Below are 72,089 nucleotides of genomic sequence, written 5' to 3' on the forward strand. Positions count from 1 at the left end.
TTTACGGATGCGAATGATCAGAAGACATACCAAATTAAAACATTTCTCAATTGCAACACCAATAATGTAGTTTACATTATGGAATGCACGATGTGTCATCTCAAATATGTTGGGAGCACCATACGCCCTCTAAAAACAAGAATTCGTGAGCACATTTATGATGTAGAAAATGTCAACATTCACAGGAATATATCGCAAGTGTCACATCATTTCATTAATTTCCACCAATCTAACCTTGATTCCCTTAAAGTTTATGCAATTGAAAAAACGCACAGACCTTCTAGAGGAGGGGATATCGAGGTAACCTTGAGAAATAGGGAGACATGGTGGATATTCAAATTGGGAACTAGAACACCGCATGGTCTTAATAAAAGAAGAGACATTATGCTTTTTTATTAGCTGCACTTCTTCCCTGCATTTCCCTTCGTGTCGGTGCACTATGTGTGCCCAAGCTGGCTTATTTGTGTTCGGGGCTGCGCCACTCGGCGCGTACGATTGCTATGTTCTCCTCCCTCCCGTTGCTTGGTCTGCTGCTCCAGCGGCATATATTAGAGCTTGTGTAAATTTTTTTTTTTTTTTTCCAGCAAATCTCTTCATTACTCTCTTTTACATTGATATGTCCATGTTCATTAATCATATTATATTTGTGTATATTTTCACAGATCCTGGACTGGCTCAATTATTTAAGAAAGAAATTTGTTTATTTTTTTGTCATGGCATATTTGAACATTTATCATGGTTAATGCATGTAAATCATTCTATTCAGCTTTGTATTTGGATTTTGTTTCAAGTTTTGTTTTTTCTTTTTTATTATTTCAGGAAGAATTTATTACCATGCAGATTCTGTATTCATGTAATTTTGGACATTGTCACTGCAAAGAACTATTGTTTTTACATTATTAAGCAATCAGATTTTTGTATTCTTGTGTTACATATATGCATTTTTTGTTTTTTCGTTTTATGTATAGCCAAAGTATATGTACGTGTGGTTTTTGATTGATCCTTTTCGGCCTGTTCTGTGAACCCTTTTTTTTTTTTTGTGTGGCCAATGCTTGGTCCACACATACCATCAGGTGTTTTCACTCTCAGTAGATCACCTTCCTACCAATTATCGTACTGGTGTGCCTACCAGTCATTAATATAAAAAGCACCGTACAGGCCACACACTAGATATCATGACTAAGGGTGCCTTGTCACCTGAAACGCTTAGATAGTGTGTTTTTTATCTTCATTGTGCTGATGTTTTATCCTCTGCTTCCTATATGAAGTGAATAAAGTACCAAGTTTTTACTTTTTACTGCCTCGTTGAGCTGGAATTCCTTTTCATTTTCTGGTTCTCTCACGCCTTGACACAGCGTTTCCGTGCTCCGAGCCTCCTGGGATCTTCACTATGGTGAGCTGGATTTCTCTTTTTGTTACTATGTTTCCCCTTCTGAGCATGCCCAAGGTAAGACCTCTCATTGGAAGTCAGAGGTCACATGTTCAGGTACTGCAGCAGCTACCATTGGTCCTCTACGAAGGTCCTGAAGTTGCTCAGGTACTGTAGCAACTCCCATTGGTCCTCTAGGAAGGTCCTGAAGTTGCTGCAGCTATAAAAGGTTTGCATGGCCGCACGGCCATGCGCTAGTAACAAACCAAAGTCTATGAGCTCAGCGCCAGTGTGGTCATGTCTGAATGTGGTTAGGGTTTGGCTGAAATAAGCTCCTAGAATACCGGCACCTCCGGTGAGGAGTTTGTATGTATGTATTCAGGGCCTTGGCTGAAATAAGCCCCTAGAATACCGGCACCTCCGGTAAGGAGTTGTTTGCCTGTTTCTCTGACTGCTTGACCACAATTTTGCTCTGTTTGGTAACTGTGTACCTCTGTGAGGTTAACAGGGCACAACATCTTGTTTCTAGTGAATCTGTGGAGTTAACCGAGTTTGCTTATACTCCCATATAGCTCCGCCATTTGCCAGCACAGGTTCCTCCTGCACGGTGGACCCCGGGTTGCGAACGCACATGTTAATACTGTAAGGATTTCACTCACTCAGCTGCGACGGCTGACACTCAGGAGACGTGTTCCTTTAAAGTTCACTGGGTTTATTGCTTCATAAACCATGTTGCAAACAACAGAAAACAAATAGCCTTTGGTTCAGGTAAAGAAAAACAAGTGTCCAGTTCATCCGGCTCAGTCCTGAAGCCGTAACACACTCAGGAGGGTTTCACCTCCACACATCTCTGCTGTGCAAAGGATTAGCCAGTCTTATAAAGAGCTAACCCCACCCAGTAACCCATCACATGATTAGCCATGTGGTCTGACATTACCACAGGTCCTGAAACACATATACAAGATTATGTGCAGGAAAGGAATACTCCGGGCTACATTACAGCAACCAGGCACTTATGTGGCACATACCTCCCATCGACTACAAACCCTTTAGCCATGCTACATACCTCCCCCCTCTGCCTAAAGCCGTGGGGCTTGGCACTTTCCCCCACTAAACAAGGGATTCTCGATAGGGCATCAGCATTACCGTGCAGCTTTCCGGCCCTATGTTCCACATGGAAACTGAAGTCCTGCAGGGCTAAGAACCAACGGGTGACTAGCATTTCTTCCTTTCGTTTCTCTCATCCACCTAAGCGGGGCATGGTCAGATACCAGTCTAAATTTACGTCCCAGCAGATAGTACCGCAATGTGTCCACTGCCCATTTTATGGCCAAGCACTCCTTCTCAACGACTGAGTAGTTCTTTTCAGATGAGGACAGCTTCCTACTCAGATAGAGAACAGGATGCTCCTCCCCATGTAGTTCTTGGGAAAGGACTGCTCCCACCCCAACATCTGAGGCATCTGTCTGAAGAATAAACTCTTTCTTGAAGTTTGGGGCCATCAGAACGGGTTGCTTACATAAAGCCTCTTTCATTTCTTGGAAGGCTGAATCTGTTTCTTCGGACCACTTAACCATTACTGATTTTGTCCCTTTTAGCAGGTCAGTCAGAGGCGCCGCCATTGTGGCGAAGTTTGGGATGAACCTCCTGTAATATCCCACGATTCCCAAGAAGGCTTTAACTTGCTTCTTGGAAACTGGTTTTGGCCATGTTTGAATTGCCTCCACTTTACTGATTTGGGGTTCTATTTCTCCATGACCCACTATGTATCCAAGGTACTTAGCTTCTTCTTTACCCAATGCACACTTCTTCGGGTTTATTGTAAATCCGGCCTCTCTTATAGCATCAAACACCGCTTGGACTTTCTCCAGATGACTCTCCCAGTCCGGGCTAAAGATGACGATATCATCTAGGTACGCAGCAGCGTATGCCTTGTGGGGTGCAAGGACTCTATCCATAGCCCTTTGGAAGGTGGCCGGAGCTCCCTGTAGGCCAAACGGCATCCGGACATACTGGAAGCATCCATCTGGTGTAGAAAACGCCGTCTTCTCCTTGGCTTCCTGTGCCATGGGGATCTGCCAATACCCCTTCGTCAAATCCAAGGTGGTTATGTACCTGGCAGGCCCAAGCCTTTCGATGAGCTCATCAACTCGGGGCATGGGATATGCGTCGAACTTGGAGACCTCATTCAACTTCCTATAGTCGTTGCAAAATCTGCACTCCCCATCAGGTTTTGGGACCAGGACAATTGGGCTCGACCAACCGCTCTTGGATTCCTCAATGACTCCAAGCTTCAACATACGCTCCACTTCCTTGGAGACTATTTCTCGACGGGCCTCAGGAATTCTATAGGGCTTCACGTTCACGCGCACATGGGGCTCTGTCAGGACCTCATGCTCTATGACCTTCGTGTACCCAGGCAACTCGGAAAACAGGTCCCTGTTTTTCTGGAGTAACTCCCGGCATTGCTGTTTCTGGGACTCCGATAGCGTCTCCGCTATAGTAACCGCTCCAACCTCATCTTCTGGGTTGCTTAACAACGATGGAGTTACTGTCGGCTCTCTATCTTGCCACGGCTTGATAAGGTTGACATGGTATACTTGGAATGGTTTCCGTCTTCCTGGTTGGTGAATTTTATAGTTTACTTCACCAAGTTTCTCGACAACCTCATATGGCCCTTGCCATTTGGCCAAGAACTTGCTTTCCACTGTCGGAACTAACACAAGAACTCGGTCTCCCGGATTGAATTGCCTCACTCTTGCAGACCGGTTGTAGACCCTGGCCTGAGCTTCTTGTGCTTGGAGAAGGTGTTCTTTCACGATAGGCATCACCTTTGCAATCCTCTGCTGCATCAGGGCCACATGCTCAATGACGCTTCTGTGGGGCGTGACTTCGGCTTCCCAGGTTTCCTTGGCTATATCCAGGAGTCCTCGTGGATGTCGGCCATACAGAAGCTCAAACGGTGAGAAACCTGTGGAGGCCTGTGGAACTTCACGAATGGAAAACATCAAATAGGGTAAGAGACAATCCCAGTCTCTACCGTCTTTCTCTATAGCTTTTCTCAGCATGCTCTTCAGTGTCTTGTTAAATCTCTCAACAAGGCCATCTGACTGGGGATGGTACACCGAGGTCCTCAACTGGGAGATTTTCAGGGCGTTGCATAGTTCCCTCATCACCTTGCTCATGAAAGGTGTCCCCTGGTCAGTCAGGATCTCCTTCGGCAGACCTGTCCGGGAAAAGACATGGACCAACTCGCGAGCTATACTCTTTGAAGAAGAATTTCTCAAGGGAATTGCCTCAGGATAGCGTGTGGCGTAGTCCAGGATGACTAATATATACTGATGGCCCCGGGCTGATTTAACTAAGGGACCGACCAAGTCCATGGCAATTCTCTCGAATGGCACCTCAATAATGGGCAGTGGCACAAGGGGGTTCCGGAAATGAGGAGTGGGAGCAGTTAGCTGACATGTAGGGCAGGATCTGCAATAGTTCACTATTTCCCGGTGGCACCCAGGCCAATAGAACCTCTGCACAACCCGTTCCTGCGTTTTTTCCACCCCTAGGTGTCCACCCAAGATGTGTGAATGGGCCATGTCCAACACCTTCCGTCTATATGGACCCGGCACTACCAACTGCTCTACCAACTCCTCCCTTATTTTCATGACCCGGTACAACAACTCCCTGCTCATTAGAAAATGGGGAAATCTTGTGTCTGCCCCGGCTCCTGTACCACCCCGTCAATAACTGTGACATTATTAAAGGCTTCCCTCAGAGTGGGGTCCCTATGTTGGGCAGTCCCAAAATTTTCACCGGATACCTCTAACTCCAGAATGTCAGATGCAGGGGACACTTCCTCCTCATCTCCAGCCAGGACACAAAAAGGAAATCTGTCTGACTCTGGGTGTGGCACCACCCTTCCCGGGTTCACTGGTTCCCTACTCTTGCTAGGCAGCTCAGAACCTTTCCCCCACAAATCCCAAAACAAACAGAAATCCCGGCCAATAATTATAGGGTGCAACAAGTCCTGAACGACGCCGACTATGTGGGACTCCGTGCCACATGTCGTTTCAATGTTCACACTGGCCACAGGGTAGTCCTTTGCATCACCATGTATGCACCGCACTCCGACCTTCTTTCCCGGGAGCAGGTGGAGAGGAAAAGTGGCCCTCACCAGGGTCACTAGGCTCCCCGAGTCTAACAGTGCCGTTACTGCTTGACCGTTCACCTTCACGGGACATGCTTGAGGTCCCTCGTTGGGCGGAGAGTTCACACTGCAAGCTGGATACGCATAGTATGAACAACGGCGTCCCATGCTGCAGTCCATCTGCTCAGTGGTTTGGGAACAACGGGCAGCTATATGTCCTGGCTTGTGGCACCTCCAACAAATAATATCACCCGTGGGGACCTTGGGCACCACCTCCCCCGCCCTTTGTGACCTTGGACGCACCACCCCTTTTTGGGACTCAGCTGCCTTCTGGGATCCCCAGTACTGCATGGGCTGCCTCCCGAAGGAGCCTTCCAACCCTTGGTACCTCTCAACCAGTCCGATCAGCTCGTCGGCATTCTGGGGATCACCCTCGGCAACCCAAGACTGTATAGGCCTCGGGAGGGAATGGACAAACCGATCCATCATCACCCGTTCTACCATCTGTGCAGGCGCAGAGGATTCTGGCTGCAGCCATTTCTGGACCAGGTGCAACAGATCAAACATTTGGGAACGAGGTGGTTTGTCCCGGTGATAGCCCCAGGAGTGAACTCGCTGTGCCCTGACAGTCAGTGTCACCCCCAAACGTGCGAGAATCTCGGCTTTCAATTTGTGATACTCTTTGGCATCCTGCAAGGTCAAATCATAGTACGCCTTCTGGGGTTCTCCCGTCAGGTATGGCGCAAGTAACTCTGCCCACTGCTCTGGCGGAAGTTTTTCCCTCTCAGCGACCCTCTCAAACACCGTCAGGAAGGCCTCAACATCATCCCCGGGAGTCATTTTCTGCAACGCGCGTCTTACCGTTTTCCGAACGTGGGTGTCATCAGCCAAACCTGGGGTTGGGGCGCTCGCCTTGCCCTGGATGGCGGTTGCCAGAAGCTGCATCTGCCGCTGATGCTCCTGCTGGCTCTGCTGAATCTGCTGCCGTTGCTCCTGCTGGCTCTGCTGCATCTGCTGCTGGCTCTGTTGTAACTGCTGCCGTTGCTCCTGCTGGCTTTGTTGCATCTGCTGCCGTTGCTCCTGCTGGCTCTGTTGTATCTGCTGCATCAACAGCCTGTTGGTCTCTTGCTGCCTTTTCTCCTGCTGTGACTGCATCTGGACCAATTGTTTCAGCAGGTCCTCCATTTTATCCGGCAATGCTTGCTGGCTTGCAACAGCCTTGACCCAGGACATTCAAAATAAACTCACGTCTCCGCTGGGAACGCTGCTCGCACGTCTCCACCAATTGTAAGGATTTCACTCACTCAGCTGCGACGGCTGACACTCAGGAGACGTGTTCCTTTAAAGTTCACTGGGTTTATTGCTTCATAAACCATGTTGTAAACAACAGAAAACAAATAGCCTTTGGTTCAGGTAAAGAAAAACAAGTGTCCAGTTCATCCGGCTCAGTCCTGAAGCCGTAACACACTCAGGAGGGTTTCACCTCCACACATCTCTGCTGTGTAAAGGATTAGCCAGTCTTATAAAGAGCTAACCCCACCCAGTAACCCATCACATGATTAGCCATGTGGTCTGACATTACCACAGGTCCTGAAACACATATACAAGATTATGTGCAAGAAAGGAATACTCCAGGCTACATTACAGCAACCAGGCACTTATGTGGCACATACCTCCCATCGACTACAAACCCTTTAGCCATGCTACAATACATATATATATACTTGGTGCATTCCGCCAACCCTAACAATATATATGTCAAGATTGAGCACTTGTGGGTAAGAGTTGAAGAGAAAACTGTATATATACCCGAGTGAGTCGAAGAGTATGCACCAACTTTGCGATTGTGTAGAAGAGACCTGGGATAAGATTTAGGTTGAGGCATGTTTGAATGTGATCGAGAGCATAGGAGAGCAGAAAGCAGACGGATTCAGGCAGTGTCGAAAGTCAAAGGAATATTTACAAAATACTGAGAAAATAATAAAAAATTTGATTAGTTAGTAGCAAAAAAGTAACAATGCAGTGACATAACCAGAATTTTCCTAACTAATCATATGTTAAGTAATTGCAAGTCAAATTTATGTATGAGATAGCCAAGATGATTGTCTGTAAAATTATGGTAATCTCTAGTTTGAAGCAGTAGTGGATTGTATATGCAGATGGGTAAGGAATTGGCTAAAGGACAGGAAACAAAGAGTCGTCATAAATGGTACTTTCTCTAAATGTAATAAAGTCAGAAGTGAGGTACCGAAGGGATTTGTGCTATGTTCAATTTTTTATAACTTTTTTATCAATGACCTTGTGGATGGAATTGAGGGTAAAGTGTCAGTCTTTGCTGACAACACCAAACTATGTAGGATATTAACCCCTTAAGCTTTTTTCAGTTTTGCGTTTTCTTTTTTCACTCCCCTGCTTCACAGAGCCATAATTTTTTTCATTTTTTTTAATCAATATGGCCATTTGAGGCCTTGTTTTTTGTGGCATGTGTTGTACTTTTGAGCACAACTATTGGTTTTACAATATCGTGTACTAGAAAATGGTAAAAAAAAATTCCAAGTGCAGTGAAATTGCAAAAAAAGTAAAATCCTACACTTATTTTTTGTTTGGCTTTTTTACTAGGTTCACTAGATACTAAAACTGACCTGCCATTATTATTCTACAGGTCATTACGAGTTCATAGACACCAAACATGTCTAGGTTCTTTTTTATCTCTAAGTAATGGAAAAAAGTCCAAACTTTGTTTATAAAAAAAAAGCGCCATATTCCGATACCCGTAGCTTCTCCATTATTCGTGATCTCAGGTCAGTTGAGGGCTTATTTTTTGTATGCCAAGCTGACATTTTTAATGATACCATTTTGGTGAAGATATGATTTTTTGATCACCCATTATTGCATTATAATTTAGCATTCTGGTGTTTAGACTTTTTTTCTCGCTACGCCGTTTAGCGATCAGATTAACCCCTTCCTGACACAGCCTATTTTGACCTTAATGACCTGGCCATTTTTTGCAATTCTGACCAGTGTCCCTTTATGAGGTAATAACTCAAGAATGCTTCAACGGTTCCTAGCGATTCTGAGATGTTTTTTTCGGGAGATATGGAGCTTCATGTTAGTGGTAAATTTAGATTGATAATTTTTGTGATTTTTTGTGAAAAAAATGAAAATTTGGTGATAATTTAGAAAATTTCGCAATTTTCACATTTTAAATTTTTAATCTGTTAAACCGGAGAGTTTTGTGACACAAAATAGTTAATTAATAACATTTCCCACATGTCTACTATACATCAGCCCAATTTTAGAAACAAAATTTTTTTGATAGGAAGTTGTAAGGGTTAAAATTTGACCAGCGATTTCTCATTTTTACAACAAAATTTACAAAACTATTTTTTTTAGGGACCACCTCACATTTGAAGGGTTTGAGGGGTCTATATGACTGAAAATACCCCAAAGTGACACCATTCTAAAAACTGCATCCCTTAAGGTGCTCAAAACCACATTCAAGAAGTTTATTAACCCTTCAGGTGTTTAACAGCAGCAGAAGCAACATGGAAGGAAAAAATGAATATTTAACTTTTTAGTCACAAAAATGAAATTTTAGCAACATTTTTTTCATTTTTCAAAGGGTAAAAGGAGAAACTGGACCCCAAAGGTTGTTGTACAATTTGTCCTGAGTATGCCAATACCCCATATGTAGGGGGGAATCACTGTTTGGGCACCTGACAGGGCTCGGAAGGGAAGGAGTGCAATTTGACTTTTTGAATGAAAAATTGGCTCCTATTATTAGCAGACTCCATGTCGCGTTTGGAGAGCCCCTGTGTGCCTAAAGATTGGAGCTCTCTAACAAGTGACCCCATTTTGTAAACTAGACCCCCAAGGAACTTATCTAGATGCATAGTGAGCACTTTCAACCCCAGGTGCTTCACAAATTGATCAGTAAAAATTAAAAAGTACTTTTTTTTCACAAAAAAATTTTTTAGCCTCAATTTTTTCGTTTCGACATGGGCAACAGGATAAAATGGATCCTAAAATGTGTTGGGCAATTTCTCCTGAGTTCACCGATACCTCACATGTGGGGGTAAACCACTGTTTGGGCACACGGCAAGGCTCGTAAGGGAAGGAGCGCCATTTGACTTTTTGAATGAAAAATTAGCTCCAATCTTTAGCGGACATAATGTCGCGTTTGGAGAGCCCCAGTGTGCCTAAACATTGGAGCTCTTCCACAAATTAACACATTTTGGAAACTAGACCTCCCAAGAAACTAATCTAGATGTGTGGTGAGCACTTTGAACCCCCAAGTGCTTCACAGAGGTTTATAACGCAGAACCATGAAAATAAAAAATCATTTTTCTTTCCTCAAAAATTATTTTTTAGCCCACAATTTTTTATATTCACAAGGGTAACAGGAGAAATTGGACCCCAAAAGTTGTTGCCAGTTTTTCCTAAGTGCGCTGATACCCCATATGTCTGGGTGCATGGCAGAGCTCGGAAAGGAAGTTGTGATGTTTTGGAATGCAGAATTTGATGGAATGGTCTGCGGGCCTCATGTTACATTTGCAGAGCCCCTGATGTGCCTAAACAGTAGGACCCCACACAATTTACCCCATATTGGAAACTAGAGCCCCAAGGAACTTATCTAGATGTGTGGTGAGCACTTTGAACCCCCATGTGCTTCACAGAAGTTTATAACGCAGAGCCGAGAAAATAAAAAATCATTTTTCTTTCCTCAAAAATTATTTTTAGCCCGCAATTTTTTATTTTCACAAGGGTAACAGAAGAAATTGGACCCACAACGATGTTGTCCAGTTTGTCATGAGAACGCTTATGCCCCATATGTTTGTGTAAACCACTGTTTGGCTGGAATCAATGGTGGTGCCATGTCGCGATTGGAGACCCCTTGGATTTGCCTACACAGTGGAAACCCCTCAATTCTAACTCCAACACTAACCCCAACACACCCCTAACCACATCCCTAACCCCAACACACCCCTAACTCTAATCCCAATCCTAACCTTAACCTCAACCCTAATCCCAACACACCCCAACCCTAATCCCAGCCCTAACCATAACCCTAACCACAAGCCTAACCCTAACCCCAACACACCTCTAACCCTAATCTTAACCTCATTTCCAACCCTAACCCTAATTCCAACCCTAACTCTAGTTCCAACCCTAACCCTAAGGCTATGTGCCCACATTGCGGATTCGTGTGCTGATTTTTCTGCACCGTCTTTGAAAAATCCGCAGGTAAAGCGCACTTTCCAGTGTTTTTTGTGCGGATTTCACCTGCGGATTCCTATGGAGGAACAGGTGTAAAACGCTGCGGAATCAGCACAAAGAATTGACATGCTGCAGAAAATACAACGCATCGTTTCCACACGGTATTTTCCGCACCATGGGCACAGCAGATTTGGTTTTCCAAAGGTTTAAATGGTACTGTAAACGTGATGGAAAACTTCCACGAATCCACAGCAGCCAATCTGCACGTGTGCACATAGCCTAATTCTAACCCTAACCCTAACTCTGACCCTAACCCTAATTGCAGCCCTAACCCTAATTCTAACTCCAACCCTAATTGCAACCCTAACCCTAATTCTAACCCTAATTTGAACCCCAACCCTAATTCTAACCCTAACCCTAGTGGAAAAATAAAAATAAATCTATATTTTTTATTTCATTATTTTCCCTACCTATGGGGGTGATAAAGGGGGCTTTATTTGCAATTTTCTTTATTTTGATAACTGTGGTAGGTTCTATCACAATGATCAAAATGTGCCTGGAATGAATCTGCCGGCCAGCAGATTCGGCGGGCACACTGCGCATGCATCCACCGTTTTGGAAGATGGCGGTGCCCATCGCTGAAGACTGACGGACACCGGGAGGGACACCGGGGCTCAGTAAGTATGGGTGGGATCGGACAGCGGAGGGGAGGACAGGGTGCGGATGGGAGAGGAGGGCAGCAGAGGACAGGATGGAGTGGAGGAAAGACTGACGGCAGCAGCAAATCACAGCTGTCAGTCAGTGGCAGGGGCTGATCGTGGTCTCCAGCCATGGCCGGATTGTAATATTTCACAAAGTTTCATAGGTGAAATATTGCAAATTGCTCTGATTGGCTGTTTCACTTTCAACAGCCAATCAGAGCGATCGTAGACACGTGGGGGCAAATCCACCTCCCCTGGGCTGAAGTACCACCCCCCTGTCCCTGCAGGTCTGGTGAAAATTTTAGTTACCCTTTCACCCGATCTGCAGGAATGCGATCCTGCCATGATGCCACATAGGCGTCACAGGTCGGATTGGCACTGACTTTCATGATGCCTACGTGGCGTCACAGGTTGGGAAAGGGTTAATCCTTTTCTATTGATAGATCGGGCTATTCTAAAAGCAGCAATACCAAATATGTGTATGTTTGAATTTATTTTTATTATTTTATTTTGAATTGGGCGTAAGTGGCGTGATTTGAACTTTTTTATATTTTTTTAATTTGTGTTATATTTTAACCCCTTCATGACCGGGGGATTTTTCGTTTTTCCATGTTCATTTTTCGCTCCCCTCCTTCCCAGAGCCATAACTTTTTTATTTTTCTGTCAATTTGGCCATGTGAGGGCTTATTTTTTGCGGGACGAGTTGTACTTTTGAACGACATCATTGGTTTTAGCATGTCATGTACTAGAAAACGGGAAAAAAATTCCAAGTGCGGTGAAATTGCAAAAAAAGTGCAATCACACACTTATTTTTTGTTTGGCTTTTTTGCTAGGTTCACTAAATGCTAAAAATGACCTGCCATTATGATTCTCCAGGTCATTACGAGTTCATAGACACCAAACATGACTAGGTTATTTTTTATCTAAGTGGTGAAAAAAAATTCCAAACTTTGCTAAAAAAAATAAATAAAAATAATTGCGCCATTTTCCGATACTCGTAGCGTCTCCATTTTTCATGATCTGGGGTCGGTTGAGGGCTTATTTTTTGGGTGCCAAGATGACGGTTTAATGATAGCATTTCGGTGCAGATACGTTCTTTTGATCGCCCGTTATTGCATTTTAATGCAATGTCACGGCGACCAAAAAAACGTAATTCTGGCGTTTCGAATTTTTTTCCCGCTACGCTGTTTAGCGATCAGGTTAATACTTTTTTTTAATTGATAGATTGGGCGATTCTGAGCGCGGCGATACCAAATATGCGTAGATTTGATTTTTTTTTTATTGATTTATTTTGATTGGGGCGAAAGGGGGGTGATTTAAACTTTTATGTTTTTTTTATTTTTTTCACATTTTTTTAAACTTTTTTTTTTAACTTTTGCCATGCTTCAATAGCCTCCATGGGAGGCTAGAAGCAGGCACAGCACGATCGCCTCTGCTACATAGCAGCGATCTGCTGATCGCTGCTATGTAGCAGAATTGCACGTGTGCTGTGAGCGCCGACCACAGGGTGGCGCTCACAGCGACGGGCGATCAGTAACCATAGAGGTCTCTAGGACCTCTATGGTTACCATCCAGACGCATCGCCGACCCCCGATCATGTGACGGGGGTCGGCGATGACGTCATTTCCGGCCGCCCGGCCGGAAGCGGTAGTTAAATGCCGCTGTCTGCGTTTGACAGCGGCATTTAACTAGTTAATAGGTGCGGGCAGATCGCGATTCTGCCCGCACCTATTACGGGCACATGTCAGCTGTTCAAAACAGCTGACATGTCCCGGCTTTGGTGCGGGCTCACCGCGGAGCCTTGCATCAAAGCAGGGGAGCCGGCATCGGACGGTATAGTACGTCCGATGCCGGTAAGGGGTTAAAAAATATTTTTTTTACTTTTGGCATGCTTCGATAGTCTCCATAGGAGACTAGAAGCTGCCATAGCCCAATTAGATCTGCTACATTGAGGTGATGTTCAGATCGCCTCCATATAGCAGATTTACTGACTTGCTATGAGCGCCGACTACTGAGTGGAGCTCACAGCAATCCGGCACTGACAACCATAGAGGTCTTCAGAAGATCTCAGGTTGTCATGCCAACACACCGGTGACACGCGATCACGTGACGTTGTGCGTATTTACTGCCCGTTGTCAGGAAGCGCAATTTAAATGTTGCTGTCAGAGTTAGACAGCTGCGTTTAACTCCTTTACCCCCAAGGGTGGTTTGGGGGTAAAGGATGTTGGCATATGCAACAGATTGGGACTTATTATAAGTGAAAGGAGGACTTTATACTAACCAGACAGCAGATGGCGATAGTGTGTAAAGTCATATACAGTACTTGCTGTAATGTGGGGAGGGAAGCTTTCAGTGGTTGGTTGCTTTTCTTACTTTCGGTTTTGCTTTTCTTCATGAATGTGTTGTCTTCAGTGCACGGACTGTGTGACACTGAATTGTATCTCATGTTTATCCAGTATGAAGTAAATACTGTTTACTCAAGATATCTTGCTGATTGAAGCTTTCCTAAGTACAGCAGTGACTGCAAGAAGACGCACTCTGCAACAAATGACCAGACAATTTTTACAATTCTGACCACTGTCCATTTATGAGGTTATAACTCTGGAACGCTTCAACGGATCCCAGTGATTCTGACATTATTTTCTCGAGACATATTGTACTTCATGATAGTGGTAATATTTATTTGATATTACCTGTGTTTATTTGTGAAAAAAGCAGAAATTTGGCAAAAATTTTGAAAATTTCGCAATTTTCTAACTTTGAATTTTTATGCAATTAAATCACAGAGATATGTCACACAAAATACTTAATAAGTAACATTTCCCACATGTCTACTTTACATCAGCACAATTTTGGAACCAAAATTTTTTTTTGTTAGGGAGTCATAAGGGTTAAAAGTTGACCAGCAATTTCTCATTTTTACAACACTATTTTTTTTCAGGGACCACATCTCATTTGAAGTCATTTTGAGGGGTCTATATGATAGAAAATACCCAAGTGTGACACCATTCTAAAAACTGCACCCCGCAAGGTGCTCAAACCCATATTCAAGAAGTCTATTAACCCTTCTGGTGCTTCACAGGAATATTTGGAATGTTTAAATAAAAATGAACATTTAACTTTTTTTCACAAAAAATTTAATTCAGCTCCAATTTGATTTATTTTACCAAGGGTAACAGGAAAAAATGGACCCCAAAAGTTGTTGAACAATTTGTCCTGAGTACACCGATACCCCATATGTGGGGGTAAACCACTGTTTGGGCGCATGACAGAGCTCGGAATTGAATCGGAGCGCCATTTGACTTTTCAATGCAAAATTGACTGGAATCGAGATGAGACACCATGTTGCGTTTGGAGAGCCCCTGATGTGCCTAAACATTGAAACCCCCCACAAGTGATACCATTTTGGAAAGTAGACCCCCTAAGGAACATATCTAGTGGTGTGGTGAGCACTTTGACCCACCAAGTGCTTTACAGAAGTTTATAATGCAGAACCGTAAAAATAAAAAATACTTTTTTCACAAAAATTATCTTTTCGCCCCCAATTTTTTATTTTCCCAAGAGTAAGAGAAGAAATTGGACCCCAAAGGTTGTTGCACAATTTGTCCTGAGTACGCTGATACCTGATATGTGGGGGTAAACCCCTGTTTGGGTGCATGGGAGAGCTCGGAAGGGAAGGAGCGCCGTTTGACTTTTCAATGCAAAATTGACAGGTATTGAGATGGGACGCCATGTTGCATTTGGAGAGCCACTGATGTGCCTAAACATTGAAACCTCCCACAAGTGACACCATTTTGGAAAGTAGACCCCCTAAGGAACTTATCTAGACATGTGGTGAGCACTTTGACCTACCAAGTGCTTCACAGAAGTTTATAATGCAGAACCGTAAAAATAAAAAATCATATTTTTACAAAAATTATCTTTCGCACCCAATTTTTTATTTTCCCAAGGGTATGAGAAGAAATTGGACCCCAAAAGTTGTTGTACAATTTGTCCTGAGTACGCTGATACCCCATATGTGGGGGTAAACCACTGTTTGGGCGCATGACAGAGCTCGGAAGCAAAGGAGCGCCATTTGACTTTTCAATGCAAAATTGACTGGAATCGAGATGGGACACCATGTTGCATTTGGAGAGCCCCTGATGTGCCTAAACATTGAAACCCCCACAAGTGACACCATTTTGGAAAGTAGACCCCCTAAGGAACTTATCTAGAGGAGTGGTGAGCACTTTGACCCACCAAGTGCTTTACAGAAGTTTATAATGCAGAACCGTAAAAATAAAAAATACTTTTTTCACAAAAATTTTTTTTTCGCCCCCAATTTTTTATTTTCCCAAGGGTGAGAGAAGAAATTGGACCCCAAAAGTTGTACAATTTGTCCTGAGTACGCTGATACCCCATATGTGGGGGTAAACCACTGTTTGGGCGCATAGGAGAGCTCGGAAGGGAAGGAGCACCGTTTGACTTTTCAATGCAAAATTGGCAGGAATTGAGATGGGATGCCATGTTGCGTTTGGAGAGCCACTGATGTGCCTAAACATTGAAATCCCCCACAAGTGAAACCATTTTGGAAAGTAGACCCCCTAAGGAACTTATCTAGATGTGTGGTGAGCGCTTTGACCCACCAAGGGCTTCACAGAAGTTTATAATGCAGAGCCGTAAAAATAAAACAAAAATTTTTTTAGCCCCCAGTTTTGTATTTTCCCGAGGGTAACAGGAGAAATTGGACCCCAAAATTTGTTGTCCAATTTGTCCTGAGTGCGCTGATAACCCATATGTCAGGGGGAACCACTGTTTGGGCGCATGGGAGGGCTCGGAAGGGAAGGAGCGCCATTTGGAATGCAGACTTAGATGGAATGGTCGGCAGGTGTCACATTGCGTTTGCAGAGCCCCTAATGTACCTAAACAGTAGAAACCCCCACTAGTGACACCATTTTGGAAAGTAGACCCCTTAAGGAACTTATCTAGATTTGTGGTGAGCGCTTTGACCCACCAAGGGCTTCACAGAAGTTTATAATGCAGAGCCGTAAAAATAAAACAAAAATTTTTCCCCACATAAATTATATTTTGGCACCCAGTTTTGTATTTTCCCGAGGGTTAGAGGAGAAATTCGACCCCAAAAGTTGTTGTCCAATTTGTCCTGAGTACGCTGATACCCCATATGTGGGGGGGGAACCACAGTTTAGGCGCATGGGAGGGCTCGGAAGGGAAGGAGCGCCATTTGGAATGCAGACTTAGATGGAATGATCTGCAGGCCTCACATTGCGTTTGCAGAGCCCCTAATGTACCTAAACAGTAGAAACCCCCCACAAGTGACCCCATATTGGAAACTAGACCCCCGAAGGAACCTATATGGATGTGCTGTGAGAACTGTTAGGATGTTAGGAGTCGAGTTTCCTCTGCTGCACAGGGGGAATCTCGATCCGTGTCTGCTGCGGTCTCCCATTCTGCTTCGGCCGCAGTGGGCTCTGCTCAGCGGAGGCGTCGCTCCCAGCGTCTCGCTGGGACTGATTCTGTGCAAAGGGTTACTGCTGCCTTTTCTGGCTCTCCTGTTGTACCCTGCACTGATCTACGGCGAGCGGGCTTCTCTGGGACTAAGTCCTTATTTGTACACACTGAGCATGCCCAGGGCAAGATCTCCCGTTGGAGATCGAGGGTCACATGCTCAGGTACTGCAGCACATCCCATTGGTCCTCTTGGCAGGTCCTGAAAGGGCAAAACTTTTGGAGCTGCTTCCTGTGCTGCAACTATATAAACTGCGCATGACCGCACGGCCATGCGCTAGTATTGTCTTGTAAATATGTGTGTGTGTTGTGAGTGAAAGTCGCTCTTTAAATAACCCTCCCTATTTGATGACTGTTCGCGGAAGGTGTATATTTGCTATCTAGCGCCCGACTTATCCAACAGCACGTAACACACATTTCAGCTACCAGTTGCTGTGTCCGCCAGTACGGCGCCTTGCGCTTGCTCTGCGCTTTCCTGACCCAAGCCTGGGTGGTTAGTGGCGTCCGTCAGTGCGGCACCGCACGCACTCTTGTGCCTTTATATTATTATTTATGTTCCTCTGACACCCCAGTTGCGGTGTCGAGTGCATAGGGTCTTCTGAACTAAAATCCTTAGTCTCGGGTTTGAGATTAGTGACTCCTTGCTTGCGCTCTATGTGCGGTACCGCGGTCCTGTGACGCAACAGGGTCGCTTCCTTCACACAGGGTGAAGCTAACCCATGTGTGTATTCTTATAGTACCGCCATATAGTCCGTCTTTACTAGCAGCAGGGTTTTTACCTGCACGGTGGACCTCGGACTGCGAACGCACCTAGTTCCATTTCATCTTGTATTTGGTGCGTTCCGCCAGTCCTTAACATAATACTAGCGCCAAGGTCTGGCTAGTAATGACGGACGATCAGCGTCTACAGCGGTACATCCAGCAGCTGGAGGGAAGGTTGGGGGCTTTAGAGCATTCAAACTCAGCTGTGGACATTACTGCTGTCGCTGTTCAGGCTGCAAGTGTGGCTGCAGCTACCTTGTCCACTGCCGCCCCTGTACCGACGCTATCTCGCCTCCCGCTACCAGAGAAATTTTCTGGTGACAGTAAGTCCTGTAGGGGTTTCGTGAGTCAGTGCTCAATACATCTCGAGCTTCTGGCCTCTCGTTTCCCTACAGAGCGGGCTAAGGTGGGCTTTATCATATCCTTATTGTCGGACAGGGCGTTGCAGTGGGCTACGCCGCTGTGGGAGCGTGGCGATCATGTGGTGCAGAGTGCTCCGTTATTCCTGAGCACTCTGAAACAGGTTTTCTTAGGACCGCGTGTCACCCATGATACGGCGCTCCAACTGTTGGCATTGACTCAGGGCTCGTCCTTGGTCAGCCTTTTTGCCGTCCACTTCCGCACTCTAGCATCTGAGCTGGAGTGGTCGGATAAAGCCCTTATCCCTATATTTTGGAGGGGGCTGGCTGACCACGTTAAGGACGCCCTGGCCACTAGGGAGATTCCCGCCACACTGGAAGAATTAATAACAATATCTACTCGTATTGACCTCCGTTTTCACTAGCGGAGGTTAGAGCGAGCCCAGTGTAGGCAGAGGTTTCGGCTGGCTCCCACCTTCGCCAAACCTTTGGAATCTCCAGTCCAGGCTCCTGAGTCCCATGAACCTAAGGTAGTGTCACGAGCGGGATCTAAGTCCCGGACCGCTCGTGCACCTCCAGGTTTGTCATGTATGCCAACAGTCAGGACATCTTGACACCAGATGTCATCAGCGGTCGAGGAAACGTCAGCGTCTAGTGGTAGTAGGTGGAGGTGCACTAGACACTGCGACGTTTGCCTCCAAATTGTCCTTTAAGGGGACAATTACTTTTGGCTCATCCTCCCACTCGGTAGAGCTCTGCGTGGATTCTGGGGCGGAGGGCAATTTTATGTCTTCTGCCTTCGCCCAACGTCACGCAATACCCCTGGTTATGCTATTTCAACCAGTAACGGTACGAGTGGTAAATGGGTCGACACTCCCTGCACAGATAACACATCAGACCATTCCTTTTACTCTGTCCATGTCACCATCCCATCAGGAGATTATATCTCTGCTCATCATTCCTGAGGGGATTGATGAGGTCCTGTTGGGGATACCTTGGTTACGGTACCACTCTCCTCACATCGAGTGGTCCTCAGGCAGAATTCTGGGATGGGGTGAATCTTGTGGGGGTAGGTGTCACCGAGAGTGCGTTCATGTTGCTACTACTGAGGTACACGCAGATCTATCCTCTCTCCCCAAGCAATATTGGTCTTACGCAGACATGTTCTCCAAAAAGGCGGCGGAGACCCTTCCGCCCCATCGCCCCTATGACTGTCCTATTGATCTCTTGCCTGGTGCGGAGCCTCCCCGGGGTCGAGTTTATCCATTATCTCTCCCGGAGACAGAGGCAATGTCTCAGTACATTCAAGAGAATCTGGCAAGAGGGTTTATCAGGAAGTCAGTGTCACCTGCTGGGGCAGGGTTCTTCTTCGTGCAGAAGAAGAATGGGGAACTACGTCCATGCATAGACTACAGGGGTCTTAACGCAATCACCGTTAAGAACAAGTATCCTTTGCCCTTGATATCCGAGCTCTTCGATAGGCTTCGGGGAGCTAGAGTGTTTACTAAATTAGATCTGCGGGGTGCTTATAACTTGATTCGCATCCGTGAGGGGGACGAATGGAAAACGGCGTTTAACACCAGAGATGGGCACTATGAGTATCTGGTGATGCCCTTCGGGCTCTGTAATGCCCCAGCCGTTTTCCAAGACTTTGTCAACGACATCTTCCGGGATATGCTTTCCACCTCGGTTGTAGTCTATCTGGATGATATTCTCATCTTTTCTCCAGATATTGACTCCCACCGGAGAGATGTTGGCAGAGTCTTCGACCTCCTACGGGCAAACTCTCTTTATGCTAAGTTGGAGAAGTGTATGTTTGAGCAGGAGTCTTTACCGTTCCTGGGCTATATCATCTCCGCCCAGGGATTGGCTATGGATCCTGCCAAACTACAGGCTGTGATGGACTGGCAAGAGCCCCATTCTATTAAAGCGGTGCAGCGCTTTATGGGGTTCATTAACTATTACCGCCAGTTCTTTCCCCACTTCTCAACTCTGGTAGCTCCCTTGGTAGCCCTCACCAAGAAGGGAGCGAATCCCAAATTGTGGTCAGAAAGGGTCTCCAAGGCCTTCACTTCTATTAAGTCCCACTTTGCTAGCGCTCCCATCTTACATCGTCCCGATGTGGATAAGCCATTCCTAATAAAGGTGGATGCCTCATCCGTTGGTGCTGGAGCAGTCCTCTATCAAAAGGATGCTCAAGGTCGGAAGCATCCATGCTTCTTCTTCTCTAAGACCTTCTCGCCAGTGGAGAGAAACTACTCCATCGGGGATAGGGAGTTGCTAGCAATGAAGTTGGCCTTTTCAGAGTGGAGACACCTTCTGGAAGGTGCGCGGTTTCCCTTCCAAGTTTACACGGACCACAAAAATTTGGTCTACTTGCAAACAGCCCAGCGGCTAAATTCTCGCCAAGCCAGATGGTCCTTGTTCTTTTCCCGGTTCCACTTTTCCCTTCATTTTCTCACCGGGGAGAAGAATATTTGTGCTGACGCTCTCTCTCGCTCTCTTATGTCAACTGAAGAGGAGGAAGAGGCACCTCGGCTTATTGTCCCTTCTGAGAGCCTGAGAACCGTAGCGCCGGTTTCGCTGGAGTCTGTGCCACCGGGCAAGACTTTTGTGCCCATTAATTTGCAACAAGAGGTTCTCTCTTGGGCTCATTCGTCCAGGGTGGGTGGACACTTTGGGACAAAGAGGACATCTGAGCTACTGGCGAGGACGTACTGGTGGCCGCATATGGTCCGGGATGTCAGGGATTATATTCTGGCGTGTGTCTCCTGCGCCAAAAATAAATCTCCGCGTCAAAGGCCAGCTGGGTTGCTCTATCCCTTGCCGGTGGCAGATAGGCCCTGGGAGATGGTCGGGATGGACTTTGTCGTGGGTTTACCCAAATCTTGCGGCTGTACCATCATTTGGGTCATCACCGATCATTTCTCAAAAATGGTGCATTTGGTGCCGCTACCACGGTTACCTTCTGCACGGGCCTTGGCAGCGTTGTTCATTAAACACATCTTCCGCCTACATGGTATGCCTGACAAAATTGTCAGTGACCGGGGTCCCCAGTTTGCGTCTCGGTTCTGGAGAGAGCTTTGTCGTCTTCTCAGTATTGAGTTGAATCTCTCTTCCGCTTATCATCCCGAGACGAATGGGTTGGAAGAGAGGGCCAACCAGACCTTGGTCACATACCTGCGACATTTTGTTTCAGCCAGGCAGGATGACTGGGCATCCTTGCTATCATGGGCAGAGTTTGCGCTGAACAACACCGTAGCCGACTCCACTGGACAAACCCCATTCCTCCTCAACTATGGTCAGCATCCACAGGTACCTGTGCCTATGCCCATGTCTACCGCAGACTCCAGGGTGGCAGACTGGGCTGTGGAGGCACGGGATATTTGGGACCGCACTCAGGATGCCATTCGGGCCTCTAAGGAGAGAATGAGGTCCTCCGCCGATGCTCATCGGCGCCCCGCTCCGACCTTTGCTCCTGGCGACTTAGTGTGGCTCTCCGCCCGTAACATCAGGCTGCGTGTTGAGTCCACTAAGTTTGCTCCTCGCTACTTGGGTCCCTTCAAGGTCCTCGAACAGGTTAATCCTGTGGTCTACCGTCTGGCCCTTCCTCCACGCCTTGGTATCACCGACACCTTTCATGTGTCCCTCCTTAAGCCCGTATACATGTCCCGGTTTTCTGAGTCATCTGCCGAGACATCGGGTTCGTCTACGGACGATTTCGAGGTGAACGCTATCTTGAGGTGCAAGGTGGTACGTGGCAAAAATTTTTTTTGGGTGGACTGGAAGGGTTACGGTCCTGAGGATAGGTCCTGGGAGCCTGTTGAGCACATTCGGGCTCCGCAGCTTATTGCTGCCTTCGAACGTAGCGAGGCCCATGGAGGGGGGGGCCCTAGGAGGGGGGGTAATGTTAGGAGTCTAGTTTCCTCTGCTGCACAGGGGGAATCTCGATCCGTGTCTGCTGCGGTCTCCCATTCTGCTTCGGCCGCAGTGGGCTCTGCTCAGCGGAGGCGTCGCTCCCAGCGTCTCGCTGGGACTGATTCTGTGCAAAGGGTTACTGCTGCCTTTTCTGGCTCTCCTGTTGTACCCTGCACTGATCTGCAGCGAGCGGGCTTCTCTGGGACTAAGTCCTTATTTGTACACACTCAGCATGCCCAGGGCAAGATCTCCTGTTGGAGATCGAGGGTCACATGCTCAGGTACTGCAGCACATCCCATTGGTCCTCTTGGCAGGTCCTGAAAGGGCAAAACTTTTGGAGCTGCTTCCTGTGCTGCAACTATATAAACTGTGCATGACCGCACGGCCATGCGCTAGTATTGTCTTGTAAATATGTGTGTGTGTTGTGAGTGAAAGTCGCTCTTTAAATAACCCTCCCTATTGGATGACTGTTCGCGGAAGGTGTATGTTTGCTATCTAGCGCCCGACTTATCCAACAGCACGTAACACACATTACAGCTACCAGTTGCTGTGTCCGCCAGTACGGCGCCGTGCGCTTGCTCTGCGCTTTCCTGACCCAAGCCTGGGTGGTTAGTGGCGTCCGTCAGTGCGGCACCGCACGCACTCTTGTGCCTTTATATTATTATTTATGTTCCTCTGACACCCCAGTTGCGGTGTCGAGCGCATAGGGTCTTCTGAACTCAAATCCTCAGTCTCGGGTTTGAGATTAGTGACTCCTTGCTTGCGCTCTATGTGCGGTACCGCGGTCCTGTGACGCGACAGGGTGGCTTCCTTCACACAGGGTGAAGCTAACCCATGTGTGTATTCTTATAGTACTGCCATATAGTCCGTCTTTACTAGCAGCAGGGTTTTTACCTGCACGGTGGACCTCGGACTGCGAAAGCACCTAGTTCCATTTCATCTTGTACTTGGTGCGTTCCGCCAGTCCTTAACACCCCAAGTATTTCACTACAGTTTATAACGCAGAGCCGTGAAAATAAAAAATCTTTTTTTCCCCACAAAAAATAATTTTTTAGTCCCCAGTTTTGTATTTTCCCAAGGGTAACAGGAGAAATTGGACCCCAAAAGTTGTTGTCCTGAGTACGCTGATACCCCATATGTTGGGGTAAACCCCTGTTTGGGCACACGGGAGAGCTTGGAAGGGAAGGAGCACTGTTTTACTTTTTCAATGCAGAATTGGCTGGAATTCAGATCGGACGCCATGTCGCGTTTGGAGAGCCCCTGATGTGCCTAAACAGTGAAAAACCCCCAAATTATAACTGAAACCCTAATCCAAACACACCCCTAACCCTAATCCCAACAGTAACCCTAACCACACCTCTAACCCTGACACACCCCTAACCCTAATCCCAACCCTATTCCCAACCGTAAATGTAATCTAAACCCTAACCGTAACTTTAGCCCCAACTCTAACCCTAATTTTAGCCCCAACCCTAACTGTAGCCTTAACCCTAGCCCTAACCCTAATCCTAGCCCTAACCCTAACCCTAGCCCTAACCCTAACCCTAGACCTAACCCTAACCCTAGCCCTAACCCTAACCCCAACCCTAGGCCTAACCCTAACCCTAGCCCTAATGGGAAAATGGAAATAAATACATTTTTTTAATTTTTCCCTAACTAAGGGGGTGATGAAGGGGGGTTTGATTTACTTTTATAGCGGGTTTTTTAGCGGATTTTTATGATTGGCAGCCGTCACAAACTGAAAGACGCTTTTTATTGCAAAAAATATTTTTTGCGTTACCACATTTTGAGAGCTATAATTTTTCCATATTTTGGTCCACAGAGTCATGTGAGGTCTTGTTTTTGCGGGACGAGTTGACGTTTTTATTGGTAACATTTTCGGGCACGTGACTTATTTTGGTCGCTTTTTATTCCGATTTTTGTGAGGCATAATGACCAAAAACCAGCTATTCATGAATTTCTTTTGGGGGAGGCGTTTATATCGTTCCACGTTTGGTAAAATTGATAAAGCAGTTTTATTCTTCAGGTCAGTACGATTACAGCGATACCTCATTTATATCATTTTTTATGTTTTGGTGCTTTTATACGATAAAAACTATTTTATAGAAAAAATAATTATTTTTGCATCGCTTTATTCTCAGGACTATAACGTTTTTATTTTTTTGCTGATGATGCTGTATGGCGGCTCCTTTTTTGCGGGACAAGATGACGTTTTCAGCGGTACCATGGTTATTTATATCTGTCTTTTTGATCGCGTGTTATTTCACTTTTTGTTCGGCGGTGTGATAATAAAGCGTTGTTTTTTGCCTGTTTTTTTTTCTTACGGTGTTTACTGAAGGGGTTAACTAGTGGGCCAGTTTTATAGGTCGGGTCGTTACGGACGCGGTGATACTAAATATGTCTACTTTTATTGTTTTTTTTTATTTAGATAAAGAAATGTATTTATAGGAATAATATTTTTTTTCATTATTTAGGAATATTTTTTTATTTTTTTGCACATTTGGAAAATTTTTTTAACTTTTTTACTTTGTCCCAGGGGGGACATCACAGATCGATGATCTGACAGTTTGCATAGCACTCTGTCAGATCACCGATCTGCTCTGAGCAGGCACTTGGTAAGCCACCTCCCTCCCTGCAGGACCCGGATGCCGCAGCCATTTTGGATTCGGGCTTGCTGCAGGGAGGGAGGTAGGGAGACCCTTGCAGCAACGCGATCACATTGCATTGCTGCGGGGGTCTCAGGGAAGCCCGCAAGGAGCCCCCTCCCTGCAGATGCTTCCCTAAACCGCCGGCACAGCACGATCATGTTTGATCGCGGTGTGCCGGGGGTTAATGTGCCGGGGGCAGTCCGTGACCGCTCCTGGCACATAGTGCCGGATGTCAGCTGCGATAGACAGCTGACACCCGGCCGTGATCGGCCGCGCTCCCCCCCGTGAGCGCTGCCGATTGCATATGACGTACTATCTCGTCGGTGGTCATACGGGCCCACCCCACCTCGACGGGATAGTACGTCTAATGTCAGAAAGGGGTTAACAGGTTAATATCCACGGGTGGATAGCTATTCCACCCATGGCTAATGATGTCGGTAAGGGGATAAAATCTGACCTTGACATTACAATATTGCAAAATGATCTGGATAAGATGTCTGAATGGACAAACACTTGACAAATGTGATTTAATGTAGATAAATGTAGAGTAGTGCATCTAGTGTGGACTAATCCTACTGCTGCATATGCACTGCACAAAAAAATAAAGGGAACACTTAAACAACAGAATATAACTCCAAGCAAATAAAACTTCCATGAAATCAAACTGTTCACGTAGGAAATAACACTAACAATCAATTTCACATGCTGTTGTGCAAATGGAATAGACAACAGATGAAAATTATTGGCATTTATCAAGAAACACTCAATAAAAGAGTGGTTCTGCAAGTGGGGACCACAGACCACATCTCAGTACCAATGCTTTCTGGCTGATGTTTTGGTCACTTTTGATTGTTGGTTGTGCTTTCACTCTCATGGTAGCATGAAACGGACTCTACAACCCACACATGTGGCTCAGGTAGTGCAGCTCATCCAGGATGGCACATCAATGCGAGCTGTGGCAAGAAGGTTTGCTGTGTCTATCAGTGTAGTGTTCAGAGGCTGGTGGTGCTACCAGGAGATGTGGAAGGGGCTGTAGGAGGGCAACAACCTAGTAGCAGGACGGCTACCTCAGCGTTTGTGCAAGGAGGAACAGGAGGAGCACTGCCAGAGCCCTGCAAAAGACCTCCAGCAGGCCACAAATGTGCATGTGTCTGCACAAATGGTTATAAACTGACTCCATGAGGAGGGTCTGAGTGCCCGACATCCACAGATTGGGGTTGTGCTCACAGCCCAACACCATGCAGGATGCTTAGCATTTTCCACAGAACACCAGGATTGGCAAATTCACCACTGGTGCCCTGTGCTCTTCACAGATGAAAGCAGGTTCACAATGAACACATGTGACAGACACGACAGAGTCTGGAGAAGCCGTGGAGAGTGATTTGCTGCCTGCAACATCCTTCAGCATGACTGGTTTGGCAGTGGTTTAGTAATGGTGTGGGCTGGCATTTTATTGGAGGGCTGCATATGTGTTATGACCTGGTGGTTAAGAGGCCACACTGAAATGACCTGGTGGCTAAAACGCAACATGGAACGAGCTCTGAGAAGGTGGTATCTCTACTGACCGCAGTCCCTAATCCTAACAACACAACTAGAAATAGCCATGGGATGTTCCTGACACTCCCTAGACACCTCATAACAGCCTAAGATATAACTACCCCTAAAGAAGGAAATAGAAAGCTATCTTGCCTCAGAGAAACCCCCAAAAGGAAAGACAGCCCCCCACAAATATTGACTGTGAAAGGAGAGGGAAATGACGAACACAGAAATGAAATTAGAATTCAGCAAAGGGAGGCCAATACTAAACTAGATAGACAGAGAGCAAAGGATACTGTGCGGTCAGTATTAAAAACTACAAAATCCACGCAGAGTTCACAAAAATGAACTCCACACCGACTCATGGTGTGGAGGGGCAAATCTGCTTTCCCAGAGCTTCCAGCTAGCCTGAATAAGACATAGTGACAAGCTGGACAAAAGAGACAAAATGCAAAGCAATAGAGTCCAAACAAATGGACAAACAAAACTAGCAAAACTTATCTTTTGCAGACAAGGAGTGGCCATATGAGAAATCCAAGGGAAGAATCAAATCCAACCAAGAACATTGACAGCAGGCATGGACTAAAGCCCAGAGCAGGTTTAAATAACAAACCCAGGCAAGGCGATTAGTGAAGGCAGCTGCTACAGCTACCTAACGGAGCAGCAGTTCCACTCAAAACCACCAGAGGGAGCCCAAGGGCAGAACTCGCAAAAATACCATTAGCAACCACAGGAGGAAGCTCCAGAACGGAACTTACAACACATATGCTCACCAGAGGTAGCCTGACTGCCATTAGGTACCGAGATGAGATCCTCAGACCACTTGTGAGACCATATGCTGGTGCTTTTGTCCCTGGGTTCCTAATAATGGAGGACAATGCCAGAGCTCAGGTGGCTGGAGTGTGTCAGCAGTTCCTGCAAGATGAAGGCATTGAAGCTATGGACTGGCCCGTCTGTTCCCCAGACGTGAATCTGATTGAACACATCTGGGACATCATGTCTTGCACCATCCACCAATGTCACGTTGCAGACTGTCCAAGAGTTGGTGGATGTTTTATTTGGGTGTCCGGTGGTGCTCCGGGTGCCCAGTGGTGTTACGTGGGTGTACGGTGCTGCAGGGTGTCTCCCGAGATCTCCATCTGTGCATGCGCCGCCCCAGTTGGCCATTTTCCAAGAGTCCACCGCACATGAAACCATGTCACTGCGAGGGCTCTGGCCTTTGACAAAATGTCGGCAGAGCCCCCCACAGCAGCACCGGACTGGAGAAATCCACAGCATCACCGGGCAGCACCGCCAGACACCTCCGCAGCGCCAGACACCCACATAGCACCACCGGGCACCCACAGCAGCACAGCGAAGCACCGCCGGACACCCCTGCAGCACCAGACACCCACAGCTGCGTGCCACACATCGGAACACCCCCTCATCCCAGCCTGTGGCTTGCAGCATCACCCCATTCCTGCCTCCTCCAGCAGTGACCCTGGGGCCACACTTTGCCGCAGCCACCACCCCGGTAAGCAATAAGATGCATGGATTATGAGAAGCACCATGGTTTTATTAAAAAAATTCCTACTTTTCTCCTCAAAATTTGGGGTGCGTCTTATAATCCGAAAAATACGGTGTGTGTGTATATATATATATATATATATATATATATATATATACACACATACTTTTTTTTCCTAAATACAAAGGAAACGTGTCATCTTTAACTTTAGGCCTTTTAGAGATCATTACATCTTTAAAATGCTTAACTGTTCACAATTATAGTCATTTTGACTATGGCTGCCCAAACTGTTACATGTTGCTCTAGCTATAAATTGTCACCTGAAAATGAAGAGTAAACATATTATTCTGTATGCTCTTCGACTTTTTTATTGGACCATAATTCAAGCTACAATAGCAACAGTACATATCTTCTATGTTATTTCATGATTTTTGCTTCATTTTTAACTGTCAGTTTGGGAACTGAAATGCTTTTAGCAATATTTTTTTCCTTTACAGATCAAAACTCTCTTAAGTATTGGTAAGATGTCTTATAACAACTAGCTATTTTTATATTACGCTATAAAGCTCTATACACTGGTTAATACAGAAGGCAAAGATATTTTAACTACATTGTAGATTTTTTTTTACAGATGAACACACGTAGGTTAACATACTGCATACATGGTAACATGGTATCAATATAAAGTTGATTATAAATATGTACATGGAATGCGCGCCAGGGCCGTGGGGTACTTGGTACCGGGTTAGGTACTTAAAGGGGGATGTCACAGTGGCGGCGACCCGGTCCATGGCCCTGGGCGCCCATGTTAAAGGGAATGTCCTTACAGGGGTTCTGAAAAAAGTTTGTGTTCGTGATGCCACCTGTGGCATTCAGTCAGTGGGGACTGACACTGCTTAAAGGGGTCCTCTGGGGTGATGTTATGGCAGCTAAGATGATATAACTTCCCACAGGTGAAGTTCTGTCCCCAGGGCCCCCGGTGTGTTGATGAATATGGTGGGTGGTGCGGTAAGAAACGGAGGACACAGGTTTGCAGTCCCTTTACCTGGTTTACTAAAGGCTTCAGGCAACTGCAGTAAAGGGCACCAGATCACAGGTAAAGGCAGGGTCCGGCTGGCTCAGAGGCGATTTCAGAGTCTCCTTTACCAGGTGGAGTTGAAAGCCTTCCTACCAGCGCTTGATGTAGTCCCTACAGGCTTCTATCACTGTCCTCACAGTTCTCTCTGTCCTCCATAAAGGTGGGACACTAACCCATATGACAGGTGGCTCAAGCTTTTTTACAGGGTCTCTATCACGACCCAGGCTCTATGCACCACTGTGTCACCTGGGTAGTAGGGCAGACAGGTTACGTGTAGTCTAGCTGTCCTGCCAGTTTCTGCTGTGCCTCCTAGAGTCTGACACAACATCAGGCTTCTGGCTACCGGAATCTGTGCTCTGCAGGGAGGTAGCTCAATCGCAGCTGTCCTCCCCAGTTGTCACTCTCCTGTGCTTCGCTCTCCTGCACGTTCTCTACAATTTGTTCTTTCCTACTGTATTCTCTCTATCCAGAAGCTGCAGCACCCTCGTGGCTGCACGGCCCCTCACGCGTCTTTCTGCCTCAGACTGTTCCAGTCTGCTATCTGGAACAGAACTCCAGAGCTCTGGATCAGAGCTCCACCTTCTGGCCTGGAGTGTGAACTTTTTGTATTCTTGTGTTTACCTGATGAAAGAGAACTTCCGTCGCTTCCAAGCGTGACATCACTCTCCCTGTGAGGAAAGCAATGCCACTGTAGCAACCAGGACCCTGGGGTGTTACACCACCCCACGTTAAATCCAGTACTCCTGGACTGGGAAAAGAAGAACAACAATACAGGTTAAAGGCATTGACATACAATGCTTAAAAACAGGTATAAACGTTGGCTTCCCTTTAAGGGAGGTAATTGATAGTTTAAGTGTTGCAAAAGCATATGTACAAAACATAAATAACTTTTTTCCAAAAATAGAAAACTTTACTATTATATACTATGAAACAGCTATTACCCTTTACGGGTATACTATCTTTAGAACTCTCTTGAATCAAAGTGCAAAAACATCAACTTTACTTCTCATTTACTAGCTCTCATCATAATATTCAACATTATCTACATATTTTATCTCGCATATAAAACACTTCTTGCTTCCCTTACAGGGTAACTTCTCTGACTACATATTTTAGCTATCTGACACATACTATAGCATGGAACTCTCAATTTTGTCTAAAAACATTAAACATTTTCACTATCTTAAAGTGCAACAATTTAACATGTTCTATACTGAGGTAGTATATTTAAAGGTGCAATTATTATTCAAGTCAATAAATCAATAACATTTAAACTGCAGCAACAATGTGAGGGACCTTTTTCGTAAACCCCCAACGTAGGTTTTTCGGCGGGCTACAAGGCGCAACATCCAGAATTTTTTTTTGGCCACGCCAAACAGGTTTTTCTTCGGTCTTCCAGCTACCAGAATCTGCGCTCTGCAGGGAGGTAGCCCAATCGCAGCTGTCCTCCCCAGTTGTCACTCTCCTTTGCTTCACTCACCTGCACGTTCTAATAATAATAATAAATAATAATTTTATTTATATAGCGTCAACATATTCCGCAGCGCTTTACAAATTACGCTCTCTACAATCTTTACTTTTTTTCTGTGTTCTCTCTATCCAGGAGCAGCAGCACCCTCGTGGCTGCACGGCCCCTAACATGTCTTTCTGCCTCAGACTGTTCCAGACTGCTGTCTGGCACTAACTAACTGACTTTCCTTCCAGACCAGAATATATATAGGGCAGCCACCAATAAGCTGGATCATAGCTCCTCCTTCTTCCCTGGAGTGTGAACATGTTGTATGCTTATGTTTACCTGATGCAAGAGATCTTCCTTCGCTTCCAATCGTGACATCACTCTCCCCGTGAGGAAAGCAATGCCACTGTAACAACCAGGACCCTGGGGTGTTACATACAGCTCTGGCAAAAATTAAGAGACCACTGCAAAATGTTTAGTTAGTCTGATTTTTCTCTTTATAGGTATATTTTTGAGTAAAATGTAAATTGTTCTTTTATTCTATAAAATTCTGACAACATGTCTCCGAATTTCCAAGCAATACATTTTGGGTTTTTTTCTGACCTCAAATAATGCAAAGAAAGCAAATTCATAATAATTTAGAAACAACAATACTAATTTATTAACTCAGGAGGAGTTCAGAAATCCATTTTATGTGGAATAACCATGATTTTTAATCACAGCTTTCATGTGTCTTGGCATGCTTTCCCCCAGTCTTTCACACTGCTTCTGGCACAAAAATGTAAGCAGTTCATCTTTGTTTGATGGCTTGTGACTATCCATCATCCTCTTGATTACATTCCAGAGGTTTTCAATGGGGTTCAGATCTGGAGATTGGGCTGCCCATGACAGGGTTTTGATGTGGTGGTCTCTTAATTGTTGCCAAAGCTGTATACACATGGATATATAAATAGTATCCATAAATTATATGGGTCTCATTCATCAACATGTTTTTGCCAGAATTCTGGAGTGGGACATCTTAAAATGTCGCAAAATGTTGCATCTTTAGTCCAGTTTTCTAAAAGTTGGCGGAGTTGGCAGAGGGACGAGACCTGACCAAGAATGCCTAACTATTTCATAGTAATTTACACCAAAAGTGTGTCATTCATTAAGCAAGAAATGTAGTCCCAGGTTGGAACAACATTTCAGCAGCTGAAAGACGGGCCATAAACATTAAGAGACACATGCTTCTTAATGAATCAAAAATGGCGTGCAAAACATAAATCTTGATTAATCGGGCCCTATGTGTTTATGCATATAGTTTTTATATGTATCTCAAATACCAATACCAGCAAAACTGGGTCAAAGCCCAAATTCTCTCTCCTTTAAACACAATCCAGCCAACAGAAAATAAATAAAATATAACTTTTAATTATTAATATTAAAATACTACCTAAACAAGAAGAGTGACCAAGTGCATATTAAAATCTAACTTTGGTCTAAAAAATGCCCCCCTTGAGTATTTTCAGCTCTATCCAGTCCCCCTTGATTACCTCGACCCCTCCCCCTTCCTCTACCTCTTCCTCTTGAAGATCTATTCCTCCCCTCTGTGTCAGAAAATTCTGTATCAGTAGATGATAAATCTGTTTCTAATTCCACATTATTTGTCTTAGGCCCAATGACCATATAGGCTTTATTATCTTTGAAATCTTGCGTATCCCTCAAATATTGGCGGTGTTTCCGCTCTTTGAGATGATGCTGAAAACGTTCAAGATTTCCCTGTAATTTACTCTCTTTTAGAAAATTTATTATCCCCTCAGAAATCAGCTACAGAACCGAAAATAGATAACCCTCTCATTACACCCATCCCAACCCAAGAAGCATTAGTGAGTATTGATCACTTTAACACTGGGTCGGTACAAGGAAATATACAGGTGGTCAATCTCTCCACAAAAGAACTTAGTGAAGAAGCAATAAGTGTCTTAAAGAAGGGCCTCTCCTTTGTTTCGAGTAGTAACTTTGATCTATTTCGGTCAGTGAAGGATCTTAACCTATTCCTGCGTAAAATATGGTGGAATAAATTTTTCCAGAAACAGGATAATCACACTTGTAGTGATTTGGATATACAAGTAGACCTTCTATCTGACGCATGGGCGGACATACCACCTGTTCAACCTGTGCAACCGCACAGGGGCCCAGAGCGGGAGGGGGCCCCCAACGGGCATACAAAGCAATGAATGTGAATGACAGCCGGCGACAGTATTACTGCTAACAGGAGAAGCAGGAGGGCCCGCTCTGCTGCACGCATGTGATATGACAGTTAAACGGGCCCCCCTCCTCACCTGCTAGCATATACTATGCTGCTGTCCAGCCGGCTGTCACTGCTGTGGTCTGCGGTGAGGTGAAGGGTAGCAGATGCTGGACCAGGAAGAGAGGAGTCACTGAAGCTTGCTCAGGACCTGTGATGAGGTCACAGGAGGGGAGGAGTCAGGACTCACATGATCAGGGGCCTCCGTGTATTGCAGGACTCTGCTGTGCTGTCATGGTGCTAGACCGTAAGCTTATGTGTAATGTCAGGAGTTGTTTACAGTGTGGATGTAGCAGAGCCGTGTGTGTCTACGAGGTGTACAGAGTGGAGCCGTGTGTGTATCAGATGTACAGACGGAGCCGTGTGTGTGTGTATGAGGTGTACGGAGCGGAGCTGTGTGTGTGTGTATGAGGTGTACGGAGTGGAGCCGTGTGTGTGTATTAGGTGTACGGAGCGGAGCCGTGTGTGTATGAGGTGTACGAAGCGGAGCCGTGTGTGTGTATGAGGTGTATGGAGCGGAGCCGTGTGTGTGTATGAGGTGTACGGAGGGAAGCCGTGTGTGTGTATGAGGTGTACGAAGCGGAGCCGTGTGTGTGTATGAGGTGTATGGAGCGGAGCCATGTGTGTGTATGAGATGTACGAAGCGGAGCCGTGTGTGTGTATGAGGTGTATGGAGCGGAGCCGTGTGTGTATGAGGTGTACGGAGCGGAGCCATGTGTGTATATGAGGTGTGCGGAGCAGAACCGTGTGTGTGAATGAGGTGTACGGAGCGGAGCCGTGTGTGTGTGTATGAGGTGTACTGAGCGGAGCCGTGTGTGTTTATGAGGTGTACGAAGCGGAGCCGTGTGTGCGTATGTGTGTACGGAGCGGAGCCGTGTGTGCGTATGAGGTGTACGGAGCGAAGCCGTGTGTGTGTATAAGGTGTCCGAAGCGGAGCCATGTGTGTGTATAAGGTGTCCAAAGCGGAGCCATGTGTGTGTATGAGGTGTACGGAGCGGAGCCGTGTGTGTGTATGAGGTGTACAGAGCGGAGCTGTGTATGCAAGGTGTACGGAGCAGAGCCGCGTGTGTAGGAGTAAATATGTGTGGCCATTATACAGTATGTAGCATCATGTGGGGCCATCATACAGTATGTAGCATCATGTGTGGCCATTATACAGTATGGAGCATCATGTGTGGCCATTATACAGTATGGAGCATCATGTGTGGTCATTAAAAAGTATGCAGCATCATGTGTGGCCACTATACAGTGTGGAGCACTGTGTGGCCATTATACATTATGGAGCATCATGTGTGGTCATTATACAGTATGGAGCATCATGTAGGGCCATTATACAGTATGGAGCATCATGTGTGGCCATTATACAGTATGTAGCATCATGTGTGGCCATTATACAGTATGGAGCATCATGTGTGGTCATTAAACAGTATGGAGCATCATGTAGGGCCATTATACAGTGTGGAGCACTGTGTGGCCATTATACAGTATGGAGCATCATGTGTGGCCATTATACAGTATGTAGCATCATGTGTGGCCATTATACAGTATGGAGCATCATGTGTGGCCATTATACAGTATGGAGCATCATGTGTGGTCATTAAACAGTATGCAGCATCATGTGTGGCCACTATACAGTGTGGAGCACTGTGTGGCCATTATACAGTATGGAGCATCATGTGTGGCCATTATACAGTATGGAGCATCATGTGTGGCCATTATACAGTATGGAGCATCATGTAGGACCATTATACAGTATGGAGCATCAAGTGTGCTCATAATACAGTATGGAGCATCATATGTGGTCATTATACAGTATGGAGCATCATGTGTGGCCATTATACAGTATGGAGCATCATGTGAGTGTGGCCATTATACAGTTTGGAGCATCATGTGTGGCCATTATACAATATGGAGCACTGTGTGGCCATATTTTTTTGTTTATAATTACTGTTTATGAAACTGTGTGATCAGCAATGCTAAATGGCTGTGGTTCAGATGTGGATATGGGTGTGACTAGTTGTGAAATGGGTGTGGTCAGAGGCGTGGCTTAAAATTTGCAGCTTCACACGCCGCAAACTTTATCCCTCTTTCCCCTCTTCAAAAGTTGGGAGGTATGGTTTAACTGCGCCCCTACTTGTATATGTTTGAGGAAAAGGTATGTGAAAATGGGTGTGGCTTACAAAATGTGTGTGGTTTTCCTACACACAAACACAGAACCTGTTGTTGAAAATTTGAATCCCACCCCTCCCTATATGTTTACATAACTTTGTTGCGCTATTGGGGGGGAAGGGGGGGCCGGGAAGATTTCTTGCACAGGGGCCCTCTGCAGTCTGTGTCCGCCCCTGATCTGACGTGAGATAGTTACAGAGCATTGGGGAGGTAAATCCTAATACTGTGGGAAAGGGTCCCTATACGGACATTAAGAATAGGAGCACAATGATGCCCCCACAGATAGGTGACATCTCGGCTATAGATGTCTTTGAAAATCTGGTAGTGCAAGATCTTAAACAATTGCATGAAAGAAATGCTTTCAAAAAATACAAATGCACTAAAGCAGAGATGATGGTAACATACATAGTAACATAGTAACATAGTTAGTAAGGCCGAAAAAAGACATTTGTCCATCCAGTTCAGCCTATATTCCATCATAATAAATCCCCAGATCTACGTCCTTCTACAGAACCTAATAATTGTATGATACAATATTGTTCTGCTCCAGGAAGACATCCAGGCCTCTCTTGAACCCCTCGACTGAGTTCGCCATCACCACCTCCTCAGGCAAGCAATTCCAGATTCTCACTGCCCTAACAGTAAAGAATCCTCTTCTATGTTGGTGGAAAAACCTTCTCTCCTCCAGACGCAAAGAATGCCCCCTTGTGCCCGTCACCTTCCTTGGTATAAACAGATCCTCAGCGAGATATTTGTATTGTCCCCTTATATACTTATACATGGTTATTAGATCGCCCCTCAGTCGTCTTTTTTCTAGACTAAATAATCCTAATTTCGCTAATCTATCTGGGTATTGTAGTTCTCCCATCCCCTTTATTAATTTTGTTGCCCTCCTTTGTACTCTCTCTAGTTCCATTATATCCTTCCTGAGCACCGGTGCCCAAAACTGGACACAGTACTCCATGGTGATTCAGCAACTTAAGCAGGACAGCCACATTGTCATTAAACCCTCTGATAAGGGTGGCAATGTGGTTGTCCTGGACACAGCGGAAAATCAGAGGATGTGTGAGACCCTTTTGAGTGACCGTAACAATTATGAGATCTTGATTAGTAATCCGACCATAAAGTATATTGCTGAGCTGAAAAGTATTTTGGATAAGGGTATTGCTGCTGGAGTCATAGATAAGGTGGAATATGATTTCTTGCTGCCTAAAAATACAGTTGCGGCCACGTTCTATTGCCTGCCAAAAATACATAAAGGGTTGTCTCCGCATAAAGGGAGACCCATAGTGTCAGGCATAGACAATATTACCCAGAATGTAGGAATCTATTTGGACCGAGTACTTAAGCCATTTGTATCATCCCTGCAATCCTTTGTGCAAGATACGCCTGATCTTCTTCGTAGATTGGAGGGTTTGACTGTGGTCCTGGGGCACAACTGGGAAGTGTGGATGTGGAGGCCCTCTACAGTTCGATACCCCATGATAAGGGCCTTGAAGCAATTCAATATTTTTGAGCACTAGGGGTTGCCAGTTTTGTACCCATAATGAGTTTGTGCTGAGATTGATGCGGTTTTGTTTAACTCATAATTTCTTCCTCTTTGATCAGAAAATATACCACCAGCTCAGGGGCACTGCGATGTGGTGCCCTTGTGCCCCCATGTATTCAAATTTGTTCCTGGGCTGGTGGGAGGAGACTTGTGTGTTTGGGAGTTGAATGGAGAACATCGGGTGTATTGATTTGTGGACCCATTATATCGACGATGTCCTTGTGATATGGGGTGACTCTGTGATAAATTTCACATTATTTGTGGACCCTCAATCAAAATGATTTAGGCCTTTTTTTTACATCTGTGATGGACTCATCCTCATTGCCATTCCTAGACATCCTAATCAAGACGGGAAAAGAGGGCACATTGACTACGTGCACATATAAAAACCTACCGCAACAAATTCACTACTTAAATGGGAGAGTAGTCATCCAACACACTTGAAAAGAGGGATACCTAAGATTCAATACCTCAGGATCCGCAGAAACTGCTCCACAGAAGAAGATTTTGAAGTACAGGCTCAGGAACTTCGAAATAAGCTCCTGGAAAGGGGATACCCTCCTGATGCCCTTAAGCGGTCATACAAGGAGGTGAAACACAAAAACAGGGCAGAATTATTGAGGCCAGCTCAGAGAATGGATAATGGAGGACAGATGAGATTAATCACTATGTTTGACAATGGTGCAAATGAGGTTCGGAAAGTTTTAACAAAACACTGGTCCATTTTGCTTATGGATCCAGATATTGGAAAATAACTGACAGAGTGATCATTGATTACCTATAGAAGAGGTCGCTCATTGAAGGATTGGCTTGTAAAGAGTCATTTTAAGAGTCCCATTGCTAAAACATGGTTAAAAAGCGACACAAAGGGGTGTTCTAGATGCGGACACTGTGTCGCCTGCTCCCATATTAGCACAGGAGATAGATTTTCCAGTAATGTGACTGGGAAACAGTACATGATCAGAGAGTTTATCAATTGTAGTACTAAGGGAATAATCTATAGAGCTACCTGTGCGTGTGGGAAGGAGTATGTGGGAAAAACCATCAGAGACTTCAAACGTAGGATTGGGGAGCATATTGGGGGCATTGCCCATAAGAGGGAGACCCCGGTTGCACGACATATCAACATCTGTCAAGGAGGTAACACGGATTCCATCAAATTTATGGGTATTGAAAAAGTGGCGAAACCCATAAGAGGAGGCATTTGGGATAAAACAATACTGCAAAAAGAAACAAGATGGATTTTCCATCTAAATACGGTAGCTCCAAGAGGGCTTAATGAGCAACTAAATTATAGCTGCTTTATTTAGGATGCTGAAAGTAATTGTTTGCCTGTAAACTCATAAATAGCTAATAGACTGTTAATACTGTATTTGAAGTAGACAAACTACCTGACAACGCCAATTCTGAAGGTTATACCCATTATTATAGGGTTAATGTTACCTGCGTTGACACCATTTGTTTGTTTAGGTATAAATATTTGAGAGAGAAATATTTACGGTACTGTAGTGTTTCTTATATATATGGAGACACTTAAAGTACTATGTATATGGAGACACTTAAAGTAATATGTTCCTGTAATGGATGATATCCTTATAGGTTATAATGGTGTTTAATACGGATATTATTTACATTTCCCTTAGTTCATAGGCATTAGGTGAATGAACAAAGTAATTCCCCCGCTTTTTGAAGGTTTCTGTATGCAAAACGGAGGAATATGACATGCTAAGCTGTCATCAATAATGGCCGGATTGAAACATCTCCATGGAGCGCAGGATGCGTTCCAAAGGAGACTTCCGGGTTCTGAACCAGAAATGTAACAGCCATCTTTGGTATACATGCCGCAATGTTATGAGCGGTTACCATTGTAAGTGTAACATGTTGTGATCTTCCGGGTGGTGAACCGGAAGTTCAGCGGCCATCTTTTGAGACACGTGCAGTGGGATAGAAGGCGGGTGCAAGCGGCGGAATGTGAATGGGTGAGTCATCATGATTGGAGACCTCCGTCATAACGCTGATCTAGCTATTTGGGAGCAAGCATATAAAGGAAATTAACTTGGGCGTGGTGACATGACCATTGAAAGCCCAAGTGTTACCAGGACAGAACCCTAGTCCTTTTGTAATTAGCGATGTACCCTATTGAAGTGTAGAGGTCCCCTGAAGAGTCGCAGTATAGATGAAACGCGTCGGGAAGCACAGGGACAAGTAGGGCTAATGTGTGCAAGGGTCAGCTGTGGACTGCCCTTGTAAGGGCGGGAGTTTGTGGGGTTAGGGCCATAATAGCCTTTACAGGGCTTGATAGGTCAAAAGCTAATCCACTCCCTTTATGGAACCTGGCTGTCTGGAAACGGAGAGGTGACGGTCGGTACCTGTGCTGCTGATGGGTGAGATCTCTCCATTTTTTCTGATATTGATGTAGAAAATAACATATGCAGCCAAGTAAGCTGTTGTGATAGGCAATTCAGTATCACAATGGACATAGCGGTCAGAGCACATACAGTGATCTGACAATAACCCAAAATAATAGAACGAGCTCTGAGACGTGGGAACTCTTCAGACCGCAATCCCTAATCCTCTCCAAACAACACTAGAGGCAGCCGTGGATTACGCCTAACTCTGCCTATGCAACTCGGCACAGCCTGAGAAACTAACTAGCCTGAAGATAGAAAATAAGCCTACCTTGCCTCAGAGAAATACACCAAAGGAAAAGGCAGCCCCCCACATATAATGACTGTGAGTTAAGATGAAAAGACAAACGTAGGGATGAAACAGATTCAGCAAAGTGAGGCCCGACTTTCTTAACAGAGCGAGGATAGGAAAGATAACTTTGCGGTCTACACAAAACCCTAAAGAAAACCACGCAAAGGGGGCAAAAAGACCCTCCGTACCGAACTAACGGCACGGAGGTACACCCTTTGCTTCCCAGAGCTTCCAGCAAAACAAATAGACAAGCTGGACAGAAAAAATAGCAAACAAATAGCAAAGACGAACTTAGCTATGCAGAGCAGCAGGCCACAGGAATGATCCAGGGAAAAACAAGTCCAACACTGGAACATTGACAGGAAGCATGGATCAAAGCATTAGGTGGAGTTAAGTAGAGAAGCACCTAACGACCTCACCAGATCACCTGAGGGAGGAAACTCAGAAGCCGCAGTACCACTTTCCTCCACAAACGGAAGCTCCCAGAGAGAATCAGCCGAAGTACCACTTGTGACCACAGGAGGGAGCTCTGCCACAGAATTCACAACAGTACCCCCCCCTTGAGGAGGGGTCACCGAACCCTCACCAGAGCCCCCAGGCCGACCAGGATGAGCCACATGAAAGGTACGAACAAGATCGGGAGCATGGACATCAGAGGCAAAAACCCAGGAATTATCTTCCTGAGCATAACCCTTCCATTTAACCAGATACTGGAGTTTCCGTCTTGAAACACGAGAATCCAAAATCTTCTCCACAACATACTCCAATTCCCCCTCCACCAAAACCGGGGCAGGAGGGTCAACAGATGGAACCATAGGTGCCACGTATCTCTGCAACAATGACCTATGGAATACGTTATGTATGGAAAAAGAATCTGGGAGGGTCAGACGAAAAGACACAGGATTAAGAACCTCAGAAATCCTATACGGACCAATGAAACGAGGTTTAAACTTAGGAGAGGAAACCTTCATAGGAATATGACTAGAAGATAACCAAACCAGATCCCCAACACGAAGTCGCGGACCCACACGGCGTCTGCGATTAGCGAAACGTTGAGCCTTCTCCTGGGACAAGGTCAAATTGTCCACTACATGAGTCCAAATCTGCTGCAACCTGTCCACCACAGTATCCACACCAGGACAGTCCGAAGACCCAACCTGTCCTGAAGAGAAACGAGGATGGAACCCAGAATTGCAGAAAAATGGCGAAACCAAGGTAGCCGAGCTGGCCCGATTATTAAGGGCGAACTCAGCCAAAGGCAAAAAGGATACCCAGTCATCCTGATCGGCAGAAACAAAGCATCTCAGATAGGTTTCCAAGGTCTGATTGGTTCGTTCAGTCTGGCCATTAGTCTGAGGATGGAAAGCCGAGGAAAAAGACAAGTCAATGCCCATCCTACCACAAAAGGCTCGCCAAAACCTCGAAACAAACTGGGAACCTCTGTCAAAAACGATATTCTCTGGAATGCCATGCAAACGAACCACATGCTGGAAGAACAATGGCACCAAATCAGAGGAGGAAGGCAATTTAGACAAGGGTACCAGATGGACCATCTTAGAAAAGCGATCACAGACCACCCAAATGACTGACATCTTTTGAGAAACGGGAAAATCTGAAATAAAATCCATAGAGATATGTGTCCAAGACCTCTTCGGGACCGGCAAGGGCAAAAGCAACCCACTGGCACGAGAACAGCAGGGCTTAGCCCGAGCACAAATCCCGCAGGACTGCACAAAAGTACGCACATCCCATGACAGAGATGGCCACCAAAAGGATCTAGCCACTTACTCTCTGGTACCAAAGATTCCAGGATGACCAGCCAACACCGAACAATGAACCTCAGAGATAACTTTATTCGTCCACCTATCAGGGACAAACAGTTTCTCCGCTGGACAACGATCAGGTTTATTAGCCTGAAATTTTTGCAGCACCCGCCGCAAATCAGGGGAGATGGCAGACACAATTACTCCTTCCTTGAGGATACCCGCCGGCTCAGATAAACCCGGAGAGTCGGGCACAAAGCTCCTAGACAGAGCATCTGCCTTCACATTTTTAGAGCCCGGAAGGTACGAAATCACAAAGTCAAAATGGGCAAAAATCAGCGACCAACGAGCCTGTCTAGGATTCAAACGCTTAGCAGACTCGAGATAAGTCAAGTTCTTATGATCAGTCAATACCACCACGCGATGCTTAGCTCCTTCAAGCCAATGACGCCACTCCTCGAATGCCCACTTCATGGCCAGCAACTCTCGGTTGCCCACATCATAATTTCGCTCAGCAGGCGAAAACTTCCTGGAAAAAAAAGCGCATGGTTTCATCGCTGAGCAATCAGAACCTCTCTGCGACAAAACAGCCCCTGCTCCAATCTCAGAAGCATCAACCTCGACCTGGAACGGAAGAGAAACATCTGGTTGACACAAAACAGGGGCAGAAGAAAAACGACGCTTCAACTCTTGAAAAGCTTCCACAGCAGCAGAAGACCAATTGACCAAATCAGCACCCTTCTTGGTCAAATCGGTCAATGGTTTGGCAATAGAAGAAAAATTGCAGATAAAGCGACGATAAAAATTAGCAAAGCCCAGGAACTTTTGCAGACTTTTCAGAGATGTCGGCTGAGTCCAATCATGGATGGCCTGGACCTTAACAGGATCCATCTCGATAGTAGAAGGGGAAAAGATGAACCCCAAAAATGAAACCCTCTGCACACCAAAGAGACACTTTGATCCCTTCACAAACAAAGAATTAGCACGCAGGACCTGAAAAACCGTTCTGACCTGCTTCACATGAGACTCCCAATCATTCGAGAAGATCAAAATGTCATCCAAGTACACAATCAGGAATTTATCCAGGTACTCTCGGAAGATGTCATGCATAAAGGACTGAAACACTGATGGAGCATTGGCAAGTCCGAATGGCATCACTAGATACTCAAAATGACCCTCGGGCGTATTAAATGCAGTTTTCCATTCATCGCCTCGCCTGATTCGCACCAGATTATACGCACTACGAAGATCTATCTTGGTGAACCAACTAGCCCCCTTAATCCGAGCAAACAAATCAGATAACAAAGGCAAGGGGTACTGAAATTTAACAGTGATCTTATTAAGAAGGCGGTAATCTATACAAGGTCTCAGCGAACCATTCTTCTTGGCTACAAAAAAGAACCCTGCTCCTAATGGCGACGATGACGGGCGAATATGCCCCTTCTCCAGGGATTCCTTCACATAACTGCGCATAGCGGTGTGCTCAGGCACGGATAAATTAAACAGTCGACCTTTTGGGAATTTACTACCAGGAATCACATTGATAGCACAATCACAATCCCTATGCGGAGGTAGGGTATCAGACTTGGGCTCATCAAATACATCCCGGTAATCAGACAAGAACTCTGGAACCTCAGAAGGGGTGGATGACGAAATTGACAGAAATGGAACATCACCATGTACCCCCTGACAACCCCAGCTGGACACCAACATGGATTTCCAATCCAATACTGGATTATGGGCTTGTAGCCATGGCAACACCAACACGACCACATCATGCAGATTATGCAACACCAGAAAGCGAATAACCTCCTGATGTGCAGGAGCCATGCACATGGTCAGCTGGGTCCAGTATTGAGGCTTATTCTTGGCCAAAGGCGTAGCATCAATTCCTCTCAATGGAATAGGACACTGCAAGGGCTCCAAGAAAAACCCACAACGCTTAGCATATTCCAAGTCCATCAAATTCAGGGCAGCGCCTGAATCCACAAACGCCATGACAGAATACGATGACAAAGAGCAGATCAAGGTAACGGACAGAAGGAACTTTGACTGTACTGTACCAATGGTGGCAGACCTAGCGAACCGCTTAGTGCGCTTAGGACAATCAGAGATAGCATGAGTGGAATCACCACAGTAGAAACACAGCCCATTCAGACGTCTGTGTTCTTGCCGTTCAACTCTGGTCATAGTCCTATCGCACTGCATAGGCTCAGGTTTAATCTCAGGTAATACCGCCAAATGGTGCACAGATTTACGCTCACGCAAGCGTCGACCGATCTGAATGGCCAAAGACATAGACTCATTCAAACCAGCAGGCAAAGGAAATCCCACCATGACATCCTTAAGGGCTTCAGAGAGACCCTTTCTGAATATAGCTGCCAGTGCAGATTCATTCCATTGAGTGAGCACGGACCACTTTCTAAATTTCTGGCAATATACCTCTATCTCATCCTGAGCCTGACAAAGAGCCAGCAAATTTTTTTCTGCCTGATCCACTGAATTAGGCTCATCGTACAGCAATCCAAGCGCCAGGAAAAACGCATCGATATTACTTAATGCAGGATCTCCTGACGCAAGAGAAAATGCCCAGTCCTGAGGGTCGCCACGCAAAAAAGAAATGACGATCCTAACCTGTTGAACTGGGTCACCAGAGGAGCGAGGTTTCAAAGCCAGAAATAATTTACAATTATTTTTGAAACTCAGAAATTTAGTTCTATCTCCAAGAAACAAATCTGGAATAGGAATTCTCGGTTCTAACAAAGAATTCTAAACCACAAAATCTTGAATATTTTGAACTCTTGTTGTGAGCTGATCCACACATGAAGACAGACCTTTAATGTCCATTGCTACACCTGTGTCCTGAACCACCCAAATGTCTAGGGAAAAAAAAGGCAAAACACAGTGCAAAGAAAAAAAAATGGTCTCAGAACTTCTTTTTTCCCTCTATTGAGAATCATTAGCACTTTTGGCTTCCTGTACTGTTGTGATAGGCAATTCAGTATCACAATGGACATAGCGGTCAGAGCACATACAGTGATCTGACAATAACCCAAAATAATAGAACGAGCTCTGAGACATGGGAACTCTGCAGACCGCAATCCCTAATCCTCTCCAAACAACACTAGAGGCAGCCGTGGATTGCGCCTAACTCTGCCTATGCAACTCGGCACAGCCTGAGAAACTAACTAGCCTGAAGATAGAAAATAAGCCTACCTTGCCTCAGAGAAATACCCCAAAGGAAAAGGCAGCCCCCCACATATAATGACTGTGAGTTAAGATGAAAAGACAAACGTAGGGATGAAACAGATTCAGCAAAGTGAGGCCCGACTTTCTTAACAGAGCGAGGATAGGAATGATAACTTTGCGGTCTACACAAAACCCTAAAGAAAACCACGCAAAGGGGGCAAAAAGACCCTCCGTACCGAACTAACGGCACGGAGGTACACCCTTTGCGTCCCAGAGCTTCCAGCAAAACAAATAGACAAGCTGGACAGAAAAAATAGCAAACAAATAGCAAAGAAGAACTTAGCTATGCAGAGCAGCAGGCCACAGGAATGATCCAGGGAAAAACAAGTCCAACACTGGAACATTGACAGGAAGCATGGATCAAAGCATTAGGTGGAGTTAAGTAGAGAAGCACCTAACGACCTCACCAGATCACCTGAGGGAGGAAACTCAGAAGCCGCAGTACCACTTTCCTCCACAAACGGAAGCTCCCAGAGAGAATCAGCCGAAGTACCACTTGTGACCACAGGATGGAGCTCTGCCACAGAATTCACAACAGTAAGCGAGTCCACAAAAAGACTGTGTTTAATTTGTTTGGATCAAACATCATGTATGATGTCGGGATCATTGGTAAAAATTCACGGTCTATAAACATATGATTTGGCATCTAATCGAATCAGAATTGGAATTGGTCATAAGCATTAACTTGTAGGGACTCTTTGCTAAGAGATACTAATATCTCTATGGTATATCTGTCCAGCTGGACATTTAGTGGATAAGTGAGATTTTAATATGCACTTGGTCACTCTTCTTGTTTAGGTAGTATTTTAATATTAATAATTAAAAGTTATATTTTATTTATTTTCTCTTGGCTGGATTGTATCACAAATACCAACTCTTTTTTACCAGCTTGAGGTCAAGTGCAGGTAAGTAGTGGCAGGTCACATGCAGCTTCTAGAGTATTCATCCTTGGCAAGAGGTTCCTTTTGATTGTCAAGCAGCTCCTCTAGCCTGAATCTGTAGCCATACATAAAGTAATATACAGGAGATTTGTGCCTGTTACCAGTCAGCAGGTACAGTGGCTTGCAAAAATATTCTCACCCTTTGGCATTGTTTTGTGTTTTGCTACCTCACAACTTAGAATTTCACATTTTTTTAATGGTTTACATCAAAGCATGTAAAGAACATCTAACATAGAAAAATTGAGTAAAACATACCAAAAGGAAACAGCCTTACCAAAACCTGTCAGATGACAAATGCACTAGCATTTGCAAGGTCTCTGTGTGAGTGCAGCTCATTCTATAGTCTGTTTTGCAGCCACAGCCGGTTGTATACAGCTCAGCATGCGTCACTGCCTCATACTGTTTCATTGTCCTTTTTTCAATTAGTGATGCCTGCTGCACATTGTTCCTGATTTATCTTGTTAGTGGGTTTCCATCTATATCCTGCTAGACTGTGGAAAAACACTATATAGGAATACATAGAGGAGCTTTTCTTGGTGTTGCAGCACCATTCACGGCTGTCTGCAAGGTCTCTGTGTGAGTGCAGCTCACTCTGTAGTCTGTTCTGCAGCCACAGCTGGTTGTAGTCAGCTCAGCATGTGTCACTGCCTCCTACTGTTCCATTGTACTTTTTTCAATTAGTGCTGACTGCTGCACATTTTTCCTGATTTATCCTATTAGTGGGTTTCCATCCGTATCCTGCTAGATTGCGGAAAAACACTACATAGGAGTACATAGAGGAGCCTTTCTGCAGCCTTGTGGTCTGCTGCCCCAGCCAGATTAGTATTAGCCTATTTTTTGGAGCCTCATCTATTGCATTGTAGGTTACCTTCCTGCATTGTAGTTGCTACAAAAAGTTTGTGATACTATTGGTTTTACATCTTTGGGCCCATCCAGTGTCTTTTTGTGAAAAACAAAAAACAAAAAGTTAATAAAGTTCACCAAACACTCCACTTTACAGTTGTGTAAGCCTCATTACCTCATATTAAAGTCTAGTCCACACTTCATAAAATTAGTGTTTCTTATACCTGTTAGCAGCTGTTCAGAAATAAGCACACTAAGCCGTTAGTACTTTTCTGCTTATCTTTAACTGTCTACCAAGATGAAGAAGGCAGGGAGTAAGGCACGTGGTTGTAGGCGTGAAGTTTCTGCAGGGAGAGGATGTGGGGATTTTGTGCCTGCTGCGGACACCGGTGACTCATCATCCCCCAGTTTTAGCAGGGAACAGTCCTTCATGCGCAGCTTTGTAGGAGCTCGCCATACCCCACTGCTGTGGGACAAACAAATTGAAGCCGTTGTTGGGTGGATGGCAGCTAATGCATCAACTTCAATTAGTGCCACATCCTCTCAGGCACAGAGCACTGAAGAGCACCTATCTGTCTCTTCACCTCCTGCCAAATTGCCCAGGCAGTCAGAGAGCCCAGGACAGGAGCCATCTCTATTTCTGTTCTCTGAATCTCTTGGCTTGGAAAGAGGGGGCCAGCCAAGCAGCATTCGAAAAATTGAAGAAGAGGCAGTATGTAGCGATGCGCAACTGCTTTGTCTCTCTGAATCTGAAGAGGCGGGTGGGCCAGTACCTACGGTCAGCACACCTCAGTATGCAGCTGATGATGAGACTCAGGTGCCAGTTTCTGGTGCGTACTGTGCTGTCGAGACTGCCCAGGAGAAGCAGTTATTGGAAGAGGGTAGTGTGTTCTGATCTGGTGGCATTGGAGCAGCATGAGACATACTCTGGAGAAGGTGGTCCCTGTACTGACCGCAAACCCTGAACCTAGCAGCGCAACTAAAAGCAGCCGTGGGGGGTACCTAACTCTCCCTAGACCCCTCGGCACAGCCTAAGATCTAACTACCCCTAAAGACAGAAACAGGAAACCTATCTTGCCTCAGAGAAAATCCCCAAAGGATAGATAGCCCCCCACAAATATTGACGGTGAGAGGAGAGGGAAATAACATACGCAGATATGAAATCAGATTTTAGCATAGGAGGCCATACTAGCTAAAAAGAAAGAATAGAACAGAGTACTATGCGGTCAGTACAAAAACACTAGAAAATATCTACCACAGAAAATACGAATCACCACATCTGACTAAAGACATAGGGGGTATATCTGCATCTCCAGAGAAATAGCTAGGCTGCAAAAAATCCTTCACAGACCAAGCTGGACAAGACAAAAACATGAAAATGCACAGAACTATAAAGTCCACTGCAGGTGGACAGAAAAAACAAAGCCAGGACTTATCTTTGTAGAAAAACACAGCAAACTGGAGAGACCAGCAGGGAAGTGAATCCTTCAAGAACAATGGACAACTGGCACTGATTAAAGGATCCTGCAAAGCTATATACCCCAGTCAGTCCTGCAATTAGTAGAAACACATGTCCACTCCTGCAATCCAGGAACAACTGCATTACCCTCTACAACCACCAGAGGGAGCCCAAAAGCTGAATTCACAACAGTACCCCCCCCTTGAGGAGGGGTCACCGAACCCTCACCAGAGCCCCCAGGCCGATCAGGATGAGCCCGATGAAAGGCACGAACCAAATCAACGGCATGGACATCAGAGGCAGAAACCCAAGAATTATCCTCCTGGCCATAACCCTTCCACTTGACAAGGTACTCAAGCTTCCGCCTCGAAAAACGAGAATCCAAAATCTTCTCAACAGCATATTCCAACTCCCCATCGACCAATACAGGGGCCGGAGGATCAACAGAGGGAACAACGGGCTCCACATATTTCCGCAACAAAGATTTATGGAAAACATTATGAATAGCAAACGAGGCCGGAAGCGCCAGGCGAAAGGACACCGGACTAATAATCTCAGAAATCCTATAAGGACCAATAAATCGAGGCTTAAACTTAGGGGAAGAAACCTTCATAGGAACATGACGGGAAGATAACCAAACCAGATCCCCAATCCGAAGCCGGGAACCCACACACCGATGACGATTAGCAAAACGCTGAGCCTCCTCCTGAGACAGCACCAAATTGTCCACCACATAAGTCCAAATCTGCTGCAACCTGTCGAGCACAGAATCCACACCAGGAAGGTCAGAAGGCTCAACCTGCCCAGAAGAAAAACGAGGATGAAAACCAAAATTACAAAAAAAAGGCGAAACCCAAGTAGCCGAACTAGCCCGATTATTAAGGGCAAACTCGGCCAATGGCAAAAAAGCCACCCAATCATCCTGATCAGCAGACACAAAGCATCTCAAATAGGTCTCCAAGGTCTGATTAGTTCGCTCAGTCTGGCCATTTGTCTGAGGATGAAATGCAGAAGAAAAAGACAAATCAATGCCCAGATTGGCACAAAAGGCCCGCCAAAACCTAGAAACAAACTGGGAACCTCTGTCGGACACAATATTCTCCGGAATACCATGCAAATGCACCACATGCTGAAAAAACAACGGAACCAAATCAGAAGAAGAAGGCAATTTAGGCAAAGGCACCAAATGAACCATCTTAGAAAATCGGTCACATACAACCCAGATAACCGACATTCTTTTGGAAACAGGAAGATCGGAAATAAAAATCCATAGAAATATGTGTCCAGGGCCTCTCGGGGACCGGTAATGGCAAAAGCAACCCACTAGCGCGGGAACAGCAAGGCTTAGCCCACGCACAAATCCCACAGGACTGCACATCCCACATCCCGCAAGAACGCACATCCCGCAACAAAGAAGGCCACCAAAAGGACCTACTAACCAAATCTCTGGTACCAAAAATCCCAGGATGGCCAGCCTACACAGAACAATGAACCTCAGAAATCACTTTAGTAGTCCATCTATCAGGAACAAACAGTTTCCCCACAGGACAGCGGTCAGGCTTATCAGCCTGAAATTCCTGAAGAACCCGTCGCAAATCAGGGGAGATGGCAGAAAGAATCACCCCTTCCTTCAAAATGCCGACCGGCTCAAGAACCCCAGGGGAATCAGGAAAAAAACTCCTAGAGAGGGCATCCGCCATAACATTCTTAGTACCAGGAATATACGAGACCACAAAATCAAAACGGGAGAAAAACAGGGACCATCGAGCCTGTCTAGGATTCAGCCGTTTGGCAGACTCGAGGTAAATCAGATTCTTATGATCAGTCAGGACCACAATACGGTGCTTGGCCCCCTCAAGCCAATGTCGCCACTCCTCAAATGCCCACTTCATAGCCAACAACTCCCGATTGCCGACATCATAATTGCGTTCCGCAGGTGAAAACTTCCGAGAAAAGAAGGCACACGGTTTCATCAAGGAACCATCAGAATTCCTCTGAGACAAAACGGCCCCTGCCCCAATCTCAGACGCATCAACCTCAACCTGAAATGGAAGAGAAACATCTGGCTGATGCAACACAGGGGCAGAAGTAAATCGGCGTTTAAGCTCCTGAAAGGCAGAAACAGCCGCGGAGGACCAATTCGTCACATCAGCGCCTTTCTTGGTCAAATCGGTTAGAGGTTTAACCACACTGGAGAGGTTGGCAATGAAACGACGATAAAAATTAGCAAAGCCCAAGAATTTCTGAAGGCTCTTCACAGATGTGGGCTGAATCCAATCATGAATGACCTGAACCTTAACCGGATCTATTTCTATAGATGAGGGAGAAAAAATGAAACCCAAAAAAGAAACCTTCTGCACTCCAAAGAGGCACTTTGACCCCTTCACAAACAAAGCATTATTACGGAGGATCTGAAATACCATCCTGACCTGTTTCACATGAGACTCCCAATCATTGGAAAAAATCAAAATATCATCCAAATATACAACCATGAATTTATCAAGATAACTCCGAAAGATATCATGCATGAAGGATTGGAACACAGATGGGGCATTAGAGAGTCTGAATGGCATCACAAGGTATTCAAAATGGCCTTCGGGCGTATTAAATGCAGTTTTCCATTCGTCACCCTGCTTGATACGAATAAGATTATATGCCCCTTGAAGGTCAATCTTAGTAAACCAGCTAGACCCCTTAAGCCTAGCAAACAAATCAGTAAGCAAAGGCAAGGGATATTGAAATTTAACCGTAATCTTATTCAAGAGGCGATAATCAATACAGGGTCTCAAGGATCCATCCTTCTTGGCAACAAAAAATAACCCCGCTCCCAGCGGTGAAGAAGATAGGCCGAATATGCCCTTTCTCCAAAGACTCCTTAATATAGCTCCGCATGGCGGCATGTTCAGGCACAGACAGGTTGAAAAGTCGACCCTTAGGGAATTTACAACCTGGAATCAAGTCAATAGCACAATCACAGTCCCTATGCGGTGGAAGGGAACTGGACTTGGGCTCATCGAATACATACTGAAAGTCTGACAAAAACTCAGGAACTTCAGCAGAGGGGGAAGAGGAAATTGACATCAAAGGAACCTGATCATGAACCCCCTGACAACCCCAACTAGTCACAGACATGGATTTCCAGTCTAACACCGGATTATGTAGCTGTAACCATGGAAAACCCAGCACAATATCATCATGCAAATTATGCAACACCAGAAAACGACAATCTTCCTGATGGGCTGGCGCCATGCGCATAGTCAGCTGTGTCCAAAACTGAGGTTTATTTTTAGCCAACGGTGTAGCATCAATGCCCCTCAAAGGAATAGGGTTCTGCAAAGGCTGCAAGGGAAAACCACAACGTCTGGCAAATTCTAAGCCCATTAAGTTCAGAGCGGCACCTGAATCCACAAATGCCATGACAGAAAATGATGATAATGAGCAGATCAAGGTCACAGATAACAGAAATTTAGGTTGTATAGTACTGATGGCAACAGAACTGGCGATTCTCTTAGTACGCTTAGGGCAATCAGAAATAGCATGAGCAGAATCGCCGCAGTGAAAACACAACCTATTCTGACGCCGGAATGTTTGACGTTCAGCTCTAGACAAAATCCTATCACACTGCATAGGCTCAGGGCTCCGCTCAGAGGGCAACGCCACAGTGTGCACAATTCTGCGCTCGCGCAGGCGCCGATCAATCTGAATGGCCAGAGACATAGAATCACTCAGACCAGCAGGCGTGGGGAACCCCACCATAATGTCTTTAACGCATTCAGAAAGACCCTTTCTGAAAATTGCCGCCAAGGCATCCTCATTCCATTTAGTCAGTACAGACCATTTTCTAAATTTCTGGCAATACGATTCTGCTGCTTCTTCACCTTGACACAGGGCTAACAAGATTTTCTCAGCCTGATCCACAGAATTAGGCTCATCATACAACAACCCCAATGCCTGAAAGAATGAATCAACATCAAGCAAAGCAGGATTGCCAGTTTCCAGGGAAAATGCCCAATCCTGTGGGTCACCACGCAGCAGAGATATGATGATTTTAACCTGCTGAATAGGATCACCAGAAGACCGGGGTCTTAATGCAAAAAATAGTTTACAGTTATTTTTGAAACTCAAAAATTTGGATCTGTCACCAAAGAATAAATCAGGAGTGGGAATCTTAGGTTCTAAGGCAGGAGTTTGAACAATATAATCTGAAATACCCTGTACCCTAGCAGCAAGGTGATCCACCCGAGAAACTAATTCCTGAATATTCATGTTAATACAAGACTCTGTAGCCACCCAGAGGTAAAGAGGGAGGAACAGACCATACAGGCTAAGGAAAAAAAAATGGCTCAAAATCTTTCCACCCTTCTTCTGAGATGTAATTAACTCATTGTTGGCCAGTTGTACTGTTATGATCTGGTGGCCTTGGAGCAGCATGAGACGTACTCTGGAGAAGGTGGTCCCTGTACTGACCGCAAACCCTGAACCTAGCAGCGCAACTAAAAGCAGCTGTGGGGGGTACCTAACTCTCCCTAGACACCTCGGCACAGCCTAAGATCTAACTACCCCTAAAGACAGAAACAGGAAACCTATCTTGCCTCAGAGAAAATCCCCAAAGGATAGATAGCCCCCCATAAATATTGACGGTGAGAGGAGAGGGAAATAACATACGCAGATATGAAATCAGATTTTAGCATAGGAGGCCATACTAGCTAAAAATAAAGAATAGAACAGAGTACTATGCGGTCAGTACAAAAACACTAGAAAATATCCACCACAGAAAATACGAATCACCACATCTGACTAAAGACAAGGGGGGTATATCTGCATCTCCAGAGAAATAGCTAGGCTGCAAAAAATCCTTCACAGACCAAGCTGGACAAGACAAAAACATGAAAATGTACAGAACTATAAAGTCCACTGCAGGTGGACAGAAAAAACAAAGCCAGGACTTATCTTTGTAGAAAAACACAGCAAACTGGAGAGACCAGCAGGGAAGTGAATCCTTCAAGAACAATGGACAACTGACACTGATTAAAGGATCCTGCAAAGCTATATACCCCAGTCAGTCCTGCAATTAGTAGAAACACATGTCCACTCCTGCAATCCAGGCACAACTGAATTACCCTCTACTACCACCAGAGGGAGCTCAAAAGCTGAATTCACAACAGTAGTGTAGATGATGAGGTCCTTGACCCATCATGGCGTGAGGTACAGGAGCGTGGTGGGAGCAGCTCTGAGGAAGAGATTCCCCAAACGGCCTCAAAAGGAGGGAGAGGAAGGGGGAAGACTGCATTGCCTGTAGCCTCCACTTCGGCACCCATCAGGAGCATGCCTCTTCCAAAACCCAAAATGGGTGCTCCCAAGACTTGCCGTGCCTGGTCCTTTTTTGATACAGTTGCAGATTTCATTTGATTTGTCAAAAGCAAGCTGTGTAATCATAAAGTCAAAAGAGGGAAAAGTGTCAGCAACCGTCAGATGGTGACAGACTACATGTCTTGCCCTCTAAGTGTACTCCCAGATGGCTCTTCCACCTTCAATTTTTGGGTCTCTAAGCTGGATACATGACCAGAGCTTAGCCAGTATGCATTGGTGGTGCTGGCTTGCCCTGCTGCTAGTGTATTAACAGAACGCGTCTTTAGTGCCACAGGTGGTGTTCTAACAGACCGTCGCATGCAACTATCCTCTGATAATGTTGACCGGCTTACTTTTCTGAAAATGAACAAGGCCAGGATCATGCAGGAATTTGACAGTCCTCTTCCAGATTAAATAATTGGTTGGCAACAGTATCCCGTTCTCCTGTTGTGTTCTTGTTTCTACCACCTGAACTGTAATCCCTGGGTTCCAACACCACCAGTTGCTGCTCAGAAGTCCCATATGCACAGTCAACACATGACCCAGTGTTATTGGGTTTCAGTAACATCAGCTGATTCCCTGCTATGTACCCGGCAATTTTTACTGCTCCGTCCACACTAACACTACAACAGATATTAAACTATCTCCAATTAGGCCTCGGCCTACACTCTGCTTCTAGCATTGACCCTGGGCTCCAACACCGCCAGTTGCTGCTCAGAAGTGCCGTCTGCACAGTCAACAGATGCTCCTCTGTTATTGGGGTTCAGTAACGCCAGCTGCTCCCCTGCTGTGTGTGCGGCAATTTCTCCTGCTCCATCCACACTCACACTACAACAGATATTAAACTTGCTCCAATTAGGCCTCGGCCTACACTCTGCTTCTAGCATTGACCCTGAGCTCCAACACCGCCAGTTGCTGCTCGGAAGTGCCGTCTGCACAGTCAACAGTTGCTCCTCTGTTATTGGGGTTCAGTAACGCCAGCTGCTCCCCTGCTGTGTGTGCGGCAATTTCTCCTGCTCCATCCACACTCACACTACTACAGATATTAAACTTGCTCCAATTAGGCCTCGGCCTACACTCTGCTTCTAGCATTGACCCTGGGCTCCAACACCACCAGTTGCTGCTCAAAAGTGCCTTCTGCACAGTCAACACATGCTCCAGTGTTTTGGTGTTCTGTAGCGTCAGCTGATCCCCAGCTGTGTGTGCGGCAATTTCTCCTTCTCCCTCCACATTGACACCACTACATATTTAAATCTTGCTCCAATTAGACCTCAGCCTACACTCTGTTTCTCCTGTAATCCCTGGGCTCCAACACGGCCAGTTGCTGCTCGGAAGTGCCGTCTGCACAGTCAACACATGCTCCAGTGTTTTGGGGTTCAGTATGTCAGCTGATCCCCAGCTGTTTGTGCGGCAATTTCTCCTGCTCCCTCCACATTGACACCACTACAGATTTGAAACTTGCTCCAATTAGGCCTCAGCCTACACTCTGTTTCTCCTGTAATCCCTGTGCTCCAACACGTCCAGTTGCTGCTCGGAAGTACCATCTGCACAGTCAACACATGCTCCAGTGTTTTGGGGTTCAGTAACGTCAGCTGATCTCCAGCTGTGTGTGCGGCAATTTCTCCTGCTCCCTCCACATTGGCACCACTACAGATTTGAAACTTGCTCCAATTAGGCCTCAGCCTACACTCTGTTTCTCCTGTTATCCCTGGGGTCCAACACTGCCAGTTGCTGCTCGGAAGTACCATCTGCACAGTCAACACATGCTCCAGTGTTTTGGGGTTCAGTAACGTCAGCTGATCTCCAGCTGTGTGTACGGCAATTTCTCCTGCTCCCTCCACATTGGCACCACTACAGATTTGAAACTTGCTCCAATTAGGCCTCAGCCTACACTCTGCTTCTCCTGTTATCCCTGGGCTCCAACAATGCCAGTTGCTGCTTGGAAGTGCCGTCTGCACAGCCAACACATGCTCCAGTGTTTTGGGGTTCATTAATGTCTGCTGATCCCCAGCTGTGTGTGCGGCAATTGCTCCTGCTCCCTCCACATTGGCACCACTACAGATTTGAAACTTGCTCCAATTAGGCCTCAGCCTACACTCTGTTTCTCCTGTAATCCCTGAGCTCCAACACCTCCAGTTGCTGCTCAAAAGTGCCATCTACACAGTCAACACATGCTCCAGTGTTTTGGGGTTCAGTAATGTCAGCTGATCCCCAGCTGTGTGTACGGCAATTTCTTCTGCTCCCTCCACATTGACACCACTACAGATTTTAAACTTGCTCCAATTAGGCCTCAGCATGCACACTATTTCTCTTGTAATCCCTGGGCTCCAACACCGCCAGTTGCTGTTCAGATTTGTCTTTGACACGGGTACTCCCTCCTGCCCAGCCTGGTTCCAGGATGCCAGCTGTTTCCAGGTAGTGTCAAGGTAACTTTGCCTCCAATACGCTGTCCTGTCAGGTTGCGGTCGGGTTAGCCAACTCTATGGTGTCTGCAGTTAACATAGTAACATAGTAACATAGTAACATAGTTAGTAAGGCCGAAAAAAGACATTTGTCCATCCAGTTCAGCCTATATTCCATCATAATAAATCCCTAGATCTACGTCCTTCTACAGAACCTAATAATTGTATGATACAATATTGTTCTGCTCCAGGAAGACATCCAGGCCTCTCTTGAACCCCTCGACTGAGTTCGCCATCACCACCTCCTCAGGCAAGCAATTCCAGATTCTCACTGCCCTAACAGTAAAGAATCCTCTTCTATGTTGGTGGAAAAACCTTCTCTCCTCCAGACGCAAAGAATGCCCCCTTGTGCCCGTCACCTTCCTTGGTATAAATAGATCCTCAGCGAGATATTTGTATTGTCCCCTTATATACTTATACATGGTTATTAGATCGCCCCTCAGTCGTCTTTTTTCTAGACTAAATAATCCTAATTTCGCTAATCTATCTGGGTATTGTAGTTCTCCCATCCCCTTTATTAATTTTGTTGCCCTCCTTTGTACTCTCTCTAGTTCCATTATATCCTTCATGAGCACCGGTGCCCAAAACTGGACACAGTACTCCATGTGCGGTCTAACTAGGGATTTGTACAGAGGCAGTAAAATGCTCTCATCATGTGTATCCAGACCTCTTTTAATGCACCCCATGATCCTGTTTGCCTTGGCAGCTGCTGCCTGGCACTGGCTGCTCCAGGTAAGTTTATCATTAACTAGGATCCCCAAGTCCTTCTCCCTGTCAGATTTACCCAGTGGTTTCCCATTCAGTGTGTAATGGTGATATTGATTCCTTCTTCCCATGTGTATAACCTTACATTTATCATTGTTAAACCTCATCTGCCACCTTTCAGCCCAAGTTTCCAACTTATCCAGATCCATCTGTAGCAGAATACTATCTTCTCTTGTATTAACTGCTTTACATAGTTTTGTATCATCTGCAAATATCGATATTTTACTGTGTAAACCTTCTACCAGATCATTAATGAATATGTTGAAGAGAACAGGTCCCAATACTGACCCCTGCGGTACCCCACTGGTCACAGCGACCCAGTTAGAGACTATACCATTTATAACCACCCTCTGCTTTCTATCACTAAGCCAGTTACTAACCCATTTACACACATTTTCCCCCAGACCAAGCATTCTCATTTTGTGTACCAACCTCTTGTGCGGCATGGTATCAAACGCTTTGGAAAAATCGAGATATACCACGTCCAATGACTCACCGTGGTCCAGCCTATAGCTTACCTCTTCATAAAAACTGATTAGATTGGTTTGACAGGAGCGATTTCTCATAAACCCATGCTGATATGGAGTTAAACAGTTATTCTCATTGAGATAATCCAGAATAACATCCCTCAGAAACCCTTCAAATATTTTACCAACAATAGAGGTTAGACTTACTGGCCTATAATTTCCAGGTTCACTTTTAGAGCCCTTTTTGAATATTGGCACCACATTTGCTATGCGCCAGTCCTGCGGAACAGATCCTGTCGCTATAGAGTCCCTAAAAATAAGAAATAATGGTTTATCTATTACATTACTTAGTTCCCTTAGTACTCGTGGGTGTATGCCATCCGGACCCGGAGATTTATCTATTTTAATCTTATTTAGCCGATTTCGCACCTCTTCTTGGGTTAGATTGGTGACCCTTAATATAGGGTTTTCATTGTTTCTTGGGATTTCACCTAGCATTTCATTTTCCACCGTGAATACCGTGGAGAAGAAGGTGTTTAATATGTTAGCTTTTTCCTCGTCATCTACAACCATTCTTTCCTCACTATTTTTTAAGGGGCCTACATTTTCAGTTTTTATTCTTTTACTATTGATATAGTTGAAGAACGGTTTGGGATTAGTTTTACTCTCCTTAGCAATGTGCTTCTCTGTTTCCTTTTTGGCAGCTTTAATTAGTTTTTTAGATAAAGTATTTTTCTCCCTATAGTTTTTTAGAGCTTCAATGGTGCCATCCTGCTTTAGTAGTGCAAATGCTTTCTTTTTACTGTTAATTGCCTGTCTTACTTCTTTGTTTAGCCACATTGGGTTTTTCCTATTTCTAGTCCTTTTATTCCCACAAGGTATAAACCGCTTACACTGCCTATTTAGGATGTTCTTAAACATTTCCCATTTATTATCTGTATTCTTATTTCTGAGGATATTGTCCCAGTCTACCAGATTAAGGGCATCTCTAAGCTGGTCAAACTTTGCCTTCCTAAAGTTCAGTGTTTTTGTGACTCCCTGACAAGTGCCCCTAGTGAAAGACAGGTGAAACTGTACAATATTGTGGTCGCTATTTCCTAGATGCCCAACCACCTGCAGATTTGTTATTCTGTCAGGTCTATTAGATAGTATTAGGTCTAAAAGTGCTGCTCCTCTGGTTGGATTCTGCACCAATTGTGAAAGATAATTTTTCTTGGTTATTAGCAGAAACCTGTTGCCTTTATGGGTTTCACAGGTTTCACTTTCCCAGTTAATATCCGGGTAGTTAAAGTCCCCCATAACCAGGACCTCATTATGGGTTGCAGCTTCATCTATCTGCTTTAGAAGTAGACTTTCCATGGTTTCTGTTATATTTGGGGGTTTGTAACAGACCCCAATGAGAATTTTGTTACCATTTTTCCCTCCATGAATTTCGACCCATATGGACTCGACATCCTCATTTCCTTCGCTAATATCCTCCCTTAAAGTGGACTTTAGACAAGACTTTACATAGAGACAAACCCCTCCTCCTCTCCGATTTTTATGATCCTTTCTAAACAGACTGTAACCCTGTAAGTTAACTGCCCAGTCATAGCTTTCATCTAACCATGTCTCGGTTATTCCCACTATGTCAAAGTTACCTGTAGATATTTCTGCTTCTAGTTCTTTCATCTTGTTTGTCAGGCTTCTGGCGTTTGCGAGCATGCAGTTTAGAGGATTTTGTTTTGTTCCAATCTCCTCGCTGTGGATTGCTTTAGAAATGTTCTTACCTCCCATCTGAGTATGTTTTCCTGGGTCTTCTTTGTTCAAGTCTAATGTTTTTCTTCCCGTCCCCTCTTCTTCTAGTTAAGATACTTCCTATGTGGGCTGCGGGAACTGGCAATCAAGGCTGGTTCCGTAGTTCCAATAGGACAAGCTCCCCCTGTAGTACTGCGGGTTTCATGTGGACCTTCTGATGCCTATATGAGTTCCAGCACCATTAGCTGGTTCTTTGTAAGTCAATCATGAATAGATCCCCCTGGTTTCCAGTACCGTCAGCTGGTTCCAGGCAGAGCCTTTGGCTTAGGTGCCTCTTTCTCGGTATCCGAGTTCCACCAACGTCTGGTGTTCCTTGGTAGTGCTTTCTGGCATGGGTACCTCCTGCTTAGTAGCTGGGTTACAGTACCGTCAGTTGGTCCTCAGTAGTTCCATTGGCTCTTGTACCTTCTGCTACCCATCTGGGTTCCAGTACCGTCAGCTGGTTCACGGCAGTGTCTTTGGCTCTTGTCCCTTCTGCTCCCCATCCTGGGTCCAGTACCGTCAGCTGGTTCCAGGCAGAGCCTTTGGCTTAGGTGTCTCCTTCTGGGTATCCGAGTTCCACCAACGTCTGGTGTTCCTTGGTAGTGCTTTCTGGCATGGGTACCTCCTGCTTAGTAACCGGGTTCCAGTACCGACAGCTGGTCCTCGGTAGTTCCATTGGCTCTTGTACCTTCTGCTACCCATCCGGGTTCCAGTACCGTCAGCTGGTTCCAGGCAGAGCCTTTGGCTTAAGTGCCTCCTTCTAGGTATCCGAGTTCCACCAACGTCTGGTGGTCCTTGGTGGTGCTTTCTGGCACGGGTACTTCCTGCTTAGTAACAGGGTTCCGGTACCGTCAGCTGGTCCTCTGCAGTTCCATTGGCTCTTGTACCTTCTGCTACATTTCCAAGTTCAAGCTTTTGGAAATGGTTTTTGCTAATCATTCTGGATCTCCCTGACAACGACCCTAAAGACGACGACCCTGAAGACCACCCCGAAGAAGACGATGACCCTGGAGACGAGGACCCTGGAGACAAGAACCCTGGAGACGATGATCCTGAAGACCACCCCGAAGAAGACGATGACCCCGGAGACGACAACCCTGGAGATGACGACCCTGGAGACGACGACCCTGAAGACCACCCCGAAGAAGACCAAGAAGCAGAAGAACAAGAAGCTGCAGAGCAAAAAGCAGCAGAACATTAAGCATAAGACTAAAAATCAGAGCAAAAGAAATTATCAACATTATAAGCAGGAGAAGACTAAGCAGTGTTTGGGGGTGAGTCCGTTCCTCCTCATGGTGCCCCTGGAAAAAAACCTGCTGCAGGCCAAACTGAACACGGACAAATCCTGTTGTAAATCTTTTGTGACAGGCAGAACGGAAGGTGTAATCTTCAAACTTTTATAGATAACAACTACAGGAATGCCTGTCACAAATAAGAATATGATGAAGAAGAAGAATATGACGAAGATGAAGAAGTAGAATATGAAGAATAATAGTTGAATAAGAAGAATATGAAGAATGTAAAAAAAAAGAATAATAGGAAGAAGGTGAAGAAGAAGAAGATGAAAAAGATGCTGCTGCTGAGGATGATGAAGAAGAAAGTGTGGGAGAAGTAAAAAAGAAGGTGAAGTGCATGGAAGTAGTGAAAAAAAATATCTGACAAAATATAAAAAATCTAAGCATATAAGAATATGATGAAGAAGAAGAATATGATGAAGATGAAGAAGTAGAATATGAAGAATAGTTGAATAAGAAGAATATGAAGAATGTAAAAAAAAGAATAATAGGAAGAAGGTGAAGAAGAAGAAGATGAAAAAGATGCTGCTGCTGAGGATGATGAAGAAGAAAGTGTGGGAGAAGTAAAAAAGAAGGTGAAGAGCATGGAAGTAGTGAAAAAAAATATCTGACAAAATATAAAAAATCTAAACATAGTCAATATCTTTGTAACTCCGAACGTCTTAAAAAAAAATAATTAATTCCTGCTATTCCATTTGATTGGGCTAAACCTCTATGCGTTTAATGTCTCCTCCACCTCCCCCAATACATTCTACATTATTCTTAGTTGTTTTCCTTCATGTAGAATTAACCTACAAGGAAAGAAAGGGTTTATTTTAACCCCTTTACCCCCAAGGGTGGTTTGCACGTTATGGACCGGGCCAATTTTTACAATTCTGAACCACTGTCCCTTTATGAGGTTATAACTCTGGAACCCTTCAACGGATCCCGGTGATTCTGACAATATTTTCTTGGGACATATTGTACTTTATGATAGTGGTAAAATTTATTTAATATTACCTGCGTTTATTTGTGAAAAAAATGGAAATTTGGCAAAAATTTAGAAAATTTCGCAATTTTCCAAATTTGAATTTTTATGCAATTAAATCACAGAGATATGTCACACAAAATACTTAATAAGTAACATTTCCCACATGTCTACTTTACATCAGCACAATTTTGGAACCAAAATTTTTTTTTGTTAGGGAGTTATAAGAGTTAAAATTTGACCAGCAATTTCTCATTTTTACACCATTTTATTTTAGGGACCACATCTCATTTGAAGTCATTTTGAGGGGTCTATATGATAGAAAATACCCAAGTATGACACCATTCTAAAAACTGCACCCCTCAAGGTGCTCAAAACCACATTCAAGAAGTTTATTAACCCTTCAGGTGTTTCACAGGAATTTTTGGAATGTTTAAATAAAAATTAACATTTAACTTTTTTTCACAAAAAATTTAATTCAGCTCCAATTTGTTTTATTTTACCAAGGGTTACAGGAGAATATGGACCCCAAACGTTGTTGTACAATTTCTCCTGAGTATGCCGATACCCCATAAGTGGAGGTAAATCACTGGTTGGGCGCATGACAGAGCATGGAAGCAAAGGAGCGCCATTTGACTTTTCAATGCAAAATTGACTGGAATTGAGATGGGACGCCATGTTGCATTTGGAGAGCCACTGATCTGCCTAAAAATTGAAACCCCCCACAAGTGACACCATTTTGGAAAGTAGACCCCCTAAGGAACTTATCTAGAGGTGTGGTCAGCACTTTGACCCACCAAGTGCTTCACAGAAGTTTATAATGCAGAACCGTAAAAATAAAAAATCATTTTTTTTCACAAACATTATTTTTTCGCCCCCAATTTTTTATTTTCCCAATGGTAAGAGAAGAAATATTCACCACAAAGTTGTTGCACAATTTGTCCTGAGTACTCTGATACCCCATATGTGGGGGTAAACCACTGTTTGGGCACATGGGAGAGCTCGGAAGGGAAGGAGCGCCGTTTGACCTTTCAATGCAAAATTGACAGGAATTGAGATGGGATGCCATGTTGCGTTTGGAGAGCCACTGATGTGCCTAAACATTGAAACCCCCCACAAGTGACACCATTTTGGATAGTAGACCCCCTAAGGAACTTATCTAGAGGTGTGGTGAGCACTTTGACCCACCAAATGCTTTACAGAAATTTATAATGCAGAACCGTAAAAATAAAAAATAATTTTTTTTCACAAAAATTATCTTTTCACCGCAAATTTTTTATTTTCCCAATGGTAAGAGAAGAAATTGGAACCAATAGGTTGTTGCACAATTTGTCCTGAGTACGCTGATACCCCATATGTGGGGGTAAACCACTGTTTGTGCGCATGGGAGAGCTCGGATGAGAAGGAGCGCCGTTTGATCTTTCAATGGAAAATTGACAGGAATTGAAATGGGACGCCATGTTGCGTTTGGAGAGCCACTGATGTGCCTAAACATTGAAACCCCCCACAAGTGACACCATTTTGGAAAGTAGACCCCCTAAGGAACTTATCTAGATGTGTGGTGAGCACTGTGACCCACCAAGAGCTTCACAGAAGTTTATAATGCAGAGCCGTAAAAATAAAACAACATTTTTTCCCACAAAAATTATTTTTTAGCCCCCAATTATGTCTTTTCCCGAGGGTAACAGGAGAAATTGGACCCCAAAATTTGTTGTGCAATTTGTCCTGAGTGCGCTGATACCTTACATGTGGGGGGAACCACCGTTTGGGCGCATGGGAGGGCTCGGAAGGGAAGGAGAGCCATTTGGAATACAGACTTAGATGGAATGGTCTGCAGGCATCACATTGCGTTTGCAGAGCCCCTAATGTACCTAAACAGTAGAAACCCCCCACATGTGACCCCATATTGGAAACTAGACCCCCCAAGGAACTTATCTAGATGCGATGTGAGAACTTTGAGCCCCAAGTGTTTCACTACGGTTTATAACGCAGAGCCGTGAAAATACAAAATCTTTTTTTTCCCACAAAAATTATTTTTAGCCCCCAGTTTTGTATTTTCTCAAGGGTATCAGGAGAAATTGGACCCCAAAAGATGTTGTCCAATTTGTCCTGAGTGCGCTGATACCCCATATGTGGGGGGAACCACCGTTTGGGCGCATGGGAAGGCTCGGAAGGGAAGGAGCGCCATTTGGAATGCAGACTTAGATGGAATGGTCTGCAGGCGTCACATTGCGTTTGCAGAGCCCCTAATGTACCTAAACAGTAGAAACCCCCCACAAGTGACCCCATATTGGAAACTAGACCCTCCAAGAAACTTATCTTGATGTGGTGTGAGAACTTTGAGCCCCCAAGTGTTTCACTACAGTTTATAACGCAGAGCCGTGAAAATAAAAAATCTTATTTTTCCCACAAAAATTATTTTTTAGCCCCCAGTTTTGTATTTTCCCAAGGGTAACAGGAGAAATTGGACCCCAAAAGTTGTTGTCCAATTTGTCCTGAGTACGCTGATACCCTATATGTTGGGGTAAATTCCTGTTTGGGCACACGGGAGAGCTCGGAAGGGAAGGAGCACTGTTTTACTTTTTCAACGCAGAATTGGCTGGAATTGAGATCGGACGCCATGTCGTGTTTGGAGAGCCCCTGATGTGCCTAAACAGTGGAAACCCCCCAATTATAACTGAAACCCTAATCAAAACACACCCCTAACCCTAATTCCAATGGTAACCCTAACCACACCTCTAACCCAGACACACCCCTAACCCTAGTCCCAACCCTATTCCCAGCTGTAAATGTAATCTAAACCCTAACCCTAACTTTAGCCCCAACCCTAACTGTAGCCCTAACCCTAACCCTAGCCCTAACCCTAGCCCTAACCCTAACCATAACCCTAGCCCCAACCCTAACCCTAACCCTAGCCCTAGCCCTAACCCTATCCCTAACCCTAACCCTAACCCTAGCCCTAACACTAGCCCTAGCCCTAACCCTAGCCCTAACCCTAACCCTAGCCCTAGCCCTAACCCTAACCCTAGCCCTAACCCTAATGGGAAAATGGAAATAAATACATTTTTTAAATTTTTTATTTTTTCCCTAACTGAGGTGGTGATGAAGGGGGGTTTGATTTACTTTTATAGTGGGTTTTTTAGCGGATTTTTATGATTGGCAGCCGTCACACACTGAAAGACGCTTTTTATTGTAAAAAATATTTTTTGCGTTACCACAATTTTAGAGCTATAATTTTTCCATATTTGAGTCCACAGAGTCATGTGAGGTCTTGTTTTTTGCGGGACGAGTTGACGTTTTTATTGGTAACATTTTTGGGCACGTGACATTTTTTGATCGCTTTTTCTTCCGATTTTTGTGAGGCAGAATGACCAAAAGCCAGCTATTCATGAATTTCTTTTGGGGGAGGCGTTTACACCGTTCCGCGTTTGGTAAAATTGATAAAGCAGTTTTATTCTTCGGGTCAGTACGATTACAGCGATACCTCATTTATATCATTTTTTTTATGTTTTGGCGCTTTTATACGATAAAAACTATTTTATAGAACAAATAATTATTTTTGCATCGCTTTATTCTCAGGACTATAACTTTTTTATTTTTTTGCTATTGATGCTGTATAGTGGCTCATTTTTTGCGGGACAAGATGTCACTTTCAGCGGTACCATGGTTATTTATATCTGTCTGTTTGATCGCGTGTTGTTCCACTTTTTGTTCGGCGGTATGATAATAAAGCGTTGTTTTTTGCCTCGCTTTTTTTTTGTCTTACGGTGTTTACTGAAGGGGTTAACTAGTGGGCCAGTTTTATAGGTCGGGTCATTTATATATTTGTATATTTGTACTTTTATTGTTTTTGTTTTTTTATTTAGATAAAGAAATGTGTTTATGGGAATATTTTTTTTTTTTTTCATTATTTAGGATTTTTTTTTTTTTTTTTACACATTTGGAATTTTTTTTTTAACTTTTTTACTTTGTCCCAGGGGGGAAATCACAGATCGGTGATCTGACAGATTGCACAGCACTCTGTCAGATCACCGATCTGTCTGAGAGCAGAGCAGTGTTACCAAGTGCCTGCTCTGAGCAGGCACTTGGTAAGCCCCCTCCCTCCCTGCAAGATCTAGATGCCGCGGCCATTTTGGATCCGGGGCCTGCAGAGAGAGGAAGGTAGGAGACCCTTGCAGCAACGCGATCACATCGCATTGCTGCAGGGGGTCTCAGGGAAGCACGCAGGGAGCCCACTCCCTGCGCGATGCTTCCCTGCACCGCCGGCACATCGCGATCATGTTTGATCGCGGTGTGCCGGGGGTTAATGTGCCGGGGCGGTCCGTGACCGCTCCTGGGACATAGTGCCGGATGTCAGCTGCGATAAGCAGCTGACACCCGGCCGCGATCGGCCGCGCTCCCCCCGTGAGCGCGGCCGATCGCGCTGGACATACTATTCCGTCCTTGGGAAGTAGGGCCCACCCCACAAGGACGGAATAGTACATCTAATGGCAGAAAGGGGTTAATTCCGATATTTTTGTCCCATTGACTTGCATTGGTATTGGGTATCGGTATCAGCGATATCCGATATTTTTTGGATATCCGCCGATCCAATCCGATACTGATAATTCCCGATATCGGAAGGTATTGCTCAACACTAATTCAGACCCCTTTAAATTTTTCACATATACATGTGGTGGTACATACCCATAAATCAGGAGGTATAAATAGATCTGCACCCAGCTCACGTCCACCCCAACGCGCGTTTTGGCAGATGCCTTTCTCAAGAGGTGGGATATATATATGCTTAATACCTTTTTCCAGTGATGTATGTAACTATTTGGCTATACCACTCTTGTACATGTATGGTTGGTACTGACAATACTGCTATTAATAAATATCATGCACCCACTTGCATCCTATTTTGCGTGCTGTGGGTGTCACGGGGGATCCTCTCTCTGCCGTTTTATATCTGTTGTTATCAAAAAAGCTTTTCTGTGAATTACATATAATGGGACTTATGACTAGGGTTGAGCGAAACGGGTCGGCCAGATTCAAATGTCGCCGACTTTTGGCAAAGTCGGGTTTCATGAAACCTGACCCGACCCCTGTGTGATGTCGGCCATGAAGTCGGCGATCTTCTGAATCTGGTATCAGAATTCCAATCCCGAGTTCCGATATGTTTGCAATATCGGAAATCGGTATCGGAATCCATATTTAAGTGTAAAATAAAGAATTAAATTAAAAAATATCGCTATACTCACCCTCTGACGCGCCCTGGTACTAACCGGGAACCTTCCTTCCTTCGAATCAGCGCTTGCAGGACCTTGCGGTGACGTCGCGGTGACGTCGCGGCTTGTGATTGGTCGTGCGACCGCCCATGTGACCGCTGGCGTGACCAATCACAAGCTGCGACGTCACTGCAAGGTTTTGCCAGCGCTGATTCTTAGGAAGGAAGGCTGCTGGAAAGAAGCAGGGCGCGTCCGAGTGTGAGTATATACCTAATAGGAATATACTCACCCTCGGACGCGCCCTGCTTCTTTCCAGCAGCCTTCCATCCTAAGAATCAGCGCTTGCAGGACCTTGCGGTGACGTCGCGGTGACGTCGCGGCTTGTGATTGGTTGCGCGAGCGGTCACATGGGCGGTCGCGCGACCAATCACAAGCTGCGACATCACCGCGACGTCACCGCAAGGTCCTGCAAGCGCTGATTCGAAGGAAGGAAGGTTCCCGGTTAGTACCAGGGCGCGTCCAAGGGTGAGTATAGTGATATTTTTTATTTTAATTCTTTATTTTACACTTAAATATGGATCGCAGGGCCTGAAGGAGAGGTTCCTCTCCTTCAGACCCTGGGAACCATTGGAAACCCAATGCACTGCATTGGGTTTCGCGTTTCGGCTGACCCCGACCCCGACTTTTTTATAGGATCGGCCGATTTCACTCGACCCGACTTTTGAAAAAGTCGGGTTTCGTGAAACCCGACCCGATCCTATAAAAGTAAAAGTCACTCAACCCTACTTATGACTGCTTCTTTATTGTTTTGATGGTCACTAAAAAGGAAAGTCTACACAGGGCATCTGCATTACTGTGCAATTTTCAGGCCTATGCTCCACATTCAAGTTGAAGTCCTTGAACGCTAGACACCCGGGCATTCTTCCCCTTCCTTTGCCTCATCCATATTAGGAGCACATGGTCTTACACTAGCCTAAACTTTCTGCTAACAGTTAGTACTTCAGATTGTCAATTGCCCATTTGATAGCCAAGCATTCTTTCTCCATGATAGCATAATTCTTTTCACAGGAGGAGATTTTCCTTCTTAAAGATAGGATTGGATGTTCCTCACTATTTATTTCCTGGGATAACACGACTCTCAACCTGATGTCCGAGGTGTCTGTCTACACCACAAACTGCTTATTGGAATCAGCTGCGACCAAGGTGGGGTGTTTATATAAGGCAAGCTTCAACTCTTGGAATGCCATCTCCGCTGCCAGTGCTCACCTCAAACGCAGCCGAGCCAGCTGCACCCGTGAGTGCACATCTTTCCATCAGACTATTCTGTCTGCACCTATCAAAACAAAAAACAACACTAAGGACGTGGTGAAGAGTAAATAAATCCCTTCTATAGGACATACCCATTGCATTCCACCGGGGATACTAGGGGGCAAAGACTCCCCAATAATATAAACCTATAAATTAAAAAGAGCATCATGCCCCAAAACAAATACATATAATATACGAGACTACCATAAAAAATCAATAAATTTTATTAAACACAAATCAATAGAAAATACATGCAAAATGTGAGGATAAGGTGTATGATAAACAACAGAACACATACAAAGGGATATGCACATGCATAAGGGCACAGGGTAAAGTGCCTTCAAAAACGGTAAATGCAAACAAGCAAAGAATGGGCAATACAGCACACACGTGTGTGCAACAATGCTGGGTAGAATACAAAAAATGGCAGGGAGACTACACAACCGTAGCCTGAAAAAATGGGGGAGGCTATATAAAGCCTAGCACATACCCATATTAGTACACAGAAAACTGCTGTATATATGTACTGAATATCACTGCCAAAGAGCAGGGTAAATTACAGTTTAGATGTTAATGCTACCCCTACTGGCACCTATCTGTGTACCACCAGCCAAAGTAAAGTAACCGCCGTGGGAATGAACCCACCGTATAACTACCACTTACCCATGGTGTGCCACTACCCGATGTAAAGTGTCCGCCCGAAAGCCCCGACGCGCGTTTCGCGTATTATGTTGCTTCCTCGGGGGGCTGTGTGGTTGTTCAGACATTCCCAGTTCTTATACTGTTAGCGCAGCTGAAGCTGATGAGCCGCGGCGACATGCGGCGCATGCGGGTGGGAGCGGCTGCAGGCGCCGCGCCCCTTCCGGCCTTCCCAGCGGGGCCGAGCATAGAGGGAAATCCCTCGTGACGTCAGTGAGCCTCGGCGCCGCTGTACAGAAGCCTTCGGGAGCGCGGCGTTACCTCAGCTCCACCACGCATGCTCACCGCCGCGGGAGCCATGATGGAAATGGGCAGAGACTACTGGCAAAAACCTACACAGGTATAAGGGGCCGGATCCAATAATAACAGAAGATTAATGGCATAAACATCACCTACACCCCAAATAGATGGAGATAACCCTGACACAAATAGCCAACTCTTTTCCAAATTGAGTGTTCCCGATGCTGTGTCTTCAACTCGTCAGTGAGCCTCGGCGCCGCTGTACAGAAGCCTTCGGGAGCGCGGCGTTACCTCAGCTCCACCACGCATGCGCACCGTCGCGGGAGCCATGATGGAAATGGGCAGAGACTACTGGCAAAAACCTACACAGGTATAAGGGGCCGGATCCAATAATAACAGAAGATTAATGGCATAAACATTCAACGAGTTGAAGACACAGCATCGGGAACACTCAATTTGGAAAAGAGTTGGCTATTTGTGTCAGGGTTATCTCCATCTATTTGGGGTGTAGGTGATGTTTATGCCATTAATCTTCTGTTATTATTGGATCCGGCCCCTTATACCTGTGTAGGTTTTTGCCAGTAGTCTCTGCCCATTTCCATCATGGCTCCCGCGACGGTGCGCATGCGTGGTGGAGCTGAGGTAACGCCGCGCTCCCAAAGGCTTCTGTACAGCGGCGCCGAGGCTCACTGACGTCACGAGGGATTTCCCTCTATGCTCGGCCCCGCTGGGAAGGCCGGAAGGGGCGCGGCACCTGCAGCCGCTCCCACCCGCATGCGCCGCATGTCGCCGCGGCTCATCAGCTTCAGCTGCGCTAACAGTATAAGAACTGGGAATGTCTGAACAACCACACAGACCCCCAAGGAAGCAACATAATACGCGAAACGCGCGTCGGGGCTTTCGGGCGGACACTTTACATCGGGTAGTGGCACACCATGGGTAAGTGGTAGTTATACGGTGGATTCATTCCCACGGCGGTTACTTTACTTTGGCTGGTGGTACACAGATAGGTGCCAGTAGGGGTAGCATTAACATCTAAACTGTAATTTACCCTGCTCTTTGGCAGTGATATTCAGTACATATATACAGCAGTTTTCTGTGTACTAATATGGGTATGTGCTAGGCTTTATATAGCCTCCCCCATTTTTTCAGGCTACGGTTGTGTAGTCTCCCTGCCATTTTTTGTATTCTACCCAGCATTGTTGCACACACGTGTGTGCTGTATTGCCCATTCTTTGCTTGTTTGCATTTACCGTTTTTGAAGGCACTTTACCCTGTGCCCTTATGCATGTGCATATCCCTTTGTATGTGTTCTGTTGTTCATCATACACCTTATCCTCACATTTTGCATGTATTTTCTATTGATTTGTGTTTAATAAAATTTATTGATTTTTTATGGTAGTCTCGTATATTATATGTATTTGTTTTGGGGCATGATGCTCTTTTGAATTTATAGGTTTATATTCTGTCTGCACCTGCAGTTCATGTCATCTTCTCTGCCTGCCTGCCTGCATCTGCTGGACATTCCCACGGGGCCATTCAAGCTATCCGCTCCTAGGGGTCAGCTGCCATCTGTGAAAGAAGTGGTTAATTTCTATTCAGAATAAAATAGAACAAAATAGTATGATGCAAGAATGGCTTATGTTCCAGTTATCATCTATCTACATGCCGACATTCTTATGGCCAATGGTCAGTTCCAACAATTGCCAGAAATTGTCAAAGACATGTTGTTGTTTTCAATATGGTCTGTAATCACCTAAAAATTCTATTTCTTCAGCCAGATTCTCTTGAGAACTTTAACTTTTGAACCAGAACACATTGACATAAGGTAAGTACCCCCACATTCTCTTATGTAATTTATCTCCTATCCCAGGATGTGTTTGACAACCCATTGTATACCTCATATTTCTGCCAGATTATTGTGTAATGCCTCATTACACTTTGATCTTGTACTATAAAAGAACACTCTAACCCCCCAATAAAAAACAGGGACTATTTGGGTAGACAACGAGCAGTCTGTCTCTCTGATTATTGCTTCATCGCTTGGGTACCTAAGACAGAGAACACCTGAGTAGGTTAGAAATCCCTCCTCTAACACATCTACCCAAGGTCAGTCCTGGAGTAGCACCTTGATCACCACTCTTGTCTCTCCATGGACTTCAGTGTCGGTAGCTGCTGCGTGGCCATGGTCGGATTGGGTGAGACTCTTAGCATGCCCCACCATGTCTTCCTTGGGCTTTGGCACAGTGGTTACAACACCCAGCATTTTGTTAATGCTCATCACAGTTACTGCACTAAGCTTCTGCCTTGGGCCAAATTCTCTTACAATAACCACGTGAGGGAGTCTTCGGCCAAATCTCCATTTTTTGTAGGCTACCGTCAAGACCCTCAAAGTGCCGTTCCCTGTGGCTGTCACCTCTGATATTCCTGCTGCCGATTCCCTTTTCAGAAACTTTTTTAAGAGGCATCTTTGGGAAAATCCTCTGATTGGTTGAAAAGACATGCAGATAAGAGACTTCTGGATTCATCTCTGTTTCATTCTGGAGATAAGGTCTGGCTATCATCTAAGTACATCCGCCTCAAGATACCATTCTATAAATTGGGTTCTTGCTTCCCTTTGAAGTGTTGAAACAGATTAATCCAGTAGCCTACAAACTCAAACTCCCAGCCTCCTTGTGAATCCACAATTCCTTCCATGTGTGTCTTCTCAAACCTGTTGTCGTCAGTTCTTTCTTCAAGGTTGCTGGTGCCATTCTGACTCCTGTCATTGCTGAAGACGTTTTCATGGTAGAAAACATTTTGTCCACAAATAATTTAAGAGGAAAGTCCTTCTTGTGGATTAGAAGTGGTTGGTTCTGAGGAGAGGTCCTGGAAGCCTAGGGAGAACATAATTCCCTTGTCCTCCTAGAGAAGGTGAGCACTGGCGGGTGGGGCTGGCTCTCCTGCCCTTGAGGTGAGCACTGGCAGGTGCAGCTGGCTCTGCTGCCGTTGAGGCGAGCACTGGTGGGTGCAGCTGGTGCTGCTGCAGTTGAGGTAAGCACAGGTGGGTGCCGCTGGCTCAGCTGCCATTGAGGTAAGCACTGGTGGGTGCAGGTGGCTCAGCTGCCATTGAGGAAAGCACTGGTGAATGCAGCAGACTGAGATGATAGTACATGGACCTGAGAACTTGTGAAGGGTTAAACTAAGAAAAATTAAAGCAGGCTTTATTTTGTGCTTTTCAACTCCATCTTGCTGTTTTGACATAAATTCTGTTACTAGGCTAAAGTTCATAGTTGTTATGAGACCTTGCTTGTTCTAGTTTGAACAAGAGCATGAGACTGAAGGTGTATTGTTCTACGAGACCTTGACGTACAGGCTGTTCCTGCATTCTTATAGGTTAAGAACTGTGAGTGTGTTCTTATATTGATTGGTTGAAGTATAACTTGCTAAGATTATGAAAAGTTCGACACAATAAAAGGGGCTTAAAGATCTTCCTCATCTTCCCAAACAGAGACACATGTCTCTGTCTGGTCATTTTCAGTTGCAGGCAATGCTCTGTGGATCAATTTGAAAATCACTGAGTCAACCATGAAGGGTCACTCCAGATCCTCGCTCAACAAACTGACAAGTATTAGGATTCGGTGAGAGAATTCCAAGAGGTAGACCCTCTGGGTCACGGCTACAGAGCCTCCGAGGACGAGTGTACCAGATAGAGCCACCCCTTATACAAGGAGTGTTTGGAACAGGCCCAAGGAGGATGAAGCTGCAACTGCAGGAGCCAAAGGGGCGACCAAGGACTGGACTAAGGAAGAGGAGAAGACAAGATGAAGTCAGGACCTCAGAGGAAACAGAAACAGCAGAGGCACAGGAGTGGCTAGGATGGCAGAGACACTGGAGTGGCAGGGTGGCAGATACACAGGACTGGCTGGGACGGCCCAGACACAGGACTGGCTGGGACGGCAGAAACACAGGACTGGCAGGGACAGCCCAGACACAGGACTGGCTGGGATGGCAGAGACACAGGACTGGCTGGGACAGCAGAGACACAGGACTGGCAGGGATGGCAGAGACACAGGACTGGCAGAGACGGCAGAGACACAGGACTGGCAGGGACGGCAGAGACACAGGACTGGCTGGGACGGCAGGGACACAGGACTGGCTGGGACGGCAGAGACACAGGACTGGCGGGGACGGCAAAGACACAGGACCGGCAGGGATGACCTGAAACCAAGCCACAGTGGATAGAACAGAGACAGGAAGCCAAGGAACCTAAAGAAGCGCCAGCCAAAACTTGCGATGACCATAGACACTAAGGCGTCTTACCTGGGAAGATGCAGGGAAGAAATACCCGATGGGCGCAGCAATATTGGGGGCGGAGCCACCAGGTCACGACCTCCCAAAAGCTCCAGC

This window comes from Ranitomeya imitator, chromosome 6, assembly GCF_032444005.1.
Source record: "Ranitomeya imitator isolate aRanImi1 chromosome 6, aRanImi1.pri, whole genome shotgun sequence".
In the NCBI taxonomy this organism is placed as follows: Eukaryota; Metazoa; Chordata; class Amphibia; order Anura; family Dendrobatidae; genus Ranitomeya; species Ranitomeya imitator.